This window comes from Chenopodium album, chromosome 3 (assembly GCF_948465745.1).
Source record: "Chenopodium album chromosome 3, dcCheAlbu1.1, whole genome shotgun sequence".
Classification (NCBI taxonomy): domain Eukaryota; kingdom Viridiplantae; phylum Streptophyta; class Magnoliopsida; order Caryophyllales; family Amaranthaceae; genus Chenopodium; species Chenopodium album.
In genome coordinates this window covers 50,389,291-50,461,379 of record NC_137836.1, presented here as the reverse complement: position 1 = coordinate 50,461,379, position 72,089 = coordinate 50,389,291, and the positions used below count along the sequence as shown (strand labels likewise).

The window sequence follows — 72,089 nt, the reverse complement described above, 5'->3', positions numbered from 1 at the left end:
TAGGCTAGGTAAACTAATGATATAGGGATCAAGCCCCCAAGTCTAGCTCTACGTGAATAGGGATGAGCATTGGAGATCCCTTGATATGATCATGGTGCAAGTGTGTGAATGTGAATATGAATGCATGTTTATTACGGCCGCACCTCGATGTGAGGTTGCCTACGAATTCGTTAGGAATCAGGCCGAACGTAGCTCTAGCCGAACCTCGCACAAGTGTGTATACCTCAAAAAGGTCTTTTTAAGGGTTGTAACGTGGTTAGGCTAAAGGCTGAAGAAGAAGGGGATAAAAGGCTCAAGACCCTAGATAAGCCCCCAAGGTGTGCAACCTTGCTATTGAATCTTTGTATTTTTATGCTTGAGTTTCTACTCTTTTTTAGCTCTCTTTTATCTTTTGCTTTAGCATCTATTTTATAAGCGTGGGCAATCCCGATCATGCGGTCTATCACTCACTTGGCATTCATGTTTCTCAGGCACGGTACCGAGCACTTGATAAGAGACGCAATCTGAGACGTGTTCTTATCAAAGATATTTTCATATGAAAGACATTGAAACACTTGCCCTTTTGCACACTTTTATTTTATTTTTGCTTGCTTATTTTTTTGCTAATTTAGTATTTTGAGTCACTCAAGCCTTTTTAGAATTGTATAAGTTACACACCATCCCGTCCCAAGGTTAGGTAGATATGGGTTGAAGAATAAAGGTCTATCGTTAGACGAGGCTCAAAGTGGTTTATGAAGAAAGGATGTATAATTGAAGGGTGAAATAAGATATGATGTAGCTACAAGGGGTGCCTCAAATCATTGGTATACCTTGTGTTTAATTTGACTTTTTTTTTATATATTTGATGCAATATAATGAAATGATCATATAAGGAAATGAATGCTCATTTTATTAAAGGAGAATAAATAATCTACAAAATTAGTCTAAGGGAAAAGAAAAGGTGCCTATGCTAGACTTATTGGGGAAAGAGTAAATAAAAAAGAAATAGAAAAAAGAGGTCACGAAATCTCATCGTGGAAGCTCGCCTCTTGTCTTGTATTGTTCGCTTCATCATCACCCAGTCTTCTCGCTAGCTAGAGGCAATGAGATCTTGTTTGCTTCTATGAGATCTTGAATGAGGTTTTGAAACCTGTAGCATTCATCAGTAGTATGACCGTTTCCTCGATGGTACTTGCAATAGGAGTTTGGATTCCATCTCGAAGATCGATTTTCTGGTGTTGGATCCTCGGTAGGGCCAATAGGTTTGATTAATCCTCGATCGTAAAGGCGATCGAAAGCAGCATAGTAGGTCATTCCAATGGGTGTGAACTCTCGCCTTGGTTTCTTCTTAGATCCTTGATTGTTCATGGCTAAGACATCATTATGGTCAAAGGTACTAACATTATTACTAGAGTGGGCGTTTTCGGAAGAAGAAGGATTGTCGCTCTTCTTTCCTTTCCAGCCACCGTGGTTACTATTATTAGTAGCTTTTTGCCTTGCGAGGTCATCTTCGATTTCAATTCCAATGTCATAAACGGCCTTGAAAGTATTTAGATTGTGTTGATATTTCAGATGCTTCGAATACTTCTCTTGAAGATTCTTGATAAACATCCTCACAGACTCCTTCTCGGTGGGGACCTCAATCATCTTGGCGGAAGTTTCTCTCCATTTATTAAAGAAAGAAGTAAAGCCTTCATTCTCTTTTTGTCTTAGCATCTCAAGTTGTCTATGATCGGTTTCAACTTGAATATTTCACTTGTATCTATCAACGAAAGCGTTTACTATCGATTCCCAGGTAGAGGTTTTCTCCTTGTCAATGGAGAAGTACCATTGTTGGCAAACGGTTTCAAGAGATAGTTAGAACAGAGAGGGGAAAACCTTCTTATCGATACCCTTAATACTCATTATGGTTTCAAAAGCTCTTAGATGAAAGTAAGGATTATCTGTTGCCTTGAATTTTGGGATGTCGTTGGCATTGAACTTCTGCGGAAGAAGATCTTTGTCGACCGAGATCCCTTGTGATGTAAGCTCTTGAAACTTGTAATCGCTAGACAACTTGCTTAGGCTCTCTTGCATGAGGTCCATCTGTTGTTGCTTCACGGGGTCATCGATCTTGAGTGCGAGAAGCTTCAGTGTCTCAGTCACGGTAGCCAGTTGGTTCTTAAGATCATTGACTTCTTCTTGAGTTGCCATTATCTTCTTAGCCTTCCTCTTTTAACGAATCGGTTTATTAAAAAATGAGACTTGAATAAAGAGGCTGTCCTTGATTAATCGCCCTTCTCTCCTTGACCAAGTACTGTGGAAAAGGAATTTGTGGATATTTATTGTTAATTATTTGACTCAAACTTTATTCAACATGCAATGGATGGAGGAAGTGAAGAAAGATGGAATGGAATGTGAAGAATATTTAGATGGAGGGATATGAAGAATTAGGAGAAGAATGTACCCCCAACTCAAATGACAGAAAGACCGACTCATGCATGATCCTAAGACATGGTCAAGGTGACATATACTCGAAGTGTGTGCTAAGACTAGTGAGTGTAGGTGACATGTTGAGACTCGTGTCATGACCATGTGGCTAGACTATTAAGACTCGATTAATGACTCGACAAGGTCTTATTGATAGCGAAAATCAACCGAATTAATTAGCCAACTGGTTAATTAGACATTAGGTAATGACTCGACCAATAATCCAAAATGTCGGCCAAGCGACAGGACTGGCGTCACACCATGGAGCTTGGCGCCAGACGACAAAGCTGTCGTCAGGCGCTACACTTCATAGTGTGGCGCTACAGCTCAGACCTTGGCGCCAGTATTGGAGCTTCGGTCTGGGACTGTTTTCGGTGTTATTAGTCAGCTGGGGTATGCCTAAAGTGGTACTAGGTCAATTCCGATTAAAATATTAGACTTTATTGACTCAAATTAATTAATTATTTAATTAGGCAAAGTTCTTTAAGTCATTAACTTATTTAGTCTCAACACAAGTCAACAAACGGTTAAGATAGAATATATATGCACAACAAATAATGCACACTTAGTCAAGTAGGCACAATATGATGCAATGCGTTCGCAACCTAACCATGGCTCTAGTTCTATAAAGTTCGGGATATGGTTTAGTCAAAGAGGGTCCATGGTTAATTTTCCGGATGCACCGCGCAGAAGCCTAACCGTGAAGGGTTGGCGCGAGTGGATGGGACACCGCGAGTTTTAGAAAAAAAAAAAACTCGCTTCTATGGTTTGGTGAATTCAACATCTCGGATGTACCCTTTGTTGCACAGAGCGTTCAATCAGGTAGATTGAGCATGAATTCCCAGAGGGTTATGTCTATATGTAGAACACATATGGGTTTCAGAAAAGTGAGAAAAAATTCAATCAGGAAGTAGGATCGAGTAAACAATACGAAAAACCGGTCAAAATTAGAACGCATATTTCTGGCTCGGTATTGGGGGAAATTGGCGCCAGCAGACAGAGACTGGCGCCAGCTTTTAACTGTAGTGCCTGGCGCCAATACTGGCGTCTGGCGCTATGGTTAATATACTGGCGCCAATGCTCTGGCCCCTGACGCTACTTCCCACATGCCTCAGCAGCTTTCGGTGCTGGATAAAATTTTCCAGTTTCGCGCGGTGTTATTTCAGTCCTAGTTGTGAAAGACATTCCTCAAATTTCCTACGTGTAAAATCCTATGTTTTTAACTCATTACGGATGGTCTTTCCAATGAGATATTTTTTATGCATATGACAATAATGTTAATCAAAATTACGCACATGAAATACTTAGAACTTTTCGAGTCTCATCCACTCATTCTAAATCATTGCCGAAACAAATTCAGGAATTAAAATAGAAATCCTCCCCAGTGGAGTCGCCAAAAACTGTAGGGAATAATTTCAAGCCTTTAAATCCCACTAGCTTGAACCCCATTGTGATCATACACTAAAGTACGGTGGCGTCCAAAAGGGAAGAAGATAGAGCAAAAGAGTCGCCAACAAGTTTTAGGAACTTGTAAACCGTTCACGAGGTGAAGGTTACACCCCTTAACGATCCAAGAGATCGTCAACTCCATAAGGTTTAGAACCAAATAAGGGTTCGGGGATGATGGTACAAATCCAACCTAAAAGAGATTGAACCTGCCCTAATAATAGGCCTCTACTTTATTCAGATCGTATTCATGTGCGTTTTTTAATTAACATACAATCAATAGGATTAACCCTAAACCTGTTTATCTATGTTGGTTGAATTTAATGCACAAGCAAATCTATTATTGGCGATCACTTGAATTATAATCAAATTAACCCTAACCAGATTATTAAATATCTTATTAAGCGTGATTACAAGTATAGATTCCCTTTAAACATGCATAAAAGGCGTGATCAAGCAATAAATAAATAAAATATATCAAGCAACATAATAAATAATAAACAATGTCACGAATAATTATAATAATCATAATAATATCATCATAGATAAAATAATCATCATCGAAATAATGATCATCATAAATTATAATCACGTTCATGTTAATATTAAAGCATAATAAAAATAGCAAGATCCTAGGCATGATACTAACAAGATTAATAACAAACCCTAGCATGTCACTAAGCAATAAAAATCAAGTCTTTAACCCTAACATGATACTAACAATCATAAATATTAGTAAGAATATAGGAAGCATCGCAGGAATCATATTTAATATATTCGATATTATAACCTTTTCCCTAAACATGATACTAGGAATATCATAATAACAATGTAAACATGATTTCTACATCATAATATCAATAAAAACCATTAAAGTACTTACTTTGATGCTTCGTACCTCTTTCTAATAACAAAATACACACGTTAGTAACTTCAAGGAAAATAATAAACAAAACAATTAAATTAAATAATTGAAAGAGACATTTGGGACCAAACCCTCAGAAATTAAACCTTTCACGTCTAGGGCGAAGGCAACTTCGAATATGGCTAGGTGTTTCTAGATCTTGTGAATGCGGAATTTTGTATGAAAAAGCAAAATAAGAAGAAAGAATTGAATGATTAAGAGAATGCTAATTAAAAATGATTGTAGGTGAATGATGGATGTAGATGATAATTGATCGTGAGAATTGGTGAATGAAAACGGAGTTTTTAATACGATATTTATAGAGAAAATCAGCCAAAAAGATAAATTAAACAAAACAGAGCTGGCGCCAACCCTGGCTAACTGGCGCCAGGCACCAACACTAGCGCCAGGCACCAACACTAGCGCCAGGCGCCAATGGCTAGCGCCAGGCCTGGTTCCAGGCGCCAAGGCCTGGGGTTAGGCGCCAAGCCTGATTTTAACGCGTTTTCGAAAATCAGATAAATATACCGTACTGGAGGATAAAATCATATAATTTCCTCGAAAATGCTATTTGATTTTGATTAAAACTCTGAAAAGTCAAAAGTCAATTTATCAATGCTAATTGAATTAGGAATGAAAAGAACCTTCTAGAAGATTCTAGAAGACTAAAACCATTCCTAATTGCATTAGGAATGATAAATCATATTAGGCCCTCCCCTAGATCATTGGGCCGTATGTAAAGCTCAAACCGGGCCCAGTTTAGTAAATTGGCCATAACTTCCTCAATATTCATCGGGATTGGGCTTATAATATATCGTTGGAAAGGTCTTTGCAAGCCCCATCCAACTACACTACTTTTGGACCCATATAATGGACCAACAAAACTGGACTGTTTTCTTAGAATAAGTTTTCAAAAACAAAGAGAAGAGAAAAGAAATTAAAACTTTCCGCAACACTAGACTTTCCACACTTTCGCTTCATTCGATTATGATTCGACGTGAAAGGTACTCATCACCGGGTTTGGTTTTGGGGAGACACAAATGGGTGTCTACACTAACCTTCTTGCCATCAAAACTTGAAAGAACATCATCACAATTCTCAAGAACATCGTTAGTTGAAGAATTAATCAGGCACACATTATCAATAGAGCGAGGGGAATTAGCACACATAATTCCTTGCACAAGAGACAAAGACTCATGCATTGGTTTCAACTCAATGCTTTCCTCTTTCTTACCAATTCTCAAGGTAATACGACCTCCTTTCACATCTATTAAGGCTCCCGAAGTGGCTAAGAAAGGTCTTCCTAAAATGATAGGGATATGGTCATCTTCCGCAATCTCAAGCACAATGAAATCAACGGGAATAGTGAACCCTCCTATCTTAAGAGGAACATCCTCAACTCTCCCCTTTGGAATCATAATAGCCCGATCAACTAATTGAAGGGTTATGTTAGATGGGAGTAGCTCACCTAGCTCGAGTTTCTTGAAAATGGAATAAGGCATGACGCTCACACTAGCTCCAAGATCACAAAAAGTATTATTTAACATTTTCCTTTTGATCTCACATGGAATGGAGAAGTTTCCCGGATCCTCCATCTTCTTGGGCAACTCATTATGAATCAAAGCACTACAACAACTCCCAACTTCAACTGAATCAATTCATTGCACATTCTCTTCCCACTCAAAATCTCCTTAAGGAACTTAGAGTACCTAGGAATTTGGGTAATTTCATCGGTGAAGGGGATAGAAAGGTGAACTTCCTTGAGAATAGCAATAAACTTTCCAAATTGCTCCTCAATTTTGTGCCTCAAGAATTTTTGTGGGTATGGAAGGTCGGGTCTCCGCACTTCCTCACACTCTTTCTCACTACTCCTTTTTTTCTCTTGCACCTCCTCATAACTCACACTCTTAGACTCAACCTTCTCAACTTCCACTCTTGGGTCACTCCTCTCCTCATCCTCCTCAATGGACCTAGAAGCTCCCTCATTAAGAACTCTGCCACTCCTAGTGGTGATAGAATAAACGAGTTTCTTAGGTTCCACTCCTTGAGAAGGCAAAGAGGATGGACTAGCACAATCCTTTAGAGTGTTGGCTAGTTGGGTTATTTGTGTCTCAAGCATTTTGTTATGAGTCATCATCTCATTAAATTTCTGGTCACTCACCGTCATATATGTGTTGATGATCTTGGTTTGGTTATCAATCATTTCTTCCAAATTTGTCTTAAATGATGATGGTTGGGAATAAGAATTTTCACCATTGCCTTGAGGCTTTGGAGCAAAACCGGGTGGGGGTCCCCTTTAGTTGTTATTTTGAAAACTTCCCCGATTTTGGTTGTTGTTCCAATTGCCACGGCCTAGATTATTCCCACCATTATTGTAATGATTACCAAAGCCTTGAGATTGACTTTGGTTACCATACCCATGGCTCGGGTTTTGATTACTATAGCCTTGGTTGTTATAGTTACCTCGAAAACCTTGGTTTCCTTGGTTCCTATAGCCTCCATTGTTGTAGTTATCGAAACCACCTTGGGGGTGAGAATTCCTATTACTAAAATTCTTAGGTCCATCAAACCATTGACCACCATTGGCATTAGACACAAAGTTCACATGTTCACATTTATTAATTTCAACATCATGACATCCATCAACAAAAGTTTGAGAACACATGGAAGAATCATGATCATAAGATCCACAAGAATCACAAAATAGACAACCACTTGGCATATTATTGGAAGTAGAAGGAGAAGAGTTAGAAAATGTACCTCTCCCTTTGGATTGGGATGGAAGACTCAATGAATTCGTAGAAACACTCTCAAGCTTTGCTTTGATCGACGTCACTTCCTTCCCTAGATTTCAAATTTGGGAGGACAAGTTGTTAATCGCGTTGAGATGATCCACCGAATTAACCGTCGAGCCACTCTTGCTCGTAGACTCCCTCTCTCCTTCTTGCCAATCTCTATAGTATCTCACCACATCCTCAATTATGTCAACTACCTCTTCTTCCGTCCTATTCATTATAAGACCTCCGACTCCTCCATCTAGGCATGACTTGCCTTGAGCGCTCAAGCCTCCATAGAAAATTTGTATCACTTGATAGGTAGGAATTCCATGATGTGGACACTCTCTTTGGTAATCCTTGTACCTCTCATTAGGCCTTTGTTTGAATCCTTGGATCAAGGCTCTAGCCTCCGCCGTCTTCTTTTGTGGGTAAAAGCGAGACAAGAAAGCTTTGGTAACTTCATCCCACGTCCTAAGGGAATTTGGCTTAACCTCTTTATCCAACCATTCTAAGGCACGACCAATAAGAGAAAAGGGAAACAACTTTAGCCGAATGAACTCTTGAGAAATGCCGTTCACCTTGATAGTATTACAATACTTCTAAAATTCCTTTAGGTGATTCAACGGGCTCTCACTCTTGGCTCCACTAAATTGCCTCCTTTCTATCAAAGTAATCATAGCCAGTCTAATTTCAAAATCATTCGCCGGTGTTGTAGGTGGAGAAATGCCACTCTCAAACCTATAAGCACCGGGAATTCCCAACTCCTTCAAAGCTACTCTTGGATTCTCTCCCATGGCTTGCTCTTCTTCTTCCTCAAACTCTTCTTCAGTTGAGGAACTTAGGCTCAAAGACCGGTTGGATACCCTTCTTCGTGAAAGAGTTCTTTCTATTTCCGGATCCAAAGGAACTAAGGTCCTAACACGAGTTCTACTATGCATGAAAAAACTCAAAAGAAATTGTTAGTAACGCGGCTACAAGTGTAGCCTAAAAGAAAGAAGAAAAATCTTTTGTATTTTTGAGTAAGATGGAATAGACTCAATCAACAATACACAATCACAACACCGTTCCCCGGCAACGACGCCATTTTTGACGCGGTGTTAAAGCTAACCCCTACCCAAGGCCAAACAAAAATTGTAAACACTCAACACACCCCTACACAATTATAATGGTAAGTTGAGGGTCGAACCCAAAGGAATGGTGGGCGATTATCTATTGTCTATGGTCAAGCTATTCCGAAATGTAATGATTGGGTGTGAATGTTATGCTAGGACAAAGACGACTAATAAACGAGAAGAAATCAAATGTAATAAACACTAGGGCTAGGATCCACATGTAATCATAACGGATTCAACTAATTGGGAGGTCAAATTGACCAAGTCAAACAATGTGAGGGAAAATCAATCATGCAACCAGGAGAGCATATCAAGCTATTCTCCTAGAGTTCTTACTAGCGTCAACTACGATAAACTCTAGCTAGGAATCATCACAAGACACCTCAATCGATAATTGCAAGCCACAAATCAATGGTCCGTATCAATGCGAACTTACAATGCAATCTAGTGCAACAATCAAAGTTAGCTACTCTTTAATTAATCACACACATGCACATGATCATCAACCAATTTAATACATAGTCAACTCCATCAATTTTCCCCAATTAGCTTTAATCCATTACTCATACATGCTTCACCATTAACCTAGCTAGCTATCTATTCACTAGCCATTGAAGTCAAAATCCAAACAACACTAAGCAACAATTTCATCATGATCAAATCAAACAAGCTAAAATCAAACACAAATCAATCAAACTTCAATCAAACTTGAACATTTAACAAACAATTCAAATCAAACTAAAGATCAAACTAAAGATTGCATTAAAGAAAAGGAATCCTTACAAACTTGATCAAAAATCAAAGGAAATGGAGAAATCTTCAAACATCAATAATCCACCATGAAATTCTCTCTCTAAAAATCTAGAGTTTCTCTCTCTAAAAATCTCACTAATTTTTTTATCTAAAACTGATTATAATTCTATTCTAATTCTCTCTCTCTAAAATTAGAAGGAAAAACTATATATAGGAAAGATACAAAAGAAGAGTTAGTTAGATCTTCCCAAAAGAAACCCCGGAAGGCGCGGTCGCATCAGAGGAGAGGCGCGACCGCGGGAAAAAGGGTACGGAACAGGGGTCCTGGCAGGCGCGCCTGCGCCACCCAGGTGCGCGGCCGCACCACCCTCGTGCGTGCCCGCACTTGACAGCAGGGGAGCCCCCCCTCTTCTTTGTCCAAGCTCATCCTCGTGCGCTCGTCTTTATGATGATGATGATCATCAGGGTGTGCAGTCTTGAAAGGGCCATTTTGGTGGGTTCATGGCAAATATGACGCCCCCACCGCATACGTGCACCGATCTCTTGACTTGCTCTTTGCGTTCCTTCAAACTTGAAGCTCCAAAAGGCGAACATGAGGCGTCCAAATTGATGAGAAATATGAGAGGAAGGCTCGGGAATCCTTGGAAATACGATCATAACATAAAAACAAACGAAAACAAACAAATAAAAGGGAAAAAGAACAAATAAACAAAGAAATGCACAAAACAATGAAACTAACTATGGAAAGCACAAACTAACGAAATAAAGAATAAAACTAAGGAAAAACTAAGGAAAAGGGCTATAAAATAGCATGAAAATCATCCTAAAAGAGGCCAAATGAGTGCCATAAATGACACTTATCAAGTCTCAGCCGTTCGATCTTATTAATTATCATGTGCGAAGCTCGTTAAATGGTACGATCGAACCGAGAGCAGGTTCGACCGAATTACGGGGTTGGTTCGGTCGAACCATGGGTGTGTTCAACCACTCCTCTTCAAATAAGAAAACATCCAATGTTTCTGACTCTTTTGACACTTTTTGGCATTTCGATCGAACTTCTATGCGGTTTGCTCGAACTTGATTGAAATTGAATTTGCTTTGATTTAGGGTTGTTGCTGTGCGATTTGTTGCTGTGGTAGGAGAAGTTGCTGATGCAATTTGGGGGCAAAGAGAGGAGAGATGGGTTGATTTGGGTTTGCGGTGGCTGCTGCTCTAAGTTGCGGTGGTGCAAGAGGAGGGAGTTGTGCGGTTAATTGCAGATTGGGTGGTGTTGTGAGGGTGAGTGGAATTGGTGGGTGATGGTGGTTCAGGTGCATGGATGCTGTGGTTGCTATGGTTTGGTTTGGGTGGCTGAAGGTGAATTGGTGGCTGATTTGGGTTTATTGGTAGGCTGCTAGTGCGAATTGGTGAAGGGGAATTAGTTGGTGGCTGCAACAGTGTTGTTGTTTTGGTGTGGTGAAGGGTAAGAAAGATTAGAGGGGGAGAGTGTGGTGTAGGATAAGAGGTGGCAGCAGTCAGCAGATAGCAAAGAAATTTGTACACTTGAACTCGTCCCCAAGCTCCGAACTCACTTGACATGAAACCCGAACACCTACACATAAAGCCGAGAATAGAATTGGAACAAAGAATAAAATAAAATAAATAAACTATAATAAAAATAAGATAAATAAAACTAAAACTAATAAAAATTAAACAAAAACTATACAAGTGAATAAAAATATGAAATAGACTCAAAACTAATTAAAATAAATAAAAGTAAATTAGAATACTTTTAAGGAAAAATAAAAAACAAAATATAACAAATCACAAGCAAATAAAATATGAAAATAAACTAATTCTAATAAAAACTACGAAAAGAACTAAAACACATTACCAAATAAACAAGAAATGTTATTAAAGAGAAAACAAGAGAAAGAAAGGGAAAATAAGATAAAATAAACACGAAAATGACTATAAATATACTTCCTAAGAGTGACATAAATGTCACTCATCAGGCAACAATATTCTCAACATATGTTTTAGTAGAATCTCCGATGATGCCTTGCATGGATTTCACTCCAAACGACTCACAATGATTTGGAATACTTAAATCACTTACGATCATGGAAATTTATCTTAAATTTCCGCACATTATACATGGATGCATATCCATGTTACCATTCTCAAGCCACGACACTTCTTGCCTCGTGCTTATAAATGGCTTCCTTGCTAAGGATCTAATCCTTGTTAAGGTTTGTGCTTGCAACATCAAAACTCAAGTTGTATTTGTTTCCATGCGTCAAGAACTCATCCAACTACTTATTTAAGTGCTATGGATGTTCTTGACTATAATCTAATGATCTAATACTTAGATTAATGTCGACAGGTATTATATACGTACTTCACATGCTCTAAGCAAGTAAGTCGTCTGACGATTCCATATCATAGCTTTACATGATGGATTTAATTCTAAAATGATTCTCAATTCTATTCCATCCATGTGACATTTAGCTCATTTAGTTACACTGAGTCTTGATAAAATGTTCGCTATGTGATATGGTTGAAAGTCTCTTACTAGAGTCTTTCTTAGTTGACTTAGTATTTAGCCTAGCTTATACTTAGTTCAAACATTTACTTAGCTTCATACATATATGGGTCGAAAGCCTTTCAAAGTCCTTCATGTTTAACATGGTAAATTCCTTTACTCATTTAAACATTTAATTAAGTCTATACCATAGAACTTAATTCCCAACAAGTACTAAGTATCGTCTTTAGCTTGGTCCATTGTCGAAAATACTTTCAAATCTAAGCATTTAGCATTTGATAGTTGTTTCACAATAGAGTTCGTAAACTTCTCGTTGGACCTTTACTTTTGCTCCCACTAAACTTCTTGTTCATCAGAATTTCTATGTTTCTCCATAAGTCATTCCTCTTATTAACTTTATGAGAAAACACGTTCCAATTCCTTCATGCAATGCTTCCTTTAATCCCATGACGGATTCCATGTGCTTGCTTTCAAATCTAGCATTATTTAGATTTTCAAAACCCTTAGACTATTCCATAGTCACTTCCAAGATCCTATTTTGGGAAGGCGGTTTTGGCATCAATTTTGCCATATTTCATATGTGCAATTTTGCTAGATCAATCACGAAAAGACTTAAGCATTCCGATTGGTGAATAGGTTTCTATTAAAATCAACTCCTTGAAATTAATTATATCCTTTTCAGCCAATCTAGTTATGTATGCATATACATTTCCACATTTGTTAGTTTTCTCCTTGAAAACTTATTTGCAATTGATGGATCTTTCATCCTTCATGCAAATTAATCAAGTTTCGAACATGATTTTCAAACATGGAGTCTATTTCGGATTTTCATGGCCTCTAACCATCATTCGGAATTTGGATTTGTCGTAGCTATCTTATAAGACATTATTCCTTTGCTTGTAAGTCTTAGGTTTATTTCTAACTTAATAGAAAATTTATAGGATTTAATCCAAGCCTTTGGTGAATTCTATACCTATACGGGGTAATTGCATCAAACACTGAGTTTTAAGGAGCTTTCAAAGCCCTTTTATCATGTTGATCTTACTCCAACATTTTTAATGTTTTGTGAGTAATGAATTCTCTTTTAAGGCACTTATAAAGTCCTTTTGAGTATTCTTGATCAAGCATTCTCATGAAGTCCTTTAAGGTCTTCCGAGATTCTCAGTTCTAGTTTGAATGCTTACAAAGAGACATGTATATTGTCTTTGGGTAAAAGTTCGTTGTGAAACAAACAGTTAGCTCTCACTTGAGCTATCTTTAGTCTTTATTGAGCCATTCAGCTCCCACTGAGCCACCTAGCTCCCACTGAGCCACTTAGCTCCCACTGAGCTAGTGAACTCCCACTGAGACTAAGAGCCTTAGACATATACTTGAAAAGACTTTTAGAAGTTATTTCTATCCATAATTGAATATGGCGTCCTTTCTTAGCTTCAACATATTGTTTAGTGTAACATTAGTCATTTGTGCAAATCTTTAAGAACTTTATAGGAAGGGTTGTGAACCATCATCGTTTGAGTCATTTTCCAATGACATCGAGGTCTCCGTGAGGACACACTATGTTCTTTGTGGAGTTCTTTATGAAAATTTCCATTCATAACTTTAAGATGGTCACGCTTGGCTCAAGCAAACATTGCTCGATCTAATCTTTAAGTTTTGATATCTTGCCAAGTCGATTCTGTACTTCACTGGACTCTTGAGCTACTCAGGTCAAGTTTGTTCACATTTGATGAATATAGCCATATCCTTTCAAATTCTTTGTGAAACGTTGAAGTAATTGATTCCTATTTAGCCTTTGGAGTCAATTGTCTATACCAAGAACAATAGCTCTCTGCTTTGTCGGTTTCAACAACTAAGACTTGCTTGTCTTAGAATGATTCCAAATCGAGCAACTATCAAGAGCCTATATAATAGAATCTTGAGTACGTTCTTGTTGATATGACATTGCTAAAGATGTTTGGAACGCAAATCAAGCCCATGACTTGAACTTAGTGAGTTAATCATGTTAGGGAAATGTTTGTTTATAAGCAAGCATTCTTGACTCAACTCTTGGATAACCATGCCATTCAAATAAATCTCGCAACTATTGCTCATTACTTTGAATGTAAGTCTTTCCGTGTGTAAACGGATCAATTGCTGATTATGGAACATAATAACCATTATTTGTTCCAGCCTTTGGCTTAAAAGGTCTTTAAACAAAACATATGACCTTACAACTGATGTAGCTCTTCTTGCTTCATTCTAAGCTTGTAAGTCGATAACTTAGCTTAACTTCAATAGTTTGAGGTCACTATCATAGTGGAACACTCAAGCAGTATTCGATACTTGTGAAGATAACGAATCGCTAAGTTAACTACAATAACATGAACTCATGAGTTGAAATGGAATCTAATTCCTTTTCTTTGTTCCTTCTTTCCTATATTTCTTATCATACAATATCTCATAATCTTACTTTAAGAATTATTTCTTTAAGTACCTTGACTCTTATACTTTGTTAGGCATAATCAAGCACCTAGTGCGCCGTAAAACAAAGTTCCATCTTTTCCATTAATTCTTACTCGAATTACTACATCAATGAGTCCTACTCAATTATGTATGATGCGAAAAGATACATTGGTTGTCAAACATTGACAATCTTGAGTTTGCAACTCAATACCTCATGTTTTATCAAAACTACCTAGTGTTTTGAATACATGATGTTTTGGGGTTTTTAGTACGTACCCGAATGGAGGGTGTGTACGTCCCTCGGGAGACAGATCTGCAATGCAACACTCGAACGACCCGATCACCTGCAAAACAACGGACCCCCGGGGGGCCGGAGGTCCGCCTCCGACGATCAATTCAGTGATCGAAATAATGTATTTTAGAGAGAGAAAGTAGAGAGAAGGGAGAGTAAATGTGGGGGGCATTGCCCTTAGAGAGAGTTGGGTCCCTTGAAACTGATGTAATGATCAGTATTTTTTGAGTATTTGGATATGTGCCTCTTAGGTTATTTAACCTAAGTAGATTGGCTTCCCACCGTTTTACGGTTTCTACGGTTGTGGGCTTAAAGCCCATTTTAACCCTTCCATCATTGAGTGACACGTGTCATGCTCTAATTGGCTCATTTGAGCGCTGAGCTTGCGGACATGTGTCGAGGTGGCATTGGTCCACATATAGGGGGTATTTTTTACCCCCAAACATTAGCCCCTCGGAAGGGGTAATTTCTTTTTCAAGAGGAATTACTCCTTTCGAAATCAAGGCTTTATTTTCCGCTTGTTCAAAAGCTCTATGGGCGGCATATGTCTAGTTCAATAAAAGAGAGATTTGATTAACTTGGAAAATTTGATACCTTAAATGGTATGATATTTTCTAAGTTAATCAATCATAATAATGATTGCCGCCTGAATTAGACAGATGACGACTTTTATTTCTTTTAGCCCCACTATGGTGGTCATATGACCTTTGAGTGACTTAGAATATTTTTGAGACGTTTGACATCCCATAACGCAGGAGGCAAATGGCCGCCTGGGGGCCAGAGGCAAGTGGCCGCCTGGGGGCAGGAGGCAAATGGCCGCCTGACTTTTCATAGGGCAGGAGGCAAATGGCCGACTGACTCTTCATAGGGCAGGAGGCAAACGGCCGCCTGACTCTTCATAGGGAAGGAAGCAAATGCCGCCTGGGGGCAGGAGGAAAATGGCCTCCTGAATTTTCATAGGGCAGGAGGCAAATGCCGCCTGGGGGCAGGAGGCAAATGGCCATCTGACTCTTCATAGGGCAGGAGGCAAATGGCCGCCTGACTCCTCATAGGGAAGGAAGCAAATGCCGCCTGGGGTGTTTGTAATCTAATTATACTCTCAATGTCCTTCTACCCCATTGGGAGGACTTGTATAATTTCGGAAGGTAATCTAGGTTAGAACTTTGGTCGATCACCGGCTGATGTCTTTTGGACATCCGGTTCCCGAAGACTTGGTCGTTCTTTAGATTACCCAGGTCAGGCGGCTATGAGTTGACCAATGAGGTCGTTCAATTTTTACCGCCTGCATGCGTACGTAAAGTAAAAGAATATCTGCGACGATTGCACCCGGACGCCATTGTCCATGTTGGGACAGACGATTTTATGAAAAAGCAACCATCCGGCCATTGGCCTCTGGTCTAGGTTGAGACTGGCTGTATCGCCACTAAGCGGTTTTGTGCCTAGTTTAGTTATCTGGCCATTGGTCGCATGTCACTCGGACGTTGAATTTGCTACTAAGTTTCAAACTTAGTTTATTATCCGGCCATTGGCCTCACGTCACTTGGACGTTAGTTTAGCTACTAAGTTTCAAACTTAGTTTATTATCCGGCCATTGGCCTCACGTCACTTGGATGTTGAATTTGCTACTAAGTTTCAAACTTAGTTTATTATCCGGCCATTGGCCTCACGTCACTTGGACGTTAGTTTAGCTACTAAGTTTCAAACTTAGTTTATTATCTGGCCATTGGCCTCACGTCACTTGGACGTTGAATTTGCTACTAAGTTTCAAACTTATTTTATTGAATTAATAAATCAATATTCAATAATAATAATAATAATAATAATAATAATAATAATAATAATAATAATAATAATAATAATAATACGCAGGTGGTTAATCTTTTTCTCGCCGGGAAATGTCCTGCTGAGTTGGGAGAGTATATTTCTAGTGCTCCTCTCACACCACTTGTTAAGCCTGGAGGTGGTATTCGGCCTATTGCTGTAGGTACAGTTTGGAGGCGTCTAGTTTCAAAGGTTGGGGCTGCTTTAATTGGTCCGCGTCTGGGAAGCTATCTAGGAGGTCTTCAGTTTGGTGTTGGGGTGCCGGCGGGTGGTGAGGCTATTCTTCATGCTGTTAATCGTTTGGTTGAGGCGCGTGGTGGTGATGTTGGTCTCTCTATGTTGTTGGTGGATTTTAAGAATGCTTTTAATTTGGTAGACCGTTCGGCTATGCTGCGTGAGGTTCGTCTCCGTTGTCCAGCTCTCTCATGTTGGGTTGAATTCTGTTACTCTACTCCAGCCAGGCTTTTTTATGGGGAGCATACCTTATGGTCATGTCAGGGAGTGCAACAGGGTGATCCTCTAGGCCCTTTGCTTTTTGCTTTGGTTCTTCATCCTTTAGTGTGCCAAATCAGGGATTCTTTTGACTTATGTTTGCAAGCTTGGTATTTAGATGATGGCACTATTATTGGTGACACCTTAGTGGTAGGAAAGGTTTTGGAGTTGATTTTGGCGGAAGGACCTCGTCTCGGACTCCATGTCAACGTTGAGAAAACAGAAGTATTCTGGCCCTCGGAGGACCCTCGTAGTCGTCTCGTCGGTGTCTTTCCTCCGGATATTGGTCGTCCTGTGCATGGTGTTAAGTTACTGGGTGGCCCTGTCAGTGCTGATTCCTCTTTCTGTGGTGAGCTTGTTTCACAGAGAGTGTCGAAGACCGTTGTGCTACTGGATGCTGTTGCTAAGCTCGATGATCCCCAATGCGAGTTGTTGCTTCTTCGTGCGTGTACTGGGGTTTCAAAACTCTACTTTGCTATGCGCACTTGTCCTCCTCGTCTTTTTGAAACAGCACAAGTTTCTTTTGACTTGGCCCTTCGGGCTTCTTTGGAGCGCATTGTAACAGCTTCGGGGCCTGGCTTTGGTGATTGGCAATGGCGACTTGCCACCTTACCTTTTTCTTATGGTGGTTTGGGTGTCTATTCAGCGGGTGATGTTCGGCTTTATGCTTTCCTTGCATCGCGTCTGCAGTCTTCTGGTCTTCAGGCTACGCTTCTTCGCCATTCTGGTATTGTTGGTCCGGGACCGGCCTTCGATGGTGCTCTTAGTCTTTTTAACAGCGCTGCGGAGACCGACCTTTTGAGTAACCCTAGTGAGATCGCTGCCCCCAAACTCATGAAAAAGTTGGCAGATATATATTTCACGAAGGTCACTGCATCTGCGGATTCCACTTTCTCCTTAACTCCGCGTCAGGTAGCCTTATGGAAGTCCCAACAGGGGGATCACTCTTCGGCCTGGTTGCGGACGGTCCCGATATCGGGTTTGGGTCAGACTATGAATGGTAAGACTTACCGTAGTGTTCTTTGCTACCGGTTAGGTGTTCCTTTGTTCTCCGTTTCAACACCGTGTTCTGCTTGCTCTAGGGTTTTTGACGGGGATATTTATGGGGATCATGCAGTGTCTTGTGCTGGGATGGTGGGTATTAAACATCGGCACAATGTTGTTCGTGACACCCTTGTTGATATTTGTATTCGGTCTGGAATCTCTGCTCGAAAGGAGGTTAACATTGGGTTGATTGGAGGAAACGACGGGGCTCTACGACCTGCAGATGTGCTGCTTTATTCCTGGGATAGAGGCCTTGATGTATGTGTTGATTTGACGGGGTCTTCACCTTTGACACAATCGGGGTTGTCTGACTTCGTTCCTGGTCGTGTTGTGTCGGCGGCGGCTCAGCGGAAGCGGGACAAGTATGGGGCGCGTTGCAGGGCTATTGGCTATGGTTTTCTTCCTTTCTCCTTTTCTTCGTTGGGGGAATTAGAGAAGGATTCTATTGCGTTGCTGAAGCGGGTTCAGGCGTTCGCTAAGACTCAGGATATTGGTGCTCGTGCAGCTGCTCACATCTTCAGCAGGATCGGGTTCGCTATAGCTAGAGGGGTGGGGGCCCAGATTGTATCTCGGCTCCCTACCAATTTCTTGTAAATTGATTGACTCTGTACGTTTTGTTTTTTTTTATAATAATAATAATAATAATAATAATAATGATTATAATGAAAACTCATTATAATTATAATTATAAGAGAATAAATCAGTAATTTATTATACTGTTACCTCAAACATTCAATGCTTGACGCGACTTTGATTTGCTTTAAAAGCTTAAGAATCGGAGCCGGAGATATCACAAGCTCCTTGATGTAGTGCCATGCGGCATTTGTCATTGTTAGAAGACAAAGCAGCCCACAGCCGGGAGGGATAGATGAGAAAAGTAGCCCCTTCCGCACATACAGCTTCCCTTGGTTAAAGAACAAAGCAGCCATGGCAGCCGGATTTAATTGAAGCAGGAACCATCCCCATACACGGGCTTAATAAAGGCAAGCAACAGCCCCTACGGCTGGGTTAGTTCATGAGCAAAGATGCCCCTGCCGCCGGACTGAATTGATGAGCAAAGCTGCCTTTGCAACCAGACTTATTTTGTGAACAAAGAAGCCCCTGCTCACCCAGGCGACCGCATCTAAATTGGCTTTAGAGCCGGTTGAGTGCAGCCGGGGTTGGTTGAGGCAAGAAGCAGCCCCTCATCCGGGCTTCATTAATGAACAATGATCAATTGCCGTCTGCCACTTTGATAATTATTTATACTTGCGGCAAGGCTTCAGCCCATATAAAGACGGATCTCGTAAATTATTGAGAATGCCGCTTGTAAATGGAAGATGAAAAATAATGTTAGCTTGTACATGCGGATTTTCCATCCTCCATCCGAATACCAGCTGCTCGAATATAATTGTAGGCTCATGTAATCAAATAGGCTTGAGCAATGATGAGCATAGCAGCCACGCAGCCGGCTTTAATGAAGAACAAATCAGCCGCTTGCAGCCTCTTTGAGTATGAACCAAGAAGCCCCTAGAGCTGGCTTTGATTAATGAACAGAGCAGTCCTGTAGCCGGCCTTAATTCGAAAGCCAAGCTGCCCCTACAGCCGGGGTAAATTGGCGAAGGAAGTTGCTCATACAACCGGGATAAATTGATGAGTCGGATGCCCATACAACCGAGATAAATTGATGAGCATGGGCCATGGCAGCCGCTTAATTGAGGCACCGTTCATAGCTTTGACCAGCTGCCGCCATTGATAATCACCGGCTGACACCCTTAGAACAAAGCTGCATATGCAATCAAACCATAGAATGCCGAGGAAACGAGCTCAAGTAAGCTTTCAAAATGCCAGCTATGTTATTCTCATGCATGAGAATAATATATGTGAATATTTTTATATATAATAGTGGATTGTCACCTAATGCTCTTAAATGGAGCTTTTCCATATGACAACAAGTTTGCTGTCAAAGTGCCGTATGGCTAGTAATCTAATAACTTGGTACACATGTATAATGTATACTTAAGTGTTGCATGCTTTTATTTTTCCACCAAAATGACCATGCATTTAGGCGGCTTTCCCACTTTCTTTTTCTTTTGCATTTTTTTTTAAACAATACAGTAGTAATCATATGAGCTGTGGTGAAATGGTATTAGATACCACAATAAGCAACTCTCATTAGTAAGGTTCTTCAATGATGATACAATCGGTATTGAGGACGGGCTCACTACCTTGCTCACCCTCAAATTTCCGAGTAAAAGTATGAACATAGACAACCCCTACATCCGGCTTTATTGACGAGGAAAGCTGCCCTGCAGCCGGCTTTAATTGGTGAACAAAATAACCCTTCAGCCGGGTTTATTTGACGAGCTTTTGAAATGAACAAAGCATCCCATAGCCGGGCATATTTGACGAGCAATTGAGCCTTGGAAACTGGGATAAATTGGCGAGGAGAGCTGCACCTACAGTCGGCTTTCGTGACGAGCAAAGCTGTCACTACAGCCGGGGTATATTGGTGGGACAAGCTGCTCACACAGCCGGATTTAATTGATAGGGAAAGCTGCTCGAGAAATGGGTTCACTATGATTACACATGCGGGTTTCTATACCGTCTGACCCTTGTTTAAGTCAGCTGCCGCTTGATCAAAATTACCATCGAGCTCTTGCTAACTTACATCACAACCGTTTTTGAGGTTGAAAAAAGCAACCATGCCGCCTGACTAGTTAGACATTCCAACTTTTCAACGGATAATTGGCAATGAGTACCTGACATCATAATAATGATAAGTAATATATATCAGCCATTGCAACCGGCTTTGATAAAAGAACCGAGCAGACATGGCAATCACTCAATTGAGGCATGAAATAGCCATGCTTAAGTGATGCATACAGCAGCCATCACAGCCAGCTTGATTGATAAACAAAACAGCCATGCGGCCAGCCTTAACTTGGGAGCAAAGTACTCTTGCAGCCGGACTTAATTGGAGGACAAAGAAGCCCCTTCAGCCGGCTAAATTGACGAGCAATGCTGCCCCATGCCGTCTGAGTGATTTAATTTAAAAGTTGACAACGGCCGGCTGTATGCACTTTTGATGATGATGCTTAGCCGGCACAAAATCTGTCTGCATATGCTAACACAAGAACCGGTTGTGTATGCTAACACAAGTACCGCTTGAGTATTCTAACACAAGAAAAAACTTGGCCGCTTGTGTATGCTAACACAAGAAAGAAAGCTTGGCCGCTTGCGTATGTTAACACAAGAAAATGCTTGACCGCTTGTGCTCATTCTTAAATGATGAGCCATCATGATCAGGTGTCGGCTGCCGCTTATGTTAATCAAACAATCAAGCAGCCAGCTTTGAGGTTGAACACATCAGATATGGCAGCCGCTTAATTGATGAATATTGCAGCCCTTACGACTGAGCTTGGTAGGAGCGCAAAGCAGCCCCGCAATTGCCTGATGACCTTATTAATAATGATGTTTGGATGCCACCATTGATGGTGGTAACCGGCTGACCTTATTGATGATAGTAACCGGCTGCCACCCTTGGTTGTTAAATTGATGTCGGCTGACTTGTTTGCACTAAATTTAGTCATGCCGCTTGTATTTTAATGGTGGAGCAGCTAATTTGTGACGCTTGGTAGCTTACTTGCGTGTGAAATGATTGCCACTACAAGTTGGAACTTCCTCCTCTTTCATAGATAATGAAGGAGGATTGGTCAGCTCCTGCCGCATGCATACGATAGTGCTTAACAACACTATTAGTTTAGTTAAAAATCTTTGCTTTTTATTTCTCTTTTTTACAAAAGATAAATATGCTTGTTCCGTTAGTTGTCAAAACTAGTGGAATCTATAGAATGTCGGCTGTATGCATCCGGCTGCATATCATACGACCAACTCATTAAATTAGTTGGTTTAAAATAGTGGAGTTGGCCAATTTAGCCGTCTCACCCCTGATAAAACTTAGATTAAACGACATTTCCATTTAACCTTCAAAAGTGCATGACTTAGTCTGACAGGCCTTTTTGGCCGCCTGACCTTCGATATTCAGCCTCATGACGTCTGCTGTACTTGACATCCGGCCTCATGACGCCTGCTGCCTCCTAAAGGAGGCTCTCTCTCTTGAGTCGGTGATCCACCGCTGTGCCATTACAAATGTGTCTCCCCACAGACGGCGCCAAATGTTTTGGGGTTTTTAGTACGTACCCGAATGGAGGGTGTGTACGTCCCTCGGGAGACAGATCTGCAATGCAACACTCGAACGACCCGATCACCTGCAAAACAACGGACCCCCGGGGGGCCGGAGGTCCGCCTCCGACGATCAATTCAGTGATCGAAATAATGTATTTTAGAGAGAGAAAGTAGAGAGAAGGGAGAGTAAATGTGGGGGGCATTGCCCTTAGAGAGAGTTGGGTCCCTTGAAACTGATGTAATGATCAGTATTTTTTGAGTATTGGGATATGTGCCTCTTAGGTTATTTAACCTAAGTAGATTGGCTTCCCACCGTTTTAAGGTTTCTACGGTTGTGGGCTTAAAGCCCATTTTAACCCTTCTATCATTGAGTGACACGTGTCATGCTCTAATTGGCTCATTTGAGCGCTGAGCTTGCGGACATGTGTCGAGGTGGCATTGGTCCACATATAGGGGGTATTTTTTACCCCCAAACACATGATGTCCAACCGTCCTTTCGGAGTTAGTTATAAAAGTCATTTATGAGAATTGTATTTTAGAAATGCTTTTCCTGTCTTTGAGAACTATTCTCAAGGATTTCCTTTACTAATCATGGAAACAATATTATTTGATTTAGAATACTATAAATATAAGTGCAAAGTATAACCATTTATCAAGAACATAATAAGTTTGAAATTTAATAGCATTCATGCAAACTTCAATCTTATTAAACGTCTTATTTACGCATAAAAATTGTCCCTATTTGGCGAAAATAAGGCGATTCCAAGATCCGAAGAAACAAAGAGTGGTTAAGCATGCTTTGGCTTGTCTTAACACTCAATATTCTAAGGTAAGCATTGCCTTTTTAATGGCTCTAAGCCACTCTTGGTTAGATAATCGTCGCATCTAATGCATCTTTGACGATGTATCTCTTTTGCCACGGTATGTGAGGACTCCTCACTCATACCGATGAGTTCAACCAAAACCAACGTGCACACCCGGTGTGCCTTATGAGCCTTGGAGAAGTGATGGCACCTCGCTTTGGCGTAGCCTACCATCACCCTCGTTCGGTTGGTAAGTGTTGTTTTGGAAAGGCAAGTTTGACTCAATATTATTAGGGACCTAGGATTTCTATGTTGGTTGATTTAAGTGAACTTAACTAATCATCGCGACATAAAGAAAACCTAAACATGCATCTAATGAATAATTCACATGTATATATAAGCATAAAATATAAAGCGAAATTATAGATGCATATTGGCAACTAGCATGACCCCTTGAATTCTTCAAGTCTTCAAAAGGTCTTCCTTTGCAATTCAAGGCTTTGTCGTCCAAGATACGCCGTCTTCAAGACTTAACCAAACTATGCAAATACTAGTGTCTACGACTAGGAATAATCTAAATATTAAGGTACAAAAATACTTAACGGTGCGTAGAGGATGAGTGACATTTATGTCACTCCTAAGGAGTAGTTTTAGAGTCTTTTCCGTGTTTATTTTTCCCTTATTTTCCTTTTATTCTCTTGTTTTCTCTTTAATAAAGTTTCTAGTTTATTTTGGTAATTTTGGAGTGTTTTGGTTTAGTTTCTTTATTTTATTAGTTTTAGTCTATTTTCGTATTTTATTTTACTTGTTTGCTTGTATAGTTTTTGTTTTATTTTTATTAGTTTAGTTTTATGTCTCTTATTTTCTATTTTATTTTATTTATTACTATTTTATTTATTTTATTTTATTTGTCGTGGTTTTGTTTTATTTCGTCCTTTGTTTATTTTCATTTTATTTTATTTTATATTTTTCCCGATTCTCCCTTGTGTATATTTTGTTTTGTAGGATCGTGTTCGGAGGTCCGAGGTTCGAGTCAAATGAGCAATGCCTCTCACTCCACGTAATTCACTAGTGGAAAAAATCTCATTCGTAACAGGCTATTTGTAACGGGCAAAGCTATGCCCGTTACATTAAATATATTCGTAACGGGCAAAATAGTGTCCGTTACGAATACTTAGTTATTCGTAACGGGCAAAATATTGCCCGTTACGAATACTTATTTAGTTGTAACCGTCATCATTTGCCCGTTACGGATATTATATTACAAGTAACGGGCATATTGAGCCCGATACAACTGCTTGAGCGTGGCCCAAATGATAAGAGGAGCCCATTACTTGGCTTTGGATTTTTATTAGGGTTTACCTAGCCGTCATTCACCTCTTTTATCTCATTTCACACTCAGTCACTCTCTCTCCTCTCCTCTCCTCCATCAATCTTCCCCATTCAATTGGTGATGAAACAAGGCGAGAAAAATGGCGATATGGGACGAGGAGAGAGAAAAAATGGTGAAATTGGGGGTTTTGATGATTTTTAGATCGGAGGGTTTATTGATTTTTCTCTAAGGCTTCTCCATTCTCCAACTCGCTAGATCTAGCTTAGTCAACCCAGCTTTCCTCTTTGTAAAAGAAATAAAATAAAATCAAATTGAATTTCGTCGGTCCAAGCAATTGAAGCGTTCCATTGAAGCGCACTTGACGTTCTCCATTGAAGCAACTTCTGAAGTAAGTTAAAGTTTCTTTTTCTAATCTTATCAATTTCACAATCTAGGGTTTATCTTCGATTTAATTTAATTGTTTAAGGTTCGAATATCTGAATGGTTCAAATTAGTAAGATTATGAAAGATCATAACCAGCGATTATGTTGTTAGAAAACAAAATTATGACCCGAATTTGATAATTGTATCAAATATGCCTTAAATTATGTGATTTTCCGAGCGTAATTTGATAATTGAATCAAACATGCCTAAATTTATGTGTTTTTTCGAGCCTAATTTGATAATTTATCCTGAAATTATGTTTTCAAAACAAGGGTTTTTCTGCTTTTAGATTTTAATTTAATTTTTTTTCCCTAAAAATTATGCCTTTTTCAAATACCTGCAGCACCGCAAATTATATACTACATATCTTTGTTTTTAAGCTTAAGGTTTAAACTGGTATTGTTTTGATGATTTTTGTGATTTAATTTTATGGCTTATGATATGACTCGTGATTTTTCGAGGTTTTTGGAGTTTGATTTACCCAGATTTGCTGAGTTGAAGCTAATTTTGATGTTTTTGGGTGGAAGGGATTGAATGTTTTTCTGGGATTTTTTGCTGTGTTTTCATGGTGTCTCTTGAAATATTTTGATGAATAATGTGTTGGGATAATAATGGAAGATGAAAAGTAAAGTGGAAGACTGAACAAACTGTAGAACCATCCTCCTCCGATGCGCTCAGTTCTCCCGCTTTTCCCCTTGATTTTTGCTCTTTTCGATTTCCCTTTTTTTTATAATTTAAATTTCTCTTGTAAAGTTTGTGGAATTAAATAAGCAGTCAAAAACTGAATAAAAAGAGGAGATCTTCTCCCGTGATTAAATTATAGACAAGAGTCTTCATTCATACCTTAGAATTAGGTGAGCAGATTTTGTTTATATTTGATAACATTTTGTTGAATCTGACCTGGTTTTATTGAATTTTAAACTAATTTATTTTACTGAACATTATATGCTAGCATGGTTAAGGTCTCTTGGCTCTGATCTATTCTCAAAATCCAAAGAATAATGATTCAGCGCTTTGTTATACTCTCTATTAGTGATTATATTGTTCTTCTTTTTTTTTTTTTTTTTTTTTTTTTTTTTTTTTTTTTTTCTTTCTGATCTATTCTCAGAAATTCTGATTGAAGCCATCATTGGCTGCTGCTGGTGTTAATAATGATGTTACTTTTTTTTTTCTTATAATTAAAATAAATGTAGTAGTTGAAGAACAATCAGAATTTTTTCAAGGAAATTCAACAATAAGATATGTTAAGGTGTCTTATGTGAATAGAATATGAAAAATTGTTTAACTGTCAGTTTGAAGATTTAATTTTAGATAATGGAGTAAGAAATTAGATAATATTTAAGTTGATTTTATTGGGATGGATTTTACTAGTTTATTGCGTCATTTAGTGTTCCCTGTTGTAAGCTCTTCAACCTCTCAATATGTGTCTTTCTTTTTTTTTTGGAATTTGTTAATATAAACTGGATTTTATTGTTGAAAGTTTCTTGAGATTCTTACACAATCACCTACTTACATTTTAGGTGACTAAGCTCTCCCTTGAAGAAACTGAGAGTGTGACTGCTGACCATGGTGAGAGCATTAGTCATGTAACTTTTGGGCTAAGAACTAGATCAGGAACCAAGCAATTGAAGCTGGATCCGAATATCTACTTTGCTTTGATAAAGGAAAAGGTATATATCCATACTCTTGTTCATGGATCGATGTTATGCCATATCTTGTCTTGTGTGGTCATATTGTGTGTTCTTTTATATACTCCTTTTCTCCCATAACCTCAGTTAAGTGAGTGAGTTTATGTTTACCATGTCTATTTCCTTGGACATTTCTTGTTAGATTTGGTGCCATCTTTTATTTTCCGGGATTAATAACCTCAATTGGGCATGTACTATTAATTTTCATGACTACAAGTTATACACTGATAAAAATAACAATAATTCATCAGCTAATGAAATACCTGCAACATTATTCCAGTTTGAAGAATTTTTCTTTTGGATACAACATGCTCTAGGTAGGCTTAAAAGCCAAATAGATTTTTAATGAATGTATTAAATTTTATAAAAGAAGAAAAAAACATTAAATTATGTGTTCAGAAATGATTCTTAAGTAAGCACCTGATGCTTAGGTCTAGGTTTGATGTTAACTGTCTAGATATGCAAATCAATTACTGGTTGTTTTAGATTTCGGACAAAGGAAATACATTGATTCATTATTCGTTGTTATATACACTCGGATGGTTCGTTGTCAGTTACTGCATTTCTTGCTTCAGTATCTGATTTTAGTTAAATGCAGATGAATTTCTGAATTCAGTAACCTGTGTTGTGTTGCTTATTAGCATTATAAATATCAAATTTAGAAAGTAATGATATAGCGCGATAGAGCTTAGAATCTCAAGTACATCATGGCTGATTTGTTTAATCCATTGAATATCCTGACAACAAAAACCAATGCCAATCTTCATGTCAAATCCGGGGATTAGGGGAGGCAAATGAATGATGAATGATATTTAATCCTACAATCAACCAAAGATCATATAGAAAATTAGCGAAAATTGTATATAATAAAGTTTTTATGATTCTTTGGCTAATATGCTAATAAGCACTAAGCAAACAACTAATTACTCGACGCACTTTTCTAATCTCCATGTATTATTATCTAATCTCCCAGATTATAGAAAGATATTACTTTGGCTGGCTGGCATAAGCAGGTTTTGATGTTGGCAATTACATGAAATACTCTGGTGGTTGTGTTCTAGGGTTCGCTTGATTTTCTGAAATTGCTGTAGGGCAAGCGGGGGTTGCCTACACACAAAGTGTTTTGTATTTTCTGACTGTAGAAGAAGTGTTCATTGTTTTGCTCTGAATGTAATATGGGTTGTTGCTGATTTAGTTTGTTATATGAGGAGAATGCTTCAATTTTATGTCTTAATAGGTTATTTATTTGTAGTGAATAAACTGCGTTATCAGGTTTTGATGGAGTGGAGATCCATGGAGCCCATGGCTACCTCATTGACCAATTCCTAAAATATGGCTGTACAAAATTTAAGCTTCATCAAGACAGTATACAATTCTACAAGATTTTTCAAGTTCTTAGTCTACTATATGGAATATAAAACTTGTTTAAATTTTCATGTTGTATTACAGAGTATTATTTATTTAGTAGCTTTTGACTCATGTTGAGAGTTGTTGTAAAGTCAATTTGGACATTTGTGAATGTTGTATATTTGATTTTATAATTAATTCAATTTTACATTTATTATTATTATTGACAATAGTAATTAAAATTTGGCATCATAGCAGATTATCAGGATAGCTGACTAGCAGGTATCACCTGCTGCATTTTTTTTTTAATTTGGGTTCAATTGTATTCGTAACGGGCGGTCAAACTGCCCGTTACATATAACCCGTTATTCGTAACGGGCGGTCAAACTGCCCGTTACGAATAACCCGTTATTCGTAACGGGCAGTCAAAATGACCGTTACGAATAACCCGTTATTCGTAACGGGCAGTCAAAATGCCCATTACGAATAACATAGCCTATCCGTAACGGCAGCATACGTAACGCCTGTTGCCCGTTACGGATAGGCTATTTTTTCCCGTTACGGATAGCTATTTTTCCACTAGTGATTGCTGCTCATCTTAATGCACCTTGCCCTTCCTATCCTCCACCCCACCATATCTTATCCTCCACCACAACAGCACCTCACTCCCCTGCTCCCTGCTACACCACCAATTACAGCAGCCACGCAACTCCCCTGCTGCCACCCAATCCACGCACCAGCCTAAGCAACTCACCATCAATTTCAACCACCAGCCAACAACCACCTCACCACCGCAACTCAGAGCAACAACCCCTGCTGCCTCCCTCACGCAACAATCAACCCCTTCACCACGCAAACCTGCAACACCACCATCACCCACCAATTTCATCCATCTCACACCAACGCGCAACCCCACAACCACCAACAACAGCAACCACAACACTTTCCACCACCAATCCGTGCAGCCACTCACCAGTACCCCCTGCTATCACCACCTCACACGACCACAACCAAACACCACACACAACCAGCGCTCACCCTTCACCAATAACCCCTCACAATCAGCCCCACTCGCAACAATCACCAGCAGCAGCACTTTGCACCACATCAAACCATCAATTAAGCAACCAATTGACCCAAAAATCAGAGCAATTAGCGAATTAATCAAGTTCGAGCAAACCAATAAAAGTTCGGTCGAAGTGCGAGTCAGAAACTTTGGAGGTTTTGTTATTCGAAGAGGAGTGGTCAAACATACCCATGGTTCGACCGAACCAACCCCGTAGTTCGGCCGCACCAACCCGTGGTTCGACCGAACCACTTCACGAGCTTCTCACGCGAGTTTTAATGAAAATTGAACAACCTTGATTGATTGCTGGTTGATGAAGATGTCGGTGATGATTTTGAGCCGATGATAATGGTTGATGATGGTGGTATGATAATCGAAAATCAGAGCAGCCATGAAGATCGAAGAAGGGCGTCTGATTGTTTTGTGGGTGGGGGATTTGTTTTGTTTTTCTTTTATTTTTATTTCTTTTTCTTTTCCCTTTTCTTATTTTCTTTCTTTTATTTTTATTTTTATTTTAGTTTCTGATTTTTTTACTTTTCCTTTTTAATTTAATTTATTTTATTTTCTTTTTCTATTTTTCCTAGTTTTATTAAGTTGGTATAAATGCCCAATTTTGGGGGAAAACACAGATATTCAATAACTATCTATTCTACTCTCTAATTAGTTTTTGTTTAGGTTATGATTAGTCTTCATTGGTAGAGAGAGAAAGTGTGGTTTTCTTCATTAATGAACTTGGATTTTGAAGAAGGAGCTTGTTCAATCCTTTGTAGACCTTTATCTTCAATTAATGAGCAATCTCTTACTCTTTCTCTTTACCTTTGTTTTTTATTTTGCTTATTTGTTTTTATTTTTCTTCTTTGCTTATTAATCATGTTGATGCTTATTGATTTGATGATTGATATTGTTTTCAACATGATTTGTGAGTAGTCACCTAGCCAAGGGTGTGGGGATGGTGTAGTTGCTAATTGTTCATGCTTTTAATGTTGGGGTTATGTTAATGGTGATTAAAGTCTTTGCATGCTTGATATTCTTTGGTCTTTCTTGCAAGTGCACATTGTTAGTTGATCAAAGATGAGTCTTTACTAACAAGTAACGGAAGTTGACTTAGTTGAGATTCATTACTATCGATTGTAATTTAATAGTACCTCCTAGTATATGGTTCTAATGTGGAAACATAGAGGCTATGTTAGGAGAAGCCAATTGACCCCGGAAGGCGGCTAGATTGGACCCTTTACTTCGATATTCATGCATGTTTAGTTTACCATTGATATGCTACTTTGTTATTGCATGATCAAGCGTCAACTTCACCTACCCATTTCCCTTGGTGCCTTAATGTTTTATTTCTTTTTTTTAGCATCTTTAGACTTTAGTTTATTTATCTCCTATTCCGGACTAGCTTAATTGTCGATAACATTTGGTGGTCTTTATCCGTTCTCTGTGGTTCGACCCCTATGCTTGCCTTATACTCGTATTAGGTTTGTTTAGGTTGTATAAATTGTATTTGATCTAGGGATAGACAATTGACGACGCGTTTATTCCCCTGTCAGCAGGCCGTATTTAGATTTACAAAAATACATAACGGCACGTAGTCCATATTTTCTATCCTAATCGGGTCCCACTAGTTACCATTTCATGAAACCTGTGAGAGAGAATATACATTCCATTCATCCATTCATTATTTGTGAATGGCCCATGCAATTTACAATATCAAACAAGTAAAAAGCTTTTAAACAACGCGCGCACTAGTAACTAATCTAGGTGGTTAATCCGATTAACACGCCTAATTAAAACTAGTCAAAGTTGTTTAACCGATTATGTAATTGACGTCATTAATAATTGAAGCTCCCACTAAATTCCGCATTTCCCTTAATTAATCCAATTAATTAAGTCGGTAGCACCCAAACTTGTCAAAATAAAATTTTGTCAATGCCGCTCAAAACCGAGGCCTAGCCTCCCAAAATTTTAATTAAAATAAACAAAATTAATTAAAATAAATAAAACGGCAAAGTAAGCAAATATTAAGCCAACCGCATTTCAAGTGGCTTTCGCTTTAAGCGTTTTGCCAAAGAAACTCGAATAATTGCGGCTCGTGCAAACCAAGCACACTACGTCCATTCGCCTCACCTCACCAAGCACATACACACACAAAAGCTCCGCACACACGGCCCGCTGCAAGCAGCCTTGAGCTACTGCCACTGCTGCACGCACGCGCACGCACAACCATGGCTGCTGCTGCGTGGCTGCTGTGGCCGTGTGCTGCTGCCGCGCATATGGCCGCACGCAAGGCGGGGCAGCCACATGCGGGCTGCTATGCAGCCCGGCTAGCCAAGTGTGGTTCTTTGCCTCGTTTTGTGTGCAATGGCCTCGGGATTTGATCCCATTTCGCGAGACATAATTAATTAATTCTAAATTAATTTTAGAACTAACTTAATGAGCAAAAATGAAAAAATTTTAAACAAGTCCAACTTAATAAAATTTCAAAGTGCAAATAACCAAAATAATTCCAAGATCAAATACTACCAAGTAAGTGTGCTTTAAGGGGACTTAAAAATGCAAAAAATAATGCAAATAATCAACCACATAATCAACAAGTTATGCCATTAATTTCAAGGTTAGAAAAGACTTAAAATTTTTCGTCAAAAACGAAAAATCCCTTAAAAAAGGCACTTCTGGTCAGAATTTGGCTAAAACCACAGTCCCAAAAGGATAAAAACCATTCCAGAACACCTTTTCCACCCAAAATTCACTATTTTTGGGCGAAAATCTGGGTTCTGGGCCAAATTCGACATTAAAAACGGGATTAAAATAAATAAATCCGAGCTACTAATCTAATTAGCAACTTAAACCAGAAAAATAAGCCAAAATAAACCTTGAAAAACATGATTATAAAAATAAACGAACGGGGCTCTGATACCACTGTTGGGGTTTGGTGAGTCCGACTCACCGCGGAAACAACCCCGACCCAAGGAACCACTCGTAATTAATAAAACCATAAAGCATAAGTAAGTAAACACAAGAAAAGGAAGAACGAATCATACCCTTGAAGCGAGCTTCGCCCTCTCAAAACAGGCTCTTACTTGAAAGCCTTGAGCACCGCAAATGTCGTGCCTCCAACGGTATCCACCCACAAAGGACGAACACGACTTTTTAGGTCCGCTACCTTGGAGTTAGCAAGGTCCGACCAAAACCCAAGTGTTAATGGAGTTTAAGAGTTTTTCCAAATTATGGAATACTCTTTCTAACTCCCACTCAAGCCCTTTACTCCAAATCCCAAGGTTGGTATTTACAGAGGAAAGTATGAGTGGGAATTTCTATCCCATCAATGTGGAATACATGAAATTCCACAAATTAATTTAAAGCTAAATTAAATTAAATATATAAGCAAGTAATAAATCAACAAGTGTCCTAGTCATATGTAAAGAGGAGTATGGACCACTTGGAGAGGAGGGGACCATACTTGCTCCCCACTCCTTCTTCTGCTTGTGACACTTGTCTACACCAAAAAGCAAGCATACTTACTAGCTTCCCCTATCTACCCGACCTAGGCCCACGGCCCAGCTAGCCTCGCACCGTGCGGGCTGCTAGCTGCTGCCAGCTCGGCCCAGCACGCCCACACACATCAGTGCGGGTTTCTGATGCCGAGGGCGCTGCTAGCTAGCCACGCACATGTGCGGGATGCTAGCAGCAGCGCACGCCAGCACGCCACGCACTGCTTGCGGGATGCTGGCCGTGCTGTGCTAGCATGCCTCGCACATGGTGCGGGCTGCTAGCCACGCCTTGCTAGCATGTCTCGCACATGGTGCGGGCTGCTAGCTCGGCTAATCCCCTAGCACTCGGGATTCCGGTGCTAGGGGTATTTTGGTCATTGTTGATTTATTACTAATTTGCCGTCTCGTCTTTTTATTATTTTTGACTCGACTTCCGACACTCGGTTTCGACGCTCTAAGCTCGAATTTCCGACGTCTAAATATTTAACACTCGGGCGACGAATTAATTTCTTCCGAATTAATTCGTCGAGTCGGTTCGTATATTTTGCTTGGGTGTGACCCGAAAGGTTCAGACAAGATTAAGTTGTAATATTAATTATATTAATATTACTGATCGGAAGCGGCCTCCACCCAGGAATTCCGATCACTTGACCTTACTGAATATATTAGCTTTCTAATAATTCTGAACCCGCCATCAGAATAATACACTTGTTCGAAGGACACCATTCCTTTCATTGAGATCATAAAGTACAGAGGCTCGCCCGATCGGGCGCGCCTTTTTAATCCGGGGTTTTAAACCCCTTTCTCCCTTTCTCTTTTCTTTTTCTTCCTTACTTCTTCTTTCTCCTTCACACTTTCTCTCTCTAAAACTTCCATTTTCAAACCTTCAACTACACCTTCAATCCAAGATCTCCTCAAATTCACCCATCAAAACCTCAAATTTCTTACATATTCTTAATCCTCACACCTTCCTCTACATTTTCCACCTATTTTCTCCCACTTTCTCTCATACTTCCTTCAAATCCTTAGAGAGAGAAAGCTCCAAATACCCAATTTTCCACATACAATGGCTTTAAAGAGTTCAAGGACACAAAGGGGTGAAAGTTCGAGGGCACCACAACCAACGGTCAACGCGGACCTTCAATTACCAGGATAGGAGGAGGTTGTCATCACCTCGGAGGAGCAATGGGCTAGGATGCTAAACCTCATCGATCGACAGGTAATCTTGATAGAGAAATAAACTAGTCGTTAATTGCCTATCCCAAAATCAAACACTATTTAAAAAAATCCTAAACCAGCCTAAAACAAGTATAGGTAAGTATATGGTCGAACCCAAAGGAGTTAGTTAGTGTTATCTTTAGCCTAAATCAAGATATTTTGGAGATTGAAGTGAGAAAATGGTTGGTGTTATGATAGAAAAATTAGACTAATCAAGTAATTCAATAAGCTAAATGGTAGGGATATTGGTTCCACATGCTAATTCAATAATCGTGCTAATTGACAATTTATTCGTTTGATTCAAGCATTGCAAAGGACAAACAATAGTAGCAATCAAGAGAATTCAAGAGCTATCTCCTAGAGGCCAAACTAGGGGTCACTACGAATGGCTAATCAAGGAAATTCACAATCAAACTCAATCAATTAAAGCAATTCTCAAATTGATGGTCATGTCATTAAGAAATGCAATGCAATCTAGATTAATCTTATAGGTTGATCATTCCTAATCTAATTAATCACATGCAAAACTATGTCAACCAATTTAATTGCAACAATTCAATCAATCAAAGATCATCAACTAGCACAGATAATCAATCAAGCATGCTTCCCATTCTCCCTAGCAACTAATCTACTCACTAATCATGGTGTAACTGAAGAACAAATCACTAGAATTAGCATTGATCATCATTCTAAATTAAAATCAAGAGAAAGCAATATCAACTAAAATATCCTATTCAAATCCAAGCAATACAAGCAATCAAAGATGAAACTAAATCAATCAAGTAAGAGATGAACTAGAAGAAGAAAATCTTACTAACATTAATGATTGAAAATGAAGAAATCTGATTTGGGTATTTTATACCCGGCCAGGTGGCCCAATCAGAAAGCGCCACGTGTCCTCCATATAGGTGCCATTTGGACCTATGGAATGATGACACGTGGAGGGTGGACTCTTCTCCGTCCTACGAGGACTGAAGGTCCAGCAGGGACCATTTAGGTTGCGACACGTGTCGCCAAAAAGGTGCTTCAGAATCCTTTTGGGCACAGTGACACGTGTCACTCGGGCAATTGGCCCGGGGATGGCAGCCTTCTAAAGGCCCAAATCTTGAGGCGCCGCAAAACGGCGTGACCTAATTCCTAGGTCACCAAGATCCTAGGAGGGGCACACTTTTGAAAAGGACCCTATAAATAGGGATATTCTGGCATTTATGACGGACACAACAACACAACAGAAAAAAGGAGTGAGAATATTCACACAATACGAGACAACACGTCACTTAGCACAGAGCTGTCGTTCTTAAGGAACACACAACACTTTACCTGAGCTCGGAATCCGAGCAGATAAACATTACTTCCGCACATTTTATTTCCGAACGTTTACTAAATTAATCTTCGGAGGTTGACCACCGACCATCCGGCGGTCCGTTTGCTTTGCAGGTACAGGCATCCTCAATCGAATCCAGTTTCAGTGTTGTAACTCTCCCAAGGGACAAAAACCCCCGAAACATTTTGCGCCGTATGTGGGGAGAGTACCTCTGAAATGGTTTCACAAGAACCTGTACCAAATCCAGAGGTCATTCGGCCTCCAGATGATATACTGGTCCAAACGGACCATGACTTAGGGGACGACGCTGACGTCGAAACCTATATGGATCCAAATGGATCCCTCATCTCTAAGCGCATCCGCAATAAGGAGAGGCGGGAGCGCCACCATGACCAGGCAGGGCCAAGCAAAACTGCTGGTCAGCCAAAGAAGCCCTCGGGGCGGCCGGTTGATCCTTCCCAGGCGGCAGGATCAACTCCCGTCACTCGGGATGAGCTAATGTCACTTCTGAGCAGCCTCAGGGGTGAAATCAAGCAGCTCGCCTCGAAGAAGTCGCCTGATCCTAGAAAGGAGCAGTCGGCCAAGAAGCCAGCCCAAGCTGGCAAACAGAACTCGGTCAGGGACCGTCAGCCGACTCTTCATCTTGCTCCTAAGGAGAAGGCCAGGCCCCAATTTGACCTTAATCGGCTCCGTTTCCCAGAAACGGGCGCAAGAAAACCCATCCGGCACATACAGCCGGATGGTAGCAAGAAAACGTTCTCTGACGCTCGGCAATACATTGAGGAGAGGAGAACCCAGCAATCAGAGTCGGCTTCAACGTCGACTTATCATGATAGCTTTCGGAATACCTCTGTGAGGTGTTCCGAATCGGTACATGAGACCCCAGCAAGCAGCCAACGGGTTCAGTCTGGGCCTCATTTGATTCAGTCCGCCTAGTACATGGCACAACCATTGTACCAGGCGCCAGTTTTACCTTACATGCAACCTACCCTCTATGGAGGACAGGCGGCAAACGGCTATCAGCCGATGGACTTGCAGCTTAGGCTGCAACACCTTGGAGATCAACCCTCTGCTTTATCCAGGGAAATAACTGATGTCGTACAGCCGGATAAAGTTAAAAACGTTCTGGTTGGAGCCTATGACGGGACCTCCAACCCAGAAGACCACCTGCTAGCATACACCCACCTCATGTATTTACAAGGGTTGGATGATGTCGCATGGTGTCGTTGCTTTCCAGCCACCCTGAAGGGCATAGCCCAGCAGTGGTTTGGAAATCTGTCGGCTGGTTGCATAAATAGCTTCAAGACGCTTGCGTTCTTGTTTGCATCAAACTTCTCTATGAACATCCCTGCCAAAAAGACAAGTCTTGACTTGGGCAATGTACAGCAGGGAGATAGAGAAGGTTTGCGTTCCTACGTCAGGCGGTTCAATCTGGTCCGAATCCAGATTCATGGGCTCTCTGATGAGGTCGCCTTCACAAACTTCTTCAAGGGTCTGAAGGACGGGACTACTTTTAAGTACGAACTCGTCCGCAAACAAATCTTTACTCTACAAAGAGCCTTGCGAGAGGCGGAAGCCTATATACAGGTGACCGAACTCTGCTCCTCCAATAAGCAGTCGGACCATAAGAAGTCCGACCGACAGAAAGAGAGTCGGCCTGCTCAGCCGGCCCCTAAGCCAGAAGAGAGAAAAAAGAAAAAGCAAGTCTGGGCCATTGATAACTCTGATCAACCGGCCCAGAAGAAGAAAAAGGAGTGGAAACCGTACGTCCCAAGGTACGAATTCCACAAGGATTGCTGCTCCATCCTCTTGGAAATTAAGGATCGGCTAACTCTTGAAAAGCCGACTCCTATGAAAGGTTCCGCTGAAAATCGGAACAAGAACAAGCATTGCCATTTCCTTGAGGATGTTGGCCATGACACGAACGACTGCTTTAGTCTCAAGCGGGAGCTCGACCGTCTGGCCGACAAAGGACAGCTGAAGTCCTATGTGAAGTCCAAAGTGACTTCAAAAGCAAATCCGGGGCAGTCCAAGAAGAAGACTCCCCAGCCTGCTGTGAGTGCCGAAACTGATGAAGAGCCGGTGTACACCATAGCAGGCGGATTTTCCGGTGGTGGCCCGACCATTCGGGGTACCAAGGACCATCTGAGAAAGATGGTCAATTCTGTTGAGGAGGGGGATGCATCAAGCGCATCCACCTTCCCTAAAGTTGTCATCACCGAGCAGGACAAAGGCAAAGTCCGTCGGCCGCATGATGACCCTGTTGTCATTGAGTGCAAGGTCGCCAACCAGCTGGTGGGCCGAATTCTGATTGACACAGGAAGCTCCTCTGACCTCATCAGCCTCAAATGCTTATCCAATCTCAAGTACAAACCGGATAGCATGATGGAGGTCACCCACACCCTTGTTGGGTTTTGGGGAGGACTTGTGCACCCAGTCGGACGAATTGACCTACCTGTCCGCCTGGGAAGTAGGGGAGACGGTCGGCACATGGCCATCCGTTTCCTAGTGGTTGAAGAGCTCATGGCTTACAACCTCATCTTTTGCCGTCCCACTCTTAATGAGTGTAAGGCCGTCATCATCCCTGCTCTCATGCTACTCAAGTATGAGAAGGATGATGGAACAGTTTGCTCCCTAAACGGGGAACAAAAGACGGCCCAAGAGTGTTACCTCTCGGACGTCAAGCCTGCGGTCGTAGCATCCAGCCAGGGCAAGGAAACAATCAACCTCGACGATGTCGAGGAAGAACAGTCGGCCCCACCAGCCGGAAAGAAAAGAAAGGTTGATCAGCTGGTGGTGGTCAAAAAAGAAAAGCAATAGCAATCACTGACCGGGGAACGGTCGGATGATCTTCGTCCCCAGCCTGCTAGTGAACACATTGATATCCCTCTGGATGACAGCCGTCCAGAGCGGACTGTTAAGGTGGGGACGATTGCTTTTGCAAAGCTGGGTGAAAGCCTTCACCAGCTGTTGAGGGAATTCAAAGACATCTTTACCTTTGAAGTGGAAGAGATGCCAGGCATCAGCCCGGATCTCGCTGTCCACAAGCTCGCCGTGGATCCTAAAAAGAAGCCCATCCGGCAAAAGAAAAGAAACCACGGCGAAGAAAGAAGTCAGGCGGCAGCTGCCGAAGTAAAAAAGCTGTTAGATGCCAAGTTCATTCGGCCGTGCAATTTCCCTGAGTGGGTAGCTAACGTTGTGTTAGTAAAAAAGCCGAATGGAACTTGGCGGATGTGTGTTGACTACACAGACCTCAACAAGGCATGTCCAAAGGATAGCTATCCATTGCCTAAGATCAACAGTCTGGTCGACTCAACAGCCGGACATGCCATGATGAGTTGGAGGCGGCTGTTCTGAAAAAGCGAGCAGCTGACTTCGAGTTGCGACAAGGAGAACTCTTGAAACCCCTGTTGAAGTGTGTTACCCCTGAAATGGGGAAGGAAGTCCTCGAAGAGTTGCATTCGGGATTCTGCGCCTCCCATATAGGCGGCAGAGCCCTCGCGACCAAGGCCAGGCGGCTTTACTTCTGGCCAACCCTGGAGTCGGATGCCATGGAAATGGTGAAAAAATGTGACAAGTGCCAAAAGTTTAGCAAGCTCATCCATCGTCCGGCTACAGACCTAACGACCATCCACAGCCCAATACCCTTTGCCAAATGGGGCATGGACATTCTTAGGCCATATACGACTGCACCAGGCGGCAAGCGCTATATATTGGTGGCTGTGGATTACTTTACCAAGTGGGTAGAGGCGGAGGCAGTCAAAAACATCAAGACTAAAGACGTCATTTCCTTCATCTGGAGGAATATAATCACTCGTTTTGGGGTGCCCATGTCTATGGTTTTTGACAATGGTCCTCAATTTGAGACGCCTCAACTCAAGACTTGGCTAGGAGACCAGGGGGTCTTAAGTTTCTTTGCATCAGTCGGCCGGCCGCAAGCAAACGGCCAGGTCGAAGCCTTCAACAAGTTAATTTCAGACGGGATTAAAAAGAAAATTGAGCAGGCTGGTGGCCTTTGGGCGGATGAATTACCACACGTCCTCTGGTCCATCAGACTGACTGCTAAAGGGGCAACTGGAGAAACCCCATTCCGTATGGTGTATGGAGCAGAAGCTGTTCTGCCCATTGAGCACTATGAGCCGACTCTTCGAATCATGTTGTATGATGAAGAGGCAAACTGGGAGGCCATGCGCCTAGCATTGGACTCACTACCAGAGCGCAGGGGCAATGCTACCTTGCGCCATGAGATATACCGTCTGAGAATGACTCGGGCTTACAACAAAAAAGTACACAAACGTCCTCTCAAAGTGGGAGACTTTGTGCTACGGAAAATGGAGGCAGTCGGTAGGGCGAATGAACAGGGAAAGCTAACCCCAAATTGGGAAGGCCCCTACCGAATCTATGAGGAAGTAAGAGACGGCACCTACCGCCTGGAAGACCCAGACGGCAGGCAGCTGCCTAGAACTTGGAATGTAGACAACTTGAAAAAGTACTACTTCTAAGTACGAATGAAAAGACCTCAATTTTGTAATCTCAAGTTTTGTTAATGAGTATGCCTTCATTTCCCAACTTGTCTTTTTATTTAAGTTTCTTAGTGTCGCCTGTATACAAAACAGACGGCCAATATGTTTGGAAAGCGTCTGTCCCAACAGCAGACGCCCCAATCCCTCTGAAGGAGTCGATTGTTTCAGAACAGTCGTTCCTACGAAATTCATCAAGTTTATACTTGATCATTTAAGAGGCCTAAGGCCAGATAAAATCATGATGAGGCCCATGGCCGGATGTTAATAAACAAAAAGAGACCGAATGGTCACAGTCTGCTCCAACATGAGTATGACCGTCTACTCCAACATGAGTCAGATAACCGGCGACGTCCATTCGGGCGAATTCGTCGAGGAGAAGCATCTCCCATTTGGGTGGCACATTGCTCTACGAATATATCAAGCGGCCCTACCGAATGCTAAGGCAGCATTCGCAGTCGTTTGTTTTAATCGAAAGTGAAATCTAAAAGACCTGAATTTTCTATCTGTTCTAGCGTAGTTCAGAAATGGTCACTGTTTCATAAGTAGAGGCTAAGCGAGGCATGAAGTCGGATGCGCCTGTTATTGCTCAGGGGCAAAACAGGCGGAATATTTGATTAATATACGAGTTAAGTTAACTACTTAGCACTTATTGAGGCTATTGGCTGGATGACGCCTGATCCTTGCCTATGGGGCAAGACAGGCGGACAATTATTTTTAAAGAAAATTGGTTAAGTTACAAACTTAGCATTTAATCTCAAAGAGGCCTATGGCCGAAGGCGCCTGTTTTTGCTTATGAGGCAAAACAGGCGGAGATTTCCCCTTAGCAAATTTGCTAAGTTGGAAATTTGAGTTTAGTTCGAGCCAATAGCCGAATGAACACTTATGCTTGCCAATTCTGGATGGACGTCTACCGCGTGGTTTGGGGCAATCACCATAGTGATTGATTGACTTAGAAACCATAAATACTCTTCTAAGTATCAACAATTTCTAAGTCAATCAATCCAATAAACCAAAACCACTCGACATCCGTCCAGGGGCAAGAACATTCGCATGCTATACAGGTTATAATACTTAGCCAAAAACATGCAATGAAAAATTCAAAGGACAGAATATGGATAACTTCAGCCAAATGGCCGAATGATTCAAATTAAAAAAGACCAATCGTCACCAGACGATTGGTTAAGATTGTTATCTGGCAAAGCCAGAAAGATTGTCAAATTACCCAACCCCTCGGTCGGTAAAGATATAAATACTCGGCACGCAGGGCGGAAAAACAAAGTACTTGGCCATTCGGCCGCAGAAACTGAAAAAATAAAAAGCTTAAGTGATCAGGGGAGAGCCTCTTCATTGGCAGCCGGCCTGTTGTCCTTCGGCTGCTCTTCATCATTTTTCTCTTGCTCCTCCGCCTGATCTTCCTCCTCACCACCAGAGGAAGACTCCCCAGAAGAGTCGGACCCAGAGCTTTCCTCGGTCGCAGCATTCTCAGCCTCTTCAATAAGACGAGCGTCGAATGCTTTGCTGGCTTCATCAAACTTGGATTTCCAAGTCTGATAGTCTGAGTCCGGCTGCACAGCCGCCCAAGTGTCCCACATGATGGCATCATAATCGCTCATCATTTGCTTAACAAGAGCCTCTCTCTGTTGCTCAGCCACGGACTCAAACTTGAACTTCAGCTGGTGCTCGTGGTTGCTGAGGCGCTGCTCCAGGCGGCCCACCTTCTGCTTGGCTCTCTCGACCTCTTCTTTGGCATCTTGAAGAGGCTCGAGCTTCTCCTTAAGATTTGTAATTTCTTTCTTAAGGGAAGTGATGCACAGGCGGGCCGAGTCCAGGTCCTTCTTCACGTGCATGTTGGCTTCCGCCTGCGAATACATCATATCAAGCGTCAGATACTCATTTTGAGCAATATAAAATTGAGCTCGATCCAAGGCGGACTCGTCCTGAGCTTTAGCGGCTGTTACCTCTTTGGATTTCTCCTTAAGGGGTTGCCTGAGCCCTTGGACGCGCAGCATGGCCTGCAAAAATAGCCGAATGGTTAATACCAGGCGGATAAAGACTTGAGCAAAAAAAAAAAAAAAGAGAATAGCTTAAGTTAAGACTCATACCTCGCAGAGGTTCCCTAGGATGCCATCCAAGTCCAGGGTGCCGACTCCTCTGACAGACGCCTTGTCGTCAGGATCAACCGCCCTCAGCATGGACTTGGCCATCTGGATTACAGTCGGCCTCTGCACAAGAACTGAGAAGGAAAGAAAGTTAGAAAAATAACACAAGTATATTTGGAAGAACAATAAAGACGAATGGTTTTTACCGTCGTCCTTCGGTTCCTCCTCTCTCCCCAGACTCCTCCTCTCTCCTGCTGAGCCGACAGCAGCGGTGGGTTGCTTGAAGCCACCCTTCGATGCCCTCTGGGCATCCGGTTTGCTGATCTCCTTTTCAGCTTCGAGAGAAGAGGCGTCTGGGCCCTTCTTGGGCTTATGAGCAATGTGCTTTCGGCCGCCCTTTCCAGATGCGCTCACATCACCGGCCCTTGTCTTTTGGACCTTAGGGTCGGATGGTTTTGAAGGAGATTTGGAAGGCGTACCCTACATCAACGCAAGATAAACGCAAGTTAGAAATCATTCGGGCAAATTTAATATTGGTCAGAAATGAAAGTATAACAATTTCCTACCTTGGAGGTGCCGCTCGTTTTCTGCTCGTCCACTTTAGTGTGAGTGGTTGCTTCTGCCCTGCTTAGGACATTCGACCTGTATCGAGCAGTAGATACAGCCGGCTTCCTTGTGGCCGAGAGCTTCTCCATTGCTTTATCTGCAAAAATGAACAAGAATTAGCATCATTAAACAAGTACTGAAAAGCAAAATTAAATTGCATATAAAACAGACGGCCGACTACCTCTCGGCATCTCAGAACTTAGCCCACAGGCGGCTAAGAATGTTCCTTCTTCAAACCACTTGTACAAAGGGAGATAGCATTGAGGGGTGATCTCCTTGTCCCCCTCATCATTCGTCCACACGGACACGGTAAACAACCCCGCGTCCATGATCTCCTCCTTTGTCGACCTGGGAATAGGCGGCAATGCGCTCCTGCCTGCTAGGAGAGGTGGATCCTTATTCCACCTGTTATACTTTTGGTTCAGGCGGCTGTCGGCAGACTTGACTATATAAAACTTAGTCCTCCAGTCTTTCCACTTGTTCTCTTTGCCAACAACCATCATGTACCCCTTGCAAGTGGTCAAGGTGTACCAGCCCTCACCGCCCCTAGCAGGCGCCCTGCTCAGATAGTGCATGTGGGCGAACGCTTCAAAACTCGCCTCCACCTGCAGCATCTCACAGGCGGCAACGTACCCCAGAATATTGATCCAGGAGTTGGGTACAAGTTGCCAGATACCTAGTTGGTATCCGTCCAAGATCCTCTCCACGGCTGGATGGAGAGGGAAGCGGAGGCCAGCCTGGAAGGCCGCTTCATACCAGCCGAATGCTTTGTCCTGATAGCTGGCCAGACTCGGCCAGGGTATGGTGTCGCCCTCGTAAGGGACCGATAAAGTGTAGCCATAGCCTAGGACGACCTTGCGCCTAAAATTGGCAAGGCCGGATGCCATGGCGCTCCGCCTGCCTGGCGGAACATGATGATAGTAGGGGGCTCTCTCCAAGCGCCTGGAAGCGCTCGGCTTGGCCCAGCTTTCCCCCCTATCCACTGCCAGAGACTCTCTGGCAGAATCTATATTTGATCTAGCCTCCTCTGAAGTTACGGAGGCATTCTCTGAAGAATATGACGAGGCCGACTCGTCACCAGAGCTCTCATCAGAGCTAGGGGACCGCCGACTGGTGCCAGCGGGGTCCTCCCCTAGACTCTCTTCCGGCGCCTGTCCAGAAGGCCCGGGTTGATATTCTTCATCCGCCTCCCCCAGGATTCCATCATTGGGAGTTCCACTAGATGTGGGCGAATGGTAATAGGGGGGGTAGAAGAAAGATAAGGAGGGCTGTCAGGATTTTCCGACAGCTCACTTCGAGGCACTCTTATTGAGCCGTCTGAATAAACAGTCGACCCATCCGAATGGTAGAAAACTCCATCGGAGCTACACTGCCTTGTTGTTCTTTTGGTTCTGGCAATAGTGTCCTGCACAGACACGGAAACGGTCGGATTCGGAGAAGTTCGCAAAGCGGGGTCGTTGGCCAAGCATTCGGCACTGCTAGTTATAGATTCAGCTGTCCCCGGTGACCGGCTGATCACTATCCTACGCCGTGCCGCATGCAATTGGGGAGCCATTTTTCGAAAATCAAGAAAAAATGAAAAGTAAATGAAAAAACAGGCGTTACCTTTAGAAGAAGGGTGAAAGACGCTTGGTGTGCTGACGAACAGTCGGACAATTGGCCGAGTGTCGGATGCCTGAAAAGTTAAAACACTTTGGGAATTTTGAGATTCTCTAAGTTAAAAAGTCCAAGATTCTCTAGAGATTCGCAAAGGTGTGAATCTAAGAGAGGGTCAAACCTCACTATTTATAGGGGGGTAAAACCCTAATTTTTCCCCCCAGTAATTTTTGAATCTGAACACTCAGATACCGACACCTGTCACAGGAATCACGTGCAATGCACGTGACCCCTGTGAGGGGCAAATGATTTGGGTATTTTATACCCGGCCAGGTGGCCCAATCAGAAAGCGCCACGTGTCCTCCATATAGGTGCCATTTGGACCTATGGAATGATGACACGTGGAGGGTGGACTCTTCTCCGTCCTACGTGGACTGAAGGTCCAGAAGGGACCATTCAGGTTGCGACACGTGTCGCCCAAAAGGTGCTTCAGAATCCTTTTAGGCACAGTGACACGTGTCACTCAGGCAAATGGCCCGGGGATGGCAGCCTTCTAAAGGCCCAAATCCCGAGGCGCCGCAAAACGGCGTGACCTAATTCCTAGGTCACCAAGATCCTAGGAGGGGCACACTTTTGAAAAGGACCCTATAAATAGGGATATTCTGGCATTTATGACGGACACAACAACACAACAGAAAAAAGGAGTGAGAATATTCACACAATACGAGACAACACGTCACTTACCACAGAGCTGTCGTTCTCAAGGAACACTCAGCACTTTACCTGAGCTCGGAATCCGAGCAGATAAACTTTACTTCCGCACGTTTTATTTCTGAACTTTTACTAACTTAATCTTCGGAGGCGGACCACCGACCATCCGGCGCTCCGTTTGCTTTGCAGGTACAGGCATCCTCAGTCGAATCTAGTTTCAGTGTTGTAACTCTCCCAAGGGACAAAAACCCCCGAAACAAAATCCAAGCACAATTGATCCAATGTATAAATACAAATCCAAAATTAAGAAATTCTCTCTAACTTCTCTCTCTAAAATTAAGCTTATGAAAATTATCTAAAAGTTATCTTCAAAAAGGAATTACAATTGTATTTATAGGCAAAGAAGAAAAACGGGATTCCCGCGCCCGCGGAAAAATGGGTACGAAACCCATTAAAAACTCCGCGGGATTTCTGGGCAACACCCGCGCCCGCGGGTCTTTTAGCCCGCGCCCGCGGTAAAAGCGCGGCGAATCCCCTGCTCCCAAAGGGTGATCAGAGGGCCGCGGTCTCTCTGGTACGAGCGGGCTCTCCAAACTACCCGCGCCCGCGGAGAGTTCCTGGTCGAAATCTGCCAATTTGGTGCATATGAGCCCGCGCCCGCGGCCTTCAGTACCCGCGCCCGCGACAGACTGGCAGGGCTTGGTGCTCTCTCCATGCCCTCTCTGAGCTCTCTCCAAGCCGATTATTTCCTCCTTGCTTAGTTAATATAGCCCATCTTGATTCCCTTGCAAAGACAAATCCTAGGTACCTACAAGAACAAACAACGAAAAGGAATAAAAGGGAAAAAGAACCAAATAAAAAGAAAACACGAAAAACACAAGGTAAGAAAGAAAGAAAGGAATTAAAGGAAAAAGGACCAAAAATAAGATAAGAAAGAATAAAAAGGAAGATGAAATCATCCTAAAATACTACCCTATGAGTGCCATAAATGACACTCATCAAATTCCCCCAAGCTTGACTTTTGCTCGTCCCGAGCAAAACAAAGGCTAAAAAGGAAAAAGAAGGGCTTATTCAAAATAAGAAAAGAAAAAGAAAGAGGTGAGAATATACACTAACTCACTTTCGTAGGAATCACGGTCAATTTTAGCAACAAAAGACAAGCCATTTAAACCCCTAGATCGCTCTAGAGGACGAGTGATGCTCTCGTAAAGGTTTCCTAGAGATAACCTATAACTCTTATTAAACAAACAAAAGAAGGAAAAAAAATGAGGCAAAATACAAGAATAAAGAGCAAATAAAGAAAAACAAAATAAATAAAAAAATCTTTGTGAAATGGACTTTACAAAGTGACTATAGTTCATATGAATAACAACCTTTCTAAAGTAAGTAATGGTATGCACGTTATAAGATAGCTAAGGTTGATTGAAACATAAATATGCTAAGCATAGGAACTAGTTGTCACACTCCACTTTCATCCCAAACGATCTTACCGCGTTCCCCCTACTATTCTCATATCTCCCCTTAGTGAGCGTCTCATAGATTCCACGAAGGAACCGGAAAAAGATCGAATTTTTGGCTTACTCGACATCTTGACTTCGCATCCCCTTTCCTTAGGCTAAAACCCATGATTCCCTCCACCGATGAATGACTCAACCCCTAGGTCAAAAGGTCTTCCCAAAGGTTGTAACGTAAGGCAAAAAGGGTTAAGGTAGGCTAAATTGAAAATTTGGTGGTTAACCTAAATTGTGAAGCAAAGATTGGCCAAATCTTAACACCAAAATTGAGTAATCACCAAACAAAAACATATTAACACCCCCAAGCTTATTCAAAGCAACAATCTACAAACATAAGAACAAAAAGCGCAAACGCTTTCCCCCCAAGCTAAAAGGTGCATTGTCCTCAATGCATAAAAGGGAGAAAGACACTTGAATTTTTATGGTTTTTTTTTTCTATTTTTTTTTTGAATTTTTTGAATTTTTTTGAATTTTCTCATTTCCGGGATTTAATTTTATTATAGATAGGGGTGTGTTTAGCCCGGTTATGAAATTTGAGAGCGGGTAAAGGAGGAGGTGGGGCATTATCTTGAGTAGTTTGGTTTTGAGGGGGTTCGGTGTTTAAAGGTTGGCCACGAGAGGATTGGCCGGGGGATTGGTTTGGACTTCTCTTGCTACTCTTAACTCTCCTAAACATATCCATAGTTTCAAGTTCAACCAACACAATGAATCACAAAAAAAAAACACCCAAATTCAACACTACCACCAAAGTGAACAAACCTCCGTTCACAAAACCACCCAAAACCACCACAAACTACAAAGTACCTGTTACAAGCAACAAACAACCAAAAATCCAACAACAACCAACAATATTAACAATCTATCACAAAAAGAAGCACAAAAACATCAAAAATAATTCCAAAACCACCGTACAAACAACCAAAAACATCATACTCAAGCTTAATCAAGGTCACTCACAACCAATGAATAAAAATCAATTGAAATTGACAAAAATATAACAAAGGTGAGAAGTATACCAAGATTGAAGACTCAAAGCAAACACAAAACCGAGTAGACTCAAAATTCTCGAAGAAAACCACGAGAAAGAAGAGCAAACTTGATGAAAATGGAGTATGAAGGAAGTTTGGATGGAAATTTAAGAGAAAACAAGGGTGAATTTGAGTTAAATTGAGTGAAAGAGATGATTTGGGGGTTAGGGTTTGAGAGGAGGAAGAGAGAGAATGGGGAAAATTAAGAGTGAAAAGGAAAATAAGAGAGGAGAGAGAAAGAGAGAGGAACCGGGTCTACTAAAAACCCAGATGCCCGCGCCCTCTCTCGACAAAGCCGCGCCCGCTCCAATATTGCCGCGCCCGCGGAGAGATCGCGGGGCAACCGCGGATAGTTTCTGGAAAATCCAAAAAATTCATACCTGACCAGGCGCCGCGCCCTCTCTAATTCTCCCGCGCCCGCTCTAAGGCACCCGCGCCCGCGGAGAGACCGCGGAAAGCTACTGATCCGATTTCCACTTGTTGAAAGCAAGGGCACCCGAGGCCTCTCCAAGCCCGCGGGGTGCCCTCTCCCCTGCACTCTAAAACCTCTTATCACCCTCAACAAACATATTTAGTCCATATATGATGAATGAAGGCACCCTACAAAACAAACCAAAAACACAAGGAAGGGTAAGAGCAAAAATCAACAAAAAACCAAAAATAAAAGAAAGTAAGGAAGAGAGAGTAAAGGTGAGAATCCGGGTTTCCTCCCATAAGCGCTTTTGTTTAACGTCGTTAGCTCGACGTTTACCACCCCACTCAAGGTGGTTTGAATAGAATCATTTTATGAATAAGACCAACAAACACTCCATTAAAATATTTCTTAAGCCGATGACCGTTAACCTTGAAAGAAGATGAGGAATCAAAAGGAGAAATCTCCACGGTGCCATTAGCAAAAACATCATTCACCAAGAAAGGACCACTCCTTTTTTACATGAGCTTTCCGGGAAATAACTTCATTCTCGAGTGGTAGAGGAGGACTTTATCAGCCACACAAAACTCCTTTTTCTCAATAAGCTTATCATGAGCTTCTTTGGAACGAGCTTTGTAGGTGCTAGCACAGTCATAAGCGTCAAGTCTAAGCTCCTTTAGCTCATGAAGATCCAACCACCTTTTCTCCCCCGCACTTTCTAAATCAAAGTTTATCTTTTTGATTACCTATAAAGCACGGTATTCAAGCTCCACCGGGAGATGGCAAGACTTGCCATAGACAAGGCGATATGGAGTGGTACCAATAGGCGTCTTGAAAGCCGTCCTATAAGACCAAAGAGCATCATCTAACTTGTCCGACAAATCCTTTCTATTCCTTGCAACCGTCTTCTCAAGAATGATCTTTATTTGACAATTGGAGACCTCGACTTGGCCACTCGATTGAGGATGATATGGAAGGCCGAACCATTGATGCACTCCATGTTTCCTCAACATCTTTTGGAAGGCGTTGTGAACAAAATGAGATCCATTATCGCTTATCAAAGCCTTAGGCACGCCAAACCTTGGGAAGATGATTTTGTTAAACAACTTCAACACTACTTTGTGGTCATTAATAGGGGAGGCAATGGCCTCAACCCATTTAGAAACATAGTCCACAGCCACAAGTGTGAATTGATTACCATATGAAGATGGGAATGGTCCCATGAAGTCAATCCCCCAAACATCGAACACCTCTAGCTCAAGAATAGGCTGTTGAGGCATCTCATTCCTCTTGGAGATATTCCCAACCCTTTGACATCGGTCGCATGAATTTACAAAGCCCCATGAATCTTTGAAGAGATGCGGCCACCACAAACCACATTGAAGAATCTTAGTGGCGGTTTTTGAAACGCCCATATGACCGCCACTTGGATTCGAATGGCACATATTTAGAACACTTGGCACCTCTTCATTCGGGACACAACGCCGAAGCAAGCCATCCACCCCGCGTTTATACAAGATTGGTTCATCCCACAAGTAATGCCTTGCCTCCCTTTTGAGCTTCTTCTTTTGGTTCTTGGAGAAAGAAGGTGGAAACTCCCCACATGCTAGAAAGTTCACCAAGTCGGAATACCATGGGAGATCCTTAACCTTAATGGAATATAAGACATCATCAAGCATTCTATCTTCAATTGGTAGACCATCATCATGAATTTGATCACCCTCAAGGCGAGAAAGATGGTCCGCCACAACATTTTCCGCACCCTTCTTATCCCTAATCTCTATTTTAAAAGTTTGTAATTCAAGCACCCAACGAATTAACCTTGGCTTGGACTCTTTCTTGGCAAAGAGATACTTGAGAGCCGCATGATCCGTGAAGAAAATGGTCTTGGAACCCAACAAATAACACCGGAATTTCTCGAAAGAGTGAACAATGGCCAAGAATTCTTTTTTCGTTGTTGTGTAATTCTTTTGGTCCCCATTTAGTGTCTTGGACATATAGTAAATCACATAAAGCTTCTTGTCCACACGTTGTCCCAAAACACCTCCAATTGCCCAATCACTAGCATCACACATCAATTCAAAGGGTAAATCCCATCTTGGGGCTTGAACAATGGGGGTAGAGATTAGAGCCTTCTTCAATCTATTAAAGGCTTCCAAGCATTTATCATCAAAAACGAACTCAACATCTTTTTGAAGAAGATCATTAAGGGACTTGGAAATGAGTGAGAAATCCTTGATGAATCTTCTATAGAAGCCCGCATGACCCAAAAATGATCTCACTCCCTTGACATTCACCGGAGGTGGAAGCTTCTTAATAACCTCAATTTTGGCCTTATCCACCTCTATTCCTTTATGAGAGATCTTATGCCCAAGCACTATCCCTTCCTCTACCATGAAATGGCATTTCTCCCAATTCAAGACAAGATTAACCTTTACACACCGAGCCAAACATTTCTCAAGATTAACTAGGCACTCTTTAAATGAAACCCCACCTACGGAGAAATCATCCATAAATACCTCCATTTCTTCCTCCAAAATGTCTCCAAAAATGCTCATCATGCATCTTTGGAAAGTTGCGGGGGCATTACAAAGGCCAAAGGGCATTCTCCTATAGGCAAAGGTCCCATAGGGGAATGTAAATGTTGTCTTCTCTTGATCTTCGGGGTGGATTGGAATTTGGAAAAATCCCGAATAGCCATCAAGGAAGCAATAGAACTTGTGCCTTGTTAGTCTCTCTAACATTTGATCAATCAATGGAAGGGGAAAGTGATCCTTTTTTGTGGATGTATTTAGACGTCTATAGTCTATACACATCCTCCAACCGGTGACCGTCCTAGTTGGAATGAGCTCACCACTCTCATTCTTGACTATGGTCATACCCCCCTTCTTAGGAACGACATGAACGGGAGAAACCCACCTAGAGCTTGAGATGGGGAATATGATTCCCCCATCCAAGAGCTTGGTGATCTCTTTTTTCACCACCTCTCCCATTTGAGGGTGTAGCTTTCTTTGTCGTTCAATAGAAGGAAGGGTGCCTTCCTCAAGCGTTATGTGGCGCGTACACCAAGAGGGGCTTATACCTTTAAGATCATCGATAGTATAGCCCAAAGCACCATGGTGCTTTCTCAAGACACAACATAACGCTTGAGCTTGACTCTCGCTCAAGGATGCATTAACAATTACGGGGTAAGTGGAATTTGGGCCTAAGAATTCATACCTAAGGTGTGATGGTAGAGGTTTGAGCTCTACCATAGGCACACCTTTACCTTCTTTTGTTGCGGCCGCTTGTAAAGCTTCATGGCTTGAGATCTTCAAGCACAATTGTTCATCCACTTCCTCCATGCTTCCATTAAGAAATTTCTCATACAATGCTACCTCCTTGCATGGTACATCTAGCTTGTCTTTGTTCAAAAAAACATTCTCAAGAGCATCGTTAGAGTTGAGCAAGTGCTCATGCATGGAAGACACAACATGATCAAGAGAGTCAATCATCATGCAATTTTCAAGAGAAGAACTTGGATATTTCATGCTTTCATTCAAATCAAATTCTATGACCTCTTCTCCTACCTTAAGGAAAATCTTTGCACACTTTACATCTATCATAGCACCCGAGGTAGCAAGAAAGGGTCTACCTAGAATAATTGGAATGGTAGCATCTTCATCCATTTCTAAGACAACAAAATCCACCGGGAACACAAACTTCCCAACCCTCAATGGAACGTCTTCCACTTTACCTTTTGGAAACTTGATTGACCTATCAGCTAGTTGCAAGGAAATGTTAGAAGGTAAGAGTTCCCCTAGATCAAGTCTTTGATAAACCGAATATGGCATTAAGCTTACACTAGCTCCTAAGTCACATAAGGCATTATCAAATTGCATCTTGTTAATAGCACAAGGGATGGAAAAGTTTCCGGGGTTTTTCAACTTGGGTGGCATTTTTTTCATGATGATCGCACTACAATTTTCAGTCAAATTGATTGTCTCCACAACATCACAAGTCCTCTTTCCGCTCAAAATGTCTTAGAGGAATTTGGCATAATTAGGCATTTGGTTGATCACATCGGTGAAAGGTAGAGAAAGGTGAAGTTGTTTGAGCATATCAATAAATCTCCCAAATTGCTCATCCAATTTGTGTCTCATGAATTTTTAGGGATAAGGGAGCTTGGGTTTCACAATATTTTTCTCTACTCTCACCTCTCTTGGTGTCTCAACCACAACCTCATCTAAAGATGCTCTACTTCCCTCATTCTCAACCAAAACTTCCTTGGGGACCTCCTTGTTATCACTCCTCCTAGGCAATCTCTCCTCAAGAACCTTACCACTCCTTGTTACAATAGCATTCACAGGTTTCTTGGGATCTAGGCCTTGGGAAGGTAAATAAGAAGGGCTTGCTTGGTCTTTCAAAGCACTAGCAAGTTGAGAAATTTGGTTTTCGAGCATTTTATTGTGGGTCATCATTTCATTGAACTTCTTGTCACTAACGGCCATATATGTGTTCAACAACTTGGTTTGATTTTCAATTATTTCCTCCAAATTGGTCCTAGAAGAAGAAGATTGTGAATAGGAATTTTCACCTCGTCTTTGGAACAAATCCGGGTGGGGGACCTCTTTGAGAATTATTTTGAAAATTGCCCCTAACTTGATTGTTCCAATTACCCCTATTTTGATTTTGACCATAACCTTGATTATGGTTTCCACTACCTTGGTTATGATTTCCATAACTTTGGTTTTGATTACCATAATTTTGGTTTTGATTTTTACTACTATAACCTTGATTGTTATAGTTGCCACGAGAACTTTGGTTCCCTTGGTTCCTATAACCACCACCTTGGTTATAGTTGTCAAAATTACCTTGGTTTTGGTAATTCCTATTCCATTGACTTCTTTGATTATCAAACCTTTGCACATTATAACTTGACACATAATTCACATGCTCACTCTCACTATTATCAAAATCATCACCACATTCCGGAGAAGCATGAGGGCAATTACAAGAGTCATGATCATAAGATCCACATACATCACAAAACAAGCAACCACTAGGCATGTTATTTGAAGAGGGAGGAGGTTGAGAGTTAGAAAAGTTACCTCTCCCCTTAAATTGGGAGGGAGAATTCGAAGCTTGAGAAGAAAAGGAGCCTTCTAACTTGGCCTTGATCGCGGTCATTTCTTACCCTAAGTTTGTCATTTGTGAGGATAAGTTGTTGATCGCATTTAGATGGTCTGTAGAGTACACCGAAGAGCCACTCTTGCTAGTTGAATCCCTCTCACCATCTTGCCAATCTCTATAGTACTTAACCACGTCCTCTATAATGTCCACCACTCCCTCTCACCATCCGGCACCCCCATCAAGGCATGATTTGCCTTGAGGACTTAGGCCACCATAGAAAATTTGAATGACTTGATAGGTTGGAATTCTGTGGTGGGGACATTCCCTTTGGTACTCTTTATACCTCTCCCATGCTTCTTAGAGGCTTTCATTAGGTCTTTGCTTGAACCCTTGAATCAAAGCTCTAGCCTCCGCCGTTTTCTTTTGTGGGTAGAATCGGGACAAGAATTCCTTGGTGACTTCGTCCCATGTTCGAAGGGAATTTGGCTTTACCTCCTTATCCAACCACTCCAAGGCTCGGCCTGTGAGAGAAAATGGAAACAACTTTAGCCGGATGAATTCTTGAGAAACTCCGTTCACTTTCATACTATTGCAATACTTTTCGAGCTCCTTGAGATGGTTCAACGGACTCTCATTCTTAGCTCTTCTATATTGTCTCCTTTTGAACAAAGAGATCATAGCCGGCCTAATTTCAAAGTCATTCACCGGTGTTGTAGGTGGAGCAATTCCACTCTCAAACTTGTACGCACCGGGAATTCCAAATTCTTTCAAAGCAACTCTTGGTTGATCTCCCATGCCTAGTTCCTCTCCAAATCCTTCTTCTCTTGAAGAACTAAATTCAAAGGATCGACTAGCAATTCTTCTCCTTGAAAGAGTCCTTTCGATTTCCGGGTCAAAAGGCACAATGGATCGATCACGAGCTCTATGCATGCAAAACTCAATGAAAATATTAGTAGCACGGCTACAAATGTAGCCTTAAGAAACAAAATCTTTTTGTATTTAATTTTTTTTTTCAATTAAAATGAAATAGACTCAACAACTAAAGCTAAGCACCAATTTCACTTCCCGGCAACGACGCCATTTTGATAGAGGAATAAACTAGTCGTTAATTGCCTATCCCAAAATCAAACACTATTTATAAAATCCTAAACCAACGTAAAACAAGTATAGGTAAGTATAGGGTCGAACCCAAAGGAGTTAGTTGGTGTTATCTTTAGCCTAAATCAAGCTATTTTGGAGATTGAAGTAAGAAAATGGTTGGTAGTATGATAGCAAAATTAGACTAATCAAGTAATTCAATAAGCTAAATGCTAGGGATATTGGTTCCATATGCTAATTCAATAATCGTGATAATCGACAATTTCTTCGTTTGATTCAAGCATTGCAAAGGACAAACAATAGTAGCAATCAAGAGAATTCAAGAGCTATCTCCTAGAGGCCAAACTAGGGGTCACTATGAATGGCTAATCAAGGAAATTCACAATCAAACTCAATCAATTAAAGAATTTCTGATGGTCATGTCATTAAGAAATGCAATGCAATCTAGATTAATCTTATAGGTTGATCATTCCTAATCTAATTAATCACATGCAAAACTATGTCAACCAATTTAATTGCAACAATTCAATCAATCAAAGATCGTCAACTAGCACAAATTATCAATCAAGCATGCTTCCCCTTCTCCCAAGCAACTAATCTACTCACTAATCATGGTGTAACTCAAGAACAAATCACTAGAATTAGCATTGATCATCATTCTAAATCAAAATCAAGAGAAAGCAATATCAACTACAATGTCCAATTCAAATCCAAGCAATACAAGCAATCAAAGATGAAACTAAATCAATCAAGTAAGAGATGAACTAGAAGAAGAAAATCTTACTAACATTAACGATTGAAAATGATGAAATCCAAGCACAATTGATCCAATGTTGAAATACAAATCCAATACTAAGAACTTCTCTCTAACTTCTCTCTCTAAAATTAAGCTAATGAAAATTATCTAAAATTTATCTTCAAAAAGGAATTACAAGTGTATTTATAGGCAAAGAAGAAAAACGGGATTCCCGCGCCCTCTCCAATAAACCCCGCACCCGCGGAAAAATGGGTACGGAACCCATTAAAAACTCCGCGGGCTTTCTGGGCAACACCCGCGCCCGCGGGTCTTCTAGCCAGCGCCCGCGACAAAAGCGCGGCGAATCCCCTACTCCTAAAGGGTGATCAGAGGGCTGCGGTCTCTCTGGTACGAGCGGACTCTCCAAACTACCCGCGCCCGCGGAGAGTTCCTGGTCGAAATCTGCCAATTTGGTGCATATGAGCCCGCGCCCGCGGCCTTCAGTACCCGCGCCCGCGGCAGACTGGCAGGGCTTGATGCTCTCTCCATGCCCTCTCTGAGCCCTCTCCAAGCCGATTATTTCCTCCTTGCTTAGTTAATATAGCCCACCTTAATTCCCTTGCAAAGACAAATCCTAGGTACCTACAAGAACAAACAACGAAAAGGAATAAAAGGGAAAAAGAACCAAATAAAAGGAAAACACGAAGAAAACATGAAAAACACAAGGAAAGAAAGAAAGAAAGGAATTAAAGGAAAAAGGACCAAAAATAAGATAAGAAAGCATAAAAAGGAAGATGAAATCATCCTGAAAGACTACCCTATGAGTGTCATAAATGACACTCATCAAATCTCAACCCGTTTTGTTCATCATCCCACACTAGCTAGATTAGGTCTAGATAAATATGTGGAAAAATTGTTCAAAGGTATAGGCATGAGTGGTTTCTTTCAAATGTGCCATGATATGTATGACTATTTAACATTAGAATTTATTTCAAGTTTTAATGTTATTAAAATGAATGCATTAATAACTCATGTACAATTCTGATTATTAAACAACGATGTGAGACTAACTCTTAAAGAATTTGGAAAGTTGTTTGATTTGAAATCGGATAAACTGATTGAACCCTCTCAAGACCACACTGCCGTGGTCTACAAGAGGCTAACTGGGGAGGATTTGGTTAACCTCCAACATGCCAAAGGGACGTGGATTCAACATCCCGTCCCAAAATTTGTCGGCCTCACTATTTTTGGGAGGCATGAACCGGCAAATGTGAGGAGAGATGAATTGGAATTATTGGCATCCTATGTAATTCCTAACGCTGAGAAACTGAACATACCCCATAGGATAGCCAATCACTTCCAAAGGGAGGCCAATGCGGCCGAAGCGAGTAGGTCTAGGGCACCTATTTATTTTGGGGGGTTAGTGACCCATATTGCCAAAAAGCACCTACGTTGGAACCCGGATGGGCATAGGAAAGTTGTAGGCTCAAACCTCATGGACCTAGCCTATTTAGGGAGTCTAAACTGGGTGCAACCCGTGGGGGTGACACTTGGTGGATAGTCCACCGACAATCGGGTAGGAGGGACCAAGCCTTCACCTTACCCAACCCCGCCTTGACCAAATTTGAGAAGGGGAAGCCTTCTTATACTTTTGAGATTAACGGTCAAGGTGAGTTTCAACCACCTCACCCTTCACCACAACCCCACCATTCACCCCCACACCATTCACCTCACTACCCACCACCTCCACCCTTCACCTATGGTGTACCCACTTCCTCGGTCGACTATAACGTCGGCCCCAATGCCCCTTATGACTTTTTAGCTTTTAGGAGCCAATTGGACCGCATAGAGATGGGGCAAGGGAGAGTTGAGGGTATGATGCAAAACTTAGATTCTAGGTTAAGCACCTTGGATGGTCGGGTAGGACACATAGAGCGGAACCTCGAGAGGGGTCTTTACCCCATGTACGATGATTATGCAAGCCGAGGGGCTATCCCCCCCGAGGCATTAGTTCCCGACTGGTTCCAATACCCCTAAGGAGGGTATTCTCACCCCGGTGCATATGGTACTTATGTGGACTACTCTTCAGTCCATGGATATGGGGGTGACGCTCCTTTTGGGGGTATGGGGGGGATTGTGAACCCTAACTATTTTGCAGGTGGTTCGGGTTATGGTGGTGCTGGAACGAGCCAGGGTGGTGCCAGCTCGAGCTATGGAGGAGGATATGAGAGGATGTATGACGATGAGGAGTAGCTTCTCCTAGCTACCCTCCCAAGTCAATGAGGGCATTGCTTGATTTGGCTTGGGGGGAGATTTCTTGTATATATGGTAACTTTCTTACTCTCTTCTCTATTTATTGCTTTCCTAGTGTAGATTTTATTGCTTTCCTTTATGAAAAAGTACAAAAAAAAAAAAATCCAAAAATACGTTCCAATGAATTGTAAATCATGCTTCCCTGTGCCTCTTACTTGAGAAAATTTGTTTTGATTCTTGGTTATTGATAATGAGCATTGTGGATTTGTTGGTCATGATTTAAAGTTTAATTGTTTGGATTCCTAAACATGCGTCAATTTTGCCAACTATTTGTGAATATAGTGCTTGACTAGTTGATTTGGTTAGGAATGTGTGATAGTTCCATAGTTCCTAGTATGTCAATGAATTTGAGTATTGGTTTGCAACTATTAGTAATGTTTATATAGCTCAATATTATGCACATTGAGGAGGACGAAGGCATTTATTCTCCTTGGAAGCCTTCAGACGTTATTAGATACATTTGTTCCCTACTTGTTACCTATGTTGTTGCTTGTGCCCTTTTATTGTTTATTTAGCCACATTACAAGCCTATATGAGCCTCATTGGTTACTAGTCCCAAGCTTGGCTTGGGGGAGCTATTAGTTGGTGAGGTGAGGGAGTTGTGGTGTGCACATTATTTGCACAGTGTGGGAATAAAAGGAGAGTGATTGTTCTTTGATTTTATGATTGGAAAATATTGATAAGTTGTGTTACAAAGTTGAAATTTCCAATATGAGTTAAAAAGAAAAAAAAAAGAGCAAAGAAAAAAAAATGTTATTTCATATGTTCAAATGTTCTATTTGAAGGTTGTTCACGAAAAGAAAGAAAAAAAGAATGAGTTCAAAGTTTGTATTTCACTCAAGTTCTACATTATCATATTTTTATGAGTGAAAATTGTAAGTGTTGGGATTGTTTATATTGTTTGGAGTTGTATTTGGTGGATTCTTGTTGGAGTTAGTTATGTTGATGGAGATGTATGATCATCATTTATTTTGATCATGGGTTTGTTAGGATTTGGCTCCCTTAATGCATAGCTTTTCTCTCACATATTCCCAAATTTATCCTACCCTTTACCTTAGCCTTACATTACAAGCTTTAAAGACCTTTCGACCTTTGTGCATAGAGTTGTGTGAATGTGAAAGTGTTGTCTATCAATGCAAGTTACGATTTGACATATTTCGAGTCGACTAGTAGGTTGAGCGTTCATTGTTTTAAACACACGAGAGTGTGAGATGGGTGGGAATTGTTCACAAGTAAAGGGGTTGGTTGGAGAGCGATCGAGTACATCTTTTACTCGCCACATAAATGAGAGTTGAGTGCGTGAGCACTAGTCTTGAATTCTATATGCTCATGTGGTTTGCTTTACTTGAAAATTGTTGGGGATGAATGATAATTAGATGTATGAAATTGATTGACATTGAAGCATGTTCATTAGATTTGCCTTGAATCGTTTGTGCTTGATTTGATTATTGGGGTGAGGCATGTTTTATATGTTCATTGATGAGCTCTTTGCTTAGGGACAAGCAAAGGTTTGGCTTGGGGGAGTTTGATATGTCCATTTTATATAGTAATTTACCCCAGTTCCTTGGTCATAATTAGTAGTGTTTTTTGCTCTTTCAAGCCACTTTTATTGCTATTTGGTGTTTTCTAGTGTTTTCGTAGTCTTTGTTGAGTTTTGTAGGAAATTGCACCTTTGGAGCATTTTCTCGGGTTTTTTCATGGAGCGACTACGGAAATTAGAAGAGCACGACCATCTTTGAAGCCCAAGGCCGGTTAGAGTCATCGAGCCGGTGATTAAGGGCTCAGTAATCCGGATACCGAGGTATTTGGACCGAGTATTCAAGACCCGAAGAGGAAATCCGGATTGGGCCGAGGAATCAAGCCCAATCGAAGTCCAAGCCTCGAAGAGAAGCAAGGGCCCGATCGGGCAAGCATTAGCTCGATCAGGCGCGGCGTGCAACTTTGGTGCTGGTGCGTGGCCTAAGGCGCGCCCGATCGTGCGAGCATTTAGCTCGATCGGGCGTTGCTGCTGAGAAGAGGCGCGAGGAAAAAAGCCCGCTCGATCGGGCACGTGTTTTTCTCATAGCTGATTAGATTAGTTTTAATTTTTGTTTTGAGGAAGGTTTAAGTACGAATTATGTACGTAATTTTGGATTACCTTATTCTTTAGATTTTCTCTCTTTACTTAGGATATTTCTCTCTCTTAAATTATCTCTCAACTTTTGTTCTTAATTACTTTCATTAATCCAGACTTCTTTTGGTAACAATTTCTTCTCTTTTCTTTTCAGCTATTTCATTTACTTCTTTGATTATGTTTTGTTTTATTTTTTTGATTAGTTTAGTTATGATTATGTCCGAGTAGTTTAATTCTAGGGTTTATGGGGATCCATAATTAATATGAAGGGATAATTTGTTATTATTGATTATTGGTATTGCATGATAATTTCCTATTGAATTGTTTTAATTCTTTGCAATTAGTTTATGAATCGAGCAGATGTAATTTGATTGTGAATGTTTAGCAATATTGAATTGATGAATCGAGCAGATGTTAATTTAATATTAAAGGCTATTTTTAATAGGAACTTAGATCTAGTAAATTACGAGAGCCTGTTAGATCTATGTTGATTAATAAATTGCGAGAGCCTGTTAATCATGTTATTTGTGCAATGTTAATTATTAATTATTATGTTTTATCCCGGAATATTAATTATTGGTGAACCTGTGACCCTAGGCCTTCTTATTATTGTTTTTCTCCCTAAACTTATTCTTTGTAGTATAGAATTTATTCCCAAAAATATTGGTTACTTAGATAATTTAGATTATAATAATTAATTAGAAGTAAAAAGACTTGTTTCCCTGTGGAGTTCGACCCTACTTCCCTATCTACTTTAGTTAGAGGACTTAGGTATTTACTTTTAATTAGGGGATACGACTTTACCCTGTCACATGTACCTAGAAAACATTTCCATGAGAGAAAATCAATTCTAAAAAGCAAATGAAAATCTAAACTAAAGCACGGGTTACTTCCCAAGAAAGGCTTGCTTAAGGTCCAAGCTTGACCGCTCTAGTAAAATAATAATTCAACGCACGCAAGAGCTTGTCAAATGCACTACTATACATTTCGTAAGAGAGAAGGTAGGAAAATGACGGGATAAAAACGTGCAACACGATTGTTGCACGCAAGTGAGGAAGGAGATGCCAAAAGAAAGAAAAAGAGGGATTAAAAGGAAAAACAAGAAAATAAGAAGAAGAAGAAGAAGAAAGGGGAATAAAAGAATGGAAAGAAAAAGAAAAAGGCAAATCCTCCTCACTAAAATATTTTTGGGTGGCAGCATCACCCTTTTTATCTACAATAGACGAATGAAGGACATTAAGATCATCATAGACAAAGGGGTCCCTAATAGGCTCATTGAGATAGGAAGGGAGAAAAATAGGGCAATAGGGGATGTGGTCAAACCTTTTAGAAAAAGGGGTATGAGAAATGGGCAAAGGGGTAGCTACTCCCTCAACACAAGGTCTCACATCTCCAATGAGAGCATGAAAATCAATCATAGAGTCCTCAAATGAAGATCTCTCACAATCTACATCTCCCTCAAGCTCAAAAACTCGAAAGGAATCACCGTCATCCTTCTTTGCACCACAATAAACCACCTTTTCTTCAACTATCTCAAAACCTAAGTCCTCAAAACCATGCATGAGTGGAGGTAGAGTCATCGTAAACTCATCTAAATCCCAATAAGATTTCTCGATGAACTCATCCAAAAATCTAAAAATTTTCATATGACTCTCACAAAACAAATGGGACATTACCTCAAAAGAGTCTATGTATTCATAGATTGAAGGCTCACAAACATACACTTGAGGCTCATCAAGATGGGAAAGAGGGTTAGGATTTTCAAATTCAACTCTCTCTTCATTCTCAACTCTTTCACCATCACTCATATGCTCATCAAAGGTATCCTCACACTCTCTTGGTTGATCTAAAATATCATTATCATCCTCAACACACACATTGGATTTGAAATTTTCTCACACAAGCATCAAAGATGACAATTGACTTTCCAACTCTTCTCTTCTTTTCAACTCTTCATTCAAAACACCCTCACGCTCTCTAATCTTCTCCATTTGGCTCCTTAAAATTTCTATCATTTGTCTCTCCAAGGGCCTAAGATTAGGATTCATCTCTAACTCCCTCAAAAATTCATCAATTTGGCTATAGGGGACCAAAGACTCATCAAAAGAGTTTGGAGAATGAAAAGGTGAAGAGGTTTGAGGATCAAGATTAGAAGAAGAGTCACAACCAAAGGTAGGATCATCATCATTACAAAAATGAGCATTTTCAATAAATAGGGGAGTGGGGGCACAATCAATCATATGAAATTTGTCAACTTGAGCATGCACCTCATTATCATGAACAAAAGAGGAAATAAAATTGAAAGCATTTGTTCTAGGTTCAACTATGGGATCATGTGACACATCATGGTAAATCATGCTAACATTGGAAGAATTAACACATTGCACATCAAAAATTGAAGCACGATTACCCCTATTATAGACTTCCCAAGCAAACCAAACATAAAAATCCCAAGAATCTTCGATAGAAAATGCTCTAAATCTACCATTATGCATTCCTTCAACTATATCCCTAGTTTGTTCAATGAAACCAAAATAACAAATCTCACAAGCCTCCCAAAGACTACAATGATTATAGTCAAGAAATCCCTTTAGTCTATTGAAATATTCACAAAAAGGCTCATCATCATATTGAGAAAAAGATAGACATGCCATTTTTACAAAGCAAACAAAAATCAAATAAAAGAAATGTATATACAAAGACCTAGACTCAAGCAATCAAAAATACTCAAACATAGAGATCCCGTTCCCCGGGAACGGCGCCATTTTGACGAGGGTCAGACTAGGTCGTTCAAACTAACCCTACCTTAAGCCAAACAAAATTTATAAACACTTAACTAACCTAAATACAAGTATAGAGGTAAGTCAAGGGTCGAACCCAAAGGAACGGTAATGTCTAGTACTTTCGATTTGGGTGCCTAAGCTAGGTCGAAGACGAAGGAAAGAAGGTGACACTAACAACTACTTAAACGAAGAAACCGAACAAATAAAGTGCTAGGAATTAGGATTCACATGTAATAGCAACGAACATAGCAAATTTGTATAGGAAGTTGATTAAGTCGAGTGATGCGAGGGAAAACCAATCATGCAACCAAAAGAGCATATCAAGATATTTTCCTAGAGGTCTAACTAGCGTTAACTACGATAAAATCTAGCTAGGAACGTCACAAGACACCCCAATCGTTAAATGCAAGCCACAAATCAATGGTCCTTATCAATGTGAACCTACAATGAAATCTAGTATGAATAACTAGGGTGATCAAGCCTAAATCAAACACAAACATGCACATAATCAATCAACCAATTTAATCACATCATCAACTCCATCAATTATCCCCCAATTTACATCAATCCATCACATCATATAAGCTTCACCATCACCCTAGCAAGCAAACTACTCTAGCAACATCATCAAATCAATAAATAACTATAGAAAACAAGAATCAACACTCAAAGAAGAACAATTACTCCAATCAAAGATCAAAGATCAAAATCCATTCAAAACAAATCAAACAAACATGAATATTAAACAAAAAAATAAATGAGATAGAGTTTAGAAATGGTCGTTGATAATAGAGAAGATCTCCAATACAATTGTCACCATTGAATCTCCAATCTCTCAATCACCATTGCAATTCGTCACTTTCTCTCTCTAAAATCTACTCCTAAAACTAATCCTAAAACTAGAGAGAGAAGCTCTCAATTAAGCTAAGAATATGATCAAAATCTAATATGAAAACTTATTCTAAAACTTGCCCCAAAAATTGGGTTACAAAGATATTTATAGAGGCGCGAAAACACCAAAATCCGAGCAACAAATACCCAGGGGAGGCGCGCCCGCACCATGGGGAGGTGCGCCCGCGCCAAGAGGTGGTGCGCCCGTGCGACCTTGTGGTGGCGCACCCGCACCCGAGCTTTGCGCGCCCGCGCTTCACTTGGTTTCTTCGAAATTCTCGTGGCTTCGTGCGTTCGCTAAGGTCACGCGACTACAATGATGATGAACACTAGGAGTGGAAGTAGCTAAAGCTCTAGATTAGTGGGTACACCACTTCTTAATGGTAGCACGGCATGAGAGCGCAAGATCCAAGACTTAGAATTTCCACTTCCTTGCATCTTGATCTTTCCAAATGTCGCGAGCTTGTTCCAAAGGCTTTCTCCACATTAGTAGATCACCAATATCAAGACTGGAACCTCGTACAATACCTACAACCACGGAAATAGAGCAAATAAAGGAGAAAAGGCTAGAAAACCAACGAAATGCACAAAAGCTACCAAATAAGAGTGGAAAGGTAAAATTAAGCAACAAAGCATAAAACTAAGCATTTATTAAGAAGAAAGCTATGAAAAGAGGATAAAAACAACCTAAATGCTCATCAAATGGGTGCCATTTATGACACCCATCAGCATCTAACTACTTTTTAACTTCGGCGGCTGCCGCCTGACTTCTTTCCTCGCCATGGTTTCTTTTGTTTTGCCGAATGAGATTCTTTTTAGGATCCACAGCGAGTTTGTGGACAGCAAGATCCGGGCTAATGCCTGGCATCTCTTCCACTTAAAAGGCAAAAATGTATTTGAATTCTTTCAACAGTTGGTGCAGACTTGTGCCCAACTTAGCAAAAGCAGCCGTCCCCACCTTAACAGTTCGCTCTGCACGACTGTCATCCAGAGGAATATCAATGTGCTTACCAGCCGGCTGGGGACGGAGGTCATCTGACCATTCCCCGGTCAGTGATTGCTATTTCTTTTCTTTTTTTACCACCACCAGCGGATTAGGCTTTGGTTTCTTAACGGTTGGTGGGGCCGAATGGTCATCCTTGACCTCATCAAGGTCAATTGGCTCTTTGCCCTGACCGGCTGCAGCTGCCGCAGGCTTGATGTCCGAGAGATAGCATTCCCGAGCCGTCTTTTGGTCCCTGTTCAGGGAGCCCAACATTCTCATCATCCCTCTCATACTTGAAAAGCATAAGAGCTGGAATTATAACTGCCTTGCACTCGTTAAGAGTGGGTCGGCCAAGGATGAGGTTGTAGGCGGTCAGCTCCTCGACCACTAGGAACCGGATGGTCATGTTCCAACCGCTACCTTTTTCTCCCTGTCGGATGGGAAAATCAATGCGTCTGACTGGATGCACAACTCCTAACCCAAAACCCACTAGGAGGTGGGAGACATCCGTCATACTATCCGGCCTGTATTTCAGGTTGGATAGAAATTTGTAGCTAATGATGTCTGAGGAGCTTCCTGTGTCAATTAAAATGCGACCAACCAATTGGTTGGCCACTTTGCATTCTATGACCACAGGGTCATCATGTGGCCGACGGACTTTGCCTCTGTCCTTTTCAGTGATGATGACTTCAGGGAAGGCAGATGTGCTAGCCGCCTGTCCCTTATCAACATAATGGACCATCTTTCTCAGATGATCCTTATTTCGCCGGTACCCCGGATGGTTGGACCACCACCGGCGAATCCGCCTACTATCGTATAGACCGGTTCCTCATCCATTTCAGAGCTGATAGCAGGTTGGGGAGTCTTTTTGCTCGACTTCCTAGGATTCAATTTGGAAGCCACTTTGGACTTCACATAGGATTTCAGGGCTCCTTTGTCGGCCAGACGGTCAAGTTCCCGCTCGAGGTTGAAGTAGTCATTAGTGTCATGGCCGACATCCTCATGGTAGTGACAGTGTTTGTTCTTGTTCCAATTTTCAGCGGAACATTTCATAAGAGTCTGCTTCTCAAGAGTCAACCGATCCTTAATCTCCATGAGGATGGAGTAGATGTCCTTGTGGAACTCGTACCTTGGAATGTACGGCTTCCACTCTTTCTTTTTCTTCTGGGACGGCTGATCGGAGTTATCAACCACCTAGATTTGTTTTTTTCTTTTTGCTCTCTTCTGGTTTCAGAGACGGCTGAGCAGGCCGACTCTCCTTCTTTCGGTCAGACTTCTTTGGGTCCGACTGCTTATTAGAGGTGAAGAGCTCGGTTGCCTGTATATAAGTGTCCGCCTCCATCAGGGATTCTTGGAGGGTGAAGATTTTCATGCGGACGAGTTCGAACTTTAAAGTCGACCCATCCTTTAGACCTTGAAAAAGTCTGTGAAAGCCACTTCGTCATACAGTCCTTGTATCTGGATTCTCACCAGATTGAACCACCTGACGTATGATCGCAACCCTTCTCTATCTCCCTGCTGCACATGGCCTAAATAAAGGCTCGTTTTCTTTGCAGGGATGTTCATAGAGAAGTTAGAAGAAAACAAGAACGCCAGCGTCTTGAAGGTGTTTATGCAACCAGCCAGAAGATTGCCAAACCACTGCTTGGCTATGTCCTTCAGCGTGGCTGGGAAACATCGACACCAGGCGGCATCATCCAACCCCTGTAATTACATGAGGTGGGTGTATGCCAAGAGGTGGTCTTCAGGGTTGGAAGTACCATCATAGGTTCCAACCATGACATTTTTAACCTTGGCGGCTGTTCGGCCTCGGCTATTTCCCTCGAGAGTGCAAAGGGCTGCTGTAGACACCCAGTTTTGTCTACCCAAAACCAAACCCAGTGATGAGTACCTTTCACGTCAAATCGTAATCGAATGAAGTGAAAGTGTGTAAAGTCTAGTGTTGCGGATAGTTTTAATTTCTTTTCTCTTCTCTCTGTTTTTGAAAATCTATTTTAAGAAAACAACCAATCCAGTTTGGTTGGTCCATGATATGGGTCCAACGATATATTATAAGCCCAATTCCGATGAATATTGAGGAAGTTATGGCCAAATTACTAAACTGGGCCCGGTTTGAGCCTTCTATGCGGCTTAATGATCTAGGGGAAGGCCTAATATGGATTTATCATTCCTAATACAATTAGGAATGGTTTTAGTCTTCTAGATTCTTTTAGAAGGTTCTTTTCATTCCTAATTCAATTAGCATTGATAAATTGACTTTTGTTGACTTTTTAGAGTTTTAATCAGAATAAAAGAATGTTTTTGAGGAAAATACGATTTTATCCTCCTGTACCGTTAATTTCTAACTGATTTCAGAAAACGCGTCAGAAATTTAATCAGCGCCAAACGCCAATCATTAGCGCATGGCGCTAAGCCTGACGCCTGGCGTTAGCGTTAGCGCCTGGCGCTAATGTGAGCGTCTGACGCTAACCTCATTTTTGCGTGTTAGAACTCTGTTTCGATTTTCTATCTTTTTGGATCATTTTCTCTATAAATAGCCTTCTAAAAACTCCGTTTTCAATCAACAACATTCATCAATTCTCATCTACAATCATCAACTCTCTTATTCTCTCTTTAGTTTTTTAAAAACTCTTCTAACCTCCCCTTTTCTTACACAATTCCGCATTCACAAGACCTAGATACACCTATCCAAATTCGAAGTTGTCTTCGCCCTAGACGTGAAAGGTTTTAATTTCTGAGGGTTGGTTCCAAATTTCTCTTTCAATTATTTAATTTAATTGTTTTAATTATTATTTTCCTTGATGTTACTAACGTGTGTATTTTATTATTTAAAGAGGTACGAGGCATCCAAGTAAGTGCTTTAATGGTTTTTATTGATGTTATTATGTAGAAATCATGCTTATGTTGTTATTATGGTTCCTAATGTTATGTTAGGGCGTTTTGATCTTCCTAGTATCATGTCTAGGTTAACTTTAATATCAAGTATGATTAAAAGTATGATGCCTTTTATGTTCTTCCTAATATTTATGATTGTTAGTATCATGTTAGGGCTAAAGCTTTGATTTTTATTGTTTAGTGACATGCTAGGGTTTGTTATTAATCTTGTTAGCATCATGCCTAGGATCTTGCTATTATTATGCTTTAAAATGATTATTTTAATTATTATGATTGTTATTATGATTATAATTATTGTTATTATAATTATTGTTATTATTATTATTATTATTATTATTATTATTATTATTATCATGTTGCTTGATTTTTATTTATTGCTTGATCAAACCTTTTATGCATGTTTAAAGGAAAATTGTACTTGTAATCACGCTTAATAAAGATAATTAATAATCTTGTTTAGGGTTAATATGATTATAATTTAAGTGATCGCTAATAATAGATTTATTTGTGCATTAATATTCAACCAACATAGATAAACATGTTTAGGGTTAAACCTATTGATTGTATATTAGTCAGAAAGCGAACATGAATACGATCAGAATAAAGTAGAGGCCTATTATTAGGGCAGGTTCAATCTCTTTTAGGTTGGATTTGTACCTTCATCCCCGAACTACCAGTCATGGTTCAAGACCTATTGGAGTTGACGATCTCTTGGATCGTTAAGGGGTGTAACCTTCACCCTCTAAAGGGTTTTCAAGTTCCTAAAGCTTGTTGGCGACCCTTTTTCTCTATCTTCTTTCCCTTTGGACGCCACCGTACTTTAGTGTATGATCACAGTGGAGTTCAAGCTAGGGATAATGCTTGAAATATTCCCTACAGTTTTTGGCGACTACACTGGGGAGGATTTCTATTTTAATTCCTGAAATTTATTTCGGCAATGATTTAGAATGAGTGGATGAGACTCAAAAAGTTCTAAGTACTTATTGTGCGTAATTTTGATTAACATTATTGTCATATGCATAAAAAATATCTCATTGGAAAGACCATCCGTAAGGAGTTAAAACATAGGATTTTTACACGTAGGAAATTTGAGGGATATCTTTCACAACTAGGATCGACATAACACTGCGTGAAACTGGAAAATTTTATCGTGCACAGAAAGCTGCTGAGGCATGTAGGAACTAGCGTCAGCGAACAAAGATTAACGCCAGTATTTTGACTTTAGCGCCAGACGACACCTTCAGTCGTCAGGCGCTAAAGCCAAAAGCTGGCGCCGGCCTCTGTTTGCTGGCGCCAAGTTCTTCCAATACCGAGCCAGAAATATGTGTTCTAATTTCGACCAGTTTTTAGCATTGTTTGCTCGATCCTACTTCCTGATTGAGTTTTTCTCACTTTTATGAAACTCATATGTGTTCTACATATGGACATAACCCTCTGGGATTTCATGCTCCATCTACCTGATTGAACGCTCTGAGCAACAAAGGGTACATCCGAGAATGTTGAATTCACCAAACCATGGAAGCGAGTTTTTCTAAATTCGCGGTGTCCCATCCACTCGCGCCAACCCTTCACGGTTAGCCTTCCGCACGGTGCATCCGAACAATTGACCATGGACCCTCTATTGACTAACCCATATCCCGAACTTTAGAGAACTAGAGCCATGGTTAGGTTGCAAACTCATTGCATCATATTGTGCCTACTTGACTAATTGTGCATCATTTGTTGTACATACTCTATGTGTTTTTCATAAATGTTTGTTTGACTTGTGCTAAAATTAAATAAATTAATGATTAAAATAAATTTGCCTAATTAATTAATTATTTTGAGTAAATAAAGTCTAATATTTTAATCAGAGTTGACTTAGTACGACTTTAGGTATACCCCTGTTGAGTAATAATACCGAAAACAGTTTCAGATCGACGCTCCAACAATGGCGCCAAAGTTTGAACTGTAGCGCCACTCTGTGGAGTGTAGCGCCTGGCGACAATCCTGTCGTCTGGCGCTACACTGCAAAGAGAGGCGCCAGTCCTGTCGTTTTGACGACAGTTCGGTTTATTGCTCGAGTCATCACTTTATGTCCAATTAAACAGTTTGCTAATTAATTCAGTTAATTTTTACTGTTAATAATGTTTTTTAAGACATTAATTGAGTCTAGGCACTAAGTCCCATGGTCTTACACAAAAGTCAAAGCATGTCACTTACACTCACCACATAACGCACACACTAATACACACTTTTGACCATGTCTAAGAAAGTCTTGTATGCGTGTTTTTTCCGTCAATTTTATAGGGGGGTAAGTCGGATATTAATCCTCCAATTTAAATCACTTGATTAAATACCATACTTGATTCCTAAAAACATATACCTTATTTTTGCCAAAATATGCACCTATTTTTACTTTTCCTCTTTAAAACCGTAAAGTCAAGGTCGATTTGAGTCAAATAATTAAAACAACAATGGTTTAAATTACAGCGCGTGGTCAAGAAAGGAAGGGCGGTTAATCAAAGACAATCTTTTTGTACAAGTCCAACTTTTCGACAAACCCATCACTTGTAAAAGGAAAGCTAGGACAGTAATGGCAACACAAGAAGAAGTCAATGAACTCAGGAACCAACTGGTTACCGTGACCGAGGCATTAAAGATTCTAACCCTCAAGATCGATGATCCCGTGAAACAACAACAGATGGACATCATGCAAGAGAGTCTGAGCAAGCTATCTAGCGACTACAAGTTCCAAGGGATTGGCTCACAAGGGGTCTCGGTGGACAAGGATCTTCTTCCGCAGAAGTTCAATGCCAACGACATCCCTGAAATTCAAAGCAACTAATAACCCTTATTTTCATTTAAGAGCCTTCGAAACAATAATGAGTATTAAGGGTATCTACAAGAAAGTGTTCCCCTCTCTGTTCTCACTATCTCTTGAAATCGTTTGCCAGCAATGGTTCTTTTCTCTCGAGAAAGAAAAAACCTCCACCTGGGAGTCCATAGCAAACGCTTTCGTTGATAGATACAAATGCAATATTCAAGTTGAGACCGACCATAGGGAACTTGAAATCCTCAAGCAGAAGGAGAATGAAGGCTTCACCTCCTTCTTTAACAAATGGAGATAAACCTCAGCTAAGATGATTGAGGTGCCAAGTGAAAAGGAGTCCGTAAGGTTATTCATCAAAAACCTTCAAGAAAAGTACTCCAAGCATCTCAAATATCAGAATAATCTCCATACCTTCAAGGCCGTGTACGACATTGGAATTAATATTGAAGATGACCTGACTAAGTTGAAAGCTGCCAACAATAACTCCAACAGTGGCTGGAAAGGCAAGAAGAACGACAATCCTTCTTCTTCCAAAACCACCCACTCAAACAATGTTAGCACTTTTAACCTAAGTGAAGTCCTTGCTATGAATAATCAAGGACAAAAGAAACCATTTAGGAGGAACTTTACTCCTATTGGCATAAGTTATAACACCGCATTTGACTGATTTGGGCCATTTAGGGACCCACAAGTCGAGAAGAGAACAGCTAACTGGAACCCCAATGCACATTGCAAGTAACACTAAGGTAGGGGCCATCTTACCGAGAATTGTTGGAAGCTTAAAGAAGCTATCCAAGACTTAATCGACAACAACAAGCTACCATTGCCCCCTGCCAGTAAGAAGCCAAGTATTGATAATGCGCCTCTCGCTCACTCCTTGGCCATCTCCGATGAGGAAAACGAGGTTGATCCCTCATCTCTCATTAAACCTGTCAAAGAAATCCATGCTATCGAAGAATAAGAGGAGATCTTTTTCGACGCCATGGATAACCTTATAGAATTAGCAAGTAAAGAGGACTTACAATTGCTTACACTGACTATGATGGAAGGATCACACTTGCTACGTGAAGCCCTCGAAATCGTAAAAGAATTTCAGAGGAAATATGACGATGTTCCACTCTCGAAATATAAACCTAAAAGAGAGTTCACACCCATGGGAATGACCTATGATGCAATTTTTGATCATCTCTATGATCAAGGACTAATCAAACCTATTGGCCTTACTGAGGATCCAACACCAGAAAAGCGATCTTCAAAGTGGGATCCCAAGTCCTACTGCAAGTACCATCGAGGAAATGGTCATACCACAAATGAATGCTACAGGTTTCAAAACCTCATTCAACATCTTGTGGAAGCCAATAAGATCCCATTACCTCTAGCTAGCAAGGGAGAGAGGAAACACTTTTCTTTACAAGTAACCGATAAACAAAAGAAGAGTAATAGACTCTACACTCCAATTGGGATCCCATACGCACAAATGTTCAAAATGCTCTCCGAGAGTGGCAATATCAAACCTCTTGAACCGAGACCATTTGAATCATTAAAAAGGACAGATAGATATTATTGTCAATATCATCAATCAGGGGGGTCATACTATCGAAAACTGTTTTAAATTCAAGGATTTAATTCAGAAAATGATTGATGATTAGAAGCTAGTCCAAGTTCCACAAGAAGAGGATGCAAATATTAACGGATTTTGGGACAGCGACGAAGAAGACGTCTATTTAAAAGACATGGTAGGACCTCCACCTTCGATGTCATATGCCATGGATGACTTTTGGGTTGAAGAAGATTCATCAATAGATGTCCTCACAAGATCCGGGAGAATGCAACCTCCTGTTTCGACACAACCCATGCCAACCACACAGCAAGTTCCCATACCTATCATAGAAGATAATGACATCGTCAAACAGTTCAGGAAAACCAAAGTTGAAATGAACGTATGGAAGCTTCTGGCAACGTCTCGAGAACATAGGTTGGCCGTAATGAATGCCTTGGATAAAATAGGGATAGATTCTGACACCACTTTTGAGGGGTTGGCTAATTTCCTCACGAGTGATCTCCCTAGTCCCATCAACTTGATCACCTTTTCCGACAAGGATTTGCCCCCAGAAGGTGACAAACATTATAAGGCATTAAACCTCACAGTGGTTTGCAAGAGAATGAACGTCCCTATGACTCTTGTAGACAATGGATCAGCTATTAATGTCTGTCCACTTAGAACTGCGAGGATGTTAGGCATAAGGGATGAAGACTTTACCCCGTAAAGCAAGAAATAAGAACCTATGACAACACTCGTCGTCAAGCTCTTGGTAATATTACTATGAATGTAACGGCGGGAGCAATAGAACACGCTACTACCTTCCAAGTAGTAGATATTAAAGCTTTATTCAATCTATTGTTGGGACGCCCTTGGCTTCATGACCTAAAGGTCGTCCCCTCATCTCTTCACCAACAAGTAAAAGCTATAGTTGGAGGAATTCCTATTACTATCGATGCTTCGCCTATGAGAATTAAATCTATAGAGAATCCAATAATTAATGTGGAGCATGATGAAGACGATGAAGATTTGTGGGGATTTAATGAAGAGGTCTCCTTAATCGAGGAGGATGAAAGGACCCCTCTCTGCCACGACCCCCATTCCAACATGATCGTAAATGCTATTATGAAGAAGCACGGACATTTTCCTGGGATGACCCTAGAAAAGAATAAAGGAATAGCAAAACCGCTGGAATCACCTGGCCTCCCTAAATTAGACACTTTCGAACTTGGTTTCGAACCGACTCGGAAAGATCTCAAGCAAGCCCAGGAAAAGTCAAAGGCACGTAGGGACGCTCGCATTCAAACGAGAGCAATCCCAATGGATCACTACCCTCTTACCCTTAATGGGAAAATTATAAAAGAAGGTGAGGACTATCCATGCTACGAATTTCCCGAACCATTTGTCGTA

The 72,089-nt window shown here is 41.1% G+C and overlaps 1 protein-coding gene, 1 long non-coding RNA gene and 1 other non-coding gene across 4 annotated transcripts; 2 read left to right on the top strand and 1 right to left on the bottom strand.

Annotated features, from left to right (window-relative positions):
* Positions 1 to 6,416: 6,416 nt before the first annotated feature.
* LOC145625097 (uncharacterized) lies at positions 6,417 to 6,965 on the bottom strand. Its single transcript, XM_081678180.1, has one exon. It carries the CDS (start codon positions 6,963 to 6,965, stop codon positions 6,417 to 6,419), a length of 549 nt encoding a protein of 182 aa, XP_081534306.1.
* Positions 6,966 to 24,390: 17,425 nt separating this feature from the next.
* LOC145623977 (uncharacterized) lies at positions 24,391 to 28,039 on the top strand. 2 transcript variants are annotated; one of them, XR_014110351.1, is made up of 3 exons: positions 24,391 to 24,746; positions 26,302 to 26,451; positions 27,742 to 28,039. It is a non-coding gene; the product is annotated as an uncharacterized LOC145623977 (long non-coding RNA). The 2 variants fall into 2 exon arrangements; XR_014110352.1 differs by having other exon boundaries at positions 27,722 to 28,039.
* Positions 28,040 to 52,817: 24,778 nt separating this feature from the next.
* On the top strand, positions 52,818 to 52,923 carry LOC145625903 (small nucleolar RNA R71). Its single transcript, XR_014110798.1, has one exon. It is a non-coding gene; the product is annotated as a small nucleolar RNA R71 (small nucleolar RNA).
* The last annotated feature ends 19,166 nt before the right edge of the window (positions 52,924 to 72,089 follow it).

Excerpts from the sequence above, each read along its gene's own strand:
- LOC145625097 (XM_081678180.1), bottom strand. The coding sequence starts at position 6,965 with ATGACGGTGAGTGACCAGAAATTTAATGAGATGATGACTCATAACAAA.